This window comes from Salvelinus namaycush, chromosome 37 (genome assembly GCF_016432855.1).
Source record: "Salvelinus namaycush isolate Seneca chromosome 37, SaNama_1.0, whole genome shotgun sequence".
NCBI classification, from domain to species: Eukaryota; Metazoa; Chordata; class Actinopteri; order Salmoniformes; family Salmonidae; genus Salvelinus; species Salvelinus namaycush.
The window spans coordinates 12,595,515-12,667,603 of record NC_052343.1 but is presented as its reverse complement, the minus strand read 5'-3'; the positions used below and the strand labels follow the sequence as shown (position 1 = coordinate 12,667,603).

At 44.1% G+C, this 72,089-nt stretch overlaps 2 protein-coding genes across 2 annotated transcripts; one reads left to right on the top strand and one right to left on the bottom strand.

Moving 5' to 3' along the window:
- The first annotated feature begins 21,162 nt into the window (after positions 1-21,162).
- Positions 21,163-35,008, top strand: LOC120031624 (platelet endothelial aggregation receptor 1-like). The gene is made up of 21 exons (XM_038977427.1): positions 21,163-21,197; positions 21,252-21,353; positions 21,455-21,555; positions 21,819-21,911; positions 24,892-25,141; positions 26,429-26,534; positions 26,714-26,850; positions 28,690-28,902; positions 29,074-29,248; positions 29,413-29,533; positions 30,000-30,163; positions 30,502-30,604; positions 30,924-31,070; positions 31,213-31,344; positions 31,494-31,622; positions 31,758-31,883; positions 32,157-32,366; positions 32,545-32,909; positions 33,074-33,136; positions 33,400-33,603; positions 34,130-35,008. Exons 1-18 carry the CDS (start codon positions 21,163-21,165, stop codon positions 32,742-32,744), a joined length of 2,544 nt encoding a protein of 847 aa, XP_038833355.1. The 3' UTR covers positions 32,745-32,909; positions 33,074-33,136; positions 33,400-33,603; positions 34,130-35,008.
- LOC120030856 (lamin-A-like) lies at positions 34,975-60,348 on the bottom strand. The gene is made up of 13 exons (XM_038976339.1): positions 60,143-60,348; positions 57,786-58,174; positions 41,227-41,383; positions 40,632-40,757; positions 40,166-40,339; positions 39,816-39,941; positions 39,410-39,630; positions 38,925-39,261; positions 38,605-38,712; positions 38,296-38,415; positions 38,052-38,108; positions 37,509-37,712; positions 34,975-37,283 (listed from the first exon to the last, which is right to left on the bottom strand). Exons 2-13 carry the CDS (start codon positions 58,136-58,138, stop codon positions 37,248-37,250), a joined length of 2,019 nt encoding a protein of 672 aa, XP_038832267.1. The 5' UTR covers positions 58,139-58,174; positions 60,143-60,348; the 3' UTR covers positions 34,975-37,247.
- Between the last annotated feature and the right edge of the window lie 11,741 nt (positions 60,349-72,089).

The window sequence follows — 72,089 nt, the reverse complement described above, 5'->3', positions numbered from 1 at the left end:
GTAAATCGAGATTCCGTGTGGATTTTTCTGTCTAATGTTGTAACGGTAGTCTTCGTCCTCCTCGTCTGAGGAGTAAGAAATGTCGGACCAAGATGCAGCGTGGTGAGTATCCATTTTAATAGGAATACGTGAAACAAACAAAAATAACAAATAAACGAACAAAGACGCAACAGTCCCGAAATAGTGAACACTAAACACAGGAACACACGAACAGGAACAATCACCCTCAACCCACAATACAAAACAGGCTACCAAAATATGGCTCCCAATCAGAGACAACGACAAACACCTGCCTCTGATTGAGAACCATATCAGGCCAAACACATAGAAATAGACAAACTAGACAAACAACATAGAATGCCCACTCAGATCACACCCTGACCAAACAAAACATAGAAACATACACAGCAAACTATGGTCAGGGCGTGACAGTACCCCCCCCCCCCCCAGGTGCGGACTCCGGCCGCAAAACCTAAACCTATAGGGGAGGGTCTGGGTGGGCATCTGTCCGCGGTGGCGGCTCTGGCGCGGGACGTGGACCCCACTCCACCATAGTCATTGCCTGCTTCAGTGACCTCTTTGGAGCGGCGACCCTCGCCGCCGACCTTGAACTGGGGACCCTAATAAAGGGCCCCACTGGACTGAGGAGTGCCTCTGGACTGAGGAGCAGCTCCGGACTGGGGGGCAGCTCCGGACTGAGGGCAGTTCTGGACTGAGTGGCAGCTCAGGACTGACGGGCAGCTCCGGACTGACGGGCGGCTCAGGCGCCTCTGGACTGAAGGGCGCCTCTGGACTGAAGGGCGGCTCAGGCGGCTCCTGACTGACGGGCGGCTCAGGCGCCTCTGGACTGACGGGCGGCTCAGGCGCCTCTGGACTGAAGGGCGGCTCAGGCGCCTCAGGCGGCTCCTGACTGACGGGCGGCTCAGGCGCCTGGACTGAAGGGCGGCTCGGGCGCCTCTGGACTGAAGGGCGGCTCGGGCGCCTCTGGACTGAAGGGCGGCTCAGGCGCCTCTGGACTGAAGGGCGGCTAAGGCGGCTCCTGACTGACGGGCGGCTCAGGCGGCTCCTGACTGACGGGCGGCTCAGGACAGACGGGCGGCTCAGGCGGCTCAGGACAGACGGGCGGCTCAGGCGGCTCAGGACAGACGGGCGGCTCAGGACAGACAGGCGGCTCAGGACAGACGGGCGGCTCAGGACAGACGGGCGGCTCAGGCGGCTCAGGACAGACGGGCGGCTCAGGACAGACGGGCGGCTCAGGCGGCTCAGGACAGACGAGGCGCACTGTAGGCCTGGTGCGTGGTGCCGGAACTGGTGGTACCGGGCTGGGGACACGCACCTCTGGGCGAGTGCGGGGAGCAGGAACTGGAGGCCTGGTACGTGGTGCTGCCACAGGAGGGCTGGTGTGTGGAGAAGGCACCGGATAGACCGGACCGTGGAGGCGCACTACAGGTCTCGAGCACCGAGCCTGCCCAACCCTACCTGGCTGAATGCTCCCCGTAGCCAAGCCAGTGCGGCGAGGTGGAATAGGCCGCACTGGGCTGTGCTGGCGAACCGGGGACACCATGCATAGTGCTGGTGCCATGTACCCCGGCCCGAGGAGACGCACTGGAGATCAGATGCGTTGAGCTGGCTTCATGGCACCTGGCTCGATGCCCACTCTAGCCCGGCCGATACGAGGCGCTGCTATGTACCGCACCGGGCTATGCCTGCGGACCGGGGACACCGTGCGCCTCACGGCATAACACGGTGCCTGCCCGGTCCCTCTCTCTCCACGGTAAGCACGGGGAGTTGGCTCAGGTCTCCTACCTGACTTAGCTACACTCCCCGTGTGCCACCACCCAATAATTTTTTGGGGCTGCCTCTCTGGCTTCCAGCCGCGCTTTCGTGCTGCCTCCTCATACCACCGCCTCTCGGCTTTAGCTGCCTCCAGCTCTTCACGAGGGCGGCGATATTCTCCAGCTTGTGCCCAGGGTCCCTTGCCGTCCAGAATTTCCTCCCAGATCCAGGAGTCCTGCGATCGCTGCTGCTGCTGCTGCCCGTTACCACCCTGCTTGGTCCTTTGGTGTTGGGTGATTCTGTAACGGTAGTCTTCGTCTGAGGAGTAAGAAATGTCGGACCAAGATGCAGCGTGGTGAGTATCCATTTTAATAGGAATACGTGAAACAAACAAAAATAACAAATAAACGAACGAAGACGCAACAGTCCCGAAATAGTGAACACTAAACACAGGAACACACGAACAGGAACAATCACCCACAACCCACAACCCACAATACAAAACAGGCTACCTAAATATGGCTCCCAATCAGAGACAACGACAAACACCTGCCTCTGATTGAGAACCATATCAGGCCAAACACATAGAAATAGACAAACTACACCAGAGTCTCTGGGTTCGCGCCCAGGCTCTGTCGCAGCCGGCCGCGACCGGGAGGTCCGTGGGGCGACGCACAATTGGCATAGCGTCGTCCGGGTTAGGGAGGGTTTGGCCGGTAGGGATATCCTTGTCTCATCGCGCTCCAGCGACTCCTGTGGCGGGCCGGGCGCAGTGCGCGCTAACCAAGGGGGCCAGGTACACGGTGTTTCCTCCGACACATTGGTGCGGCTGGCTTCCGGGTTGGAGGCGTGCTGTGTTAAGAAGCAGTGCGGCTTGGTTGGGTTGTGCTTCGGAGGATGCATGGCTTTCGACCTTCGTCTCTCACGAGCCCGTACGGGAGTTGTAGCGATGAGACAAGATAGTAATTACTAGCGATTGGATACCACGAAAATTGGGGAGAAAATGGGATAAAATTTATAAAAAAGAAAAAGAAAAAAAGAAATAGACAAACTAGACAAACAACATAGAATGCCCACTCAGATCACACCCTGACCAAACAAAACATAGAAACATACACAGCAAACTATGGTCAGGGCGTGACAAATGTCCATACATACTGCTCTGCACATCTACAGTACACATCTTGGATATGCGTCTGTTTGTCTACAGACTGTTACTGCCATCAGTGAGTACTGTATGTAGATTTGGTGATCTCTTTTCTGTCTGTGGTGTAACGACAGATTCCTCTCTTAAATCAAACAGCTGGAGTTTATCCATTGCTCTCCTCTGACTGGCCTTCTATGACCATCTGTTTCTCCATCCAAGAGGTGAAGTATGGAGGTCTGGTGAGCCATCGGACATGTTTTGGTTTGGGATGACACTGGCCAGACACACCAGAGCCGAGGTAGAAATAGAACGAGTAGAGATGAGGTAAATGTAGTTACAGTATATTTGCTTCATGTTAATTTTATCTTCCAAATGGCAGAAACCCTCTGTTTATTAAGGTTTATTGTAATGCCACATAGTACACCACTATGGGTTTTCTTTTGAAAGCCATGGCTTTTCATGAAAGGTTCATACCAGGTCACACACAATTTGTGTGTTGTTATTGAGTTTAGATCGTAGTTGTGGATCCTTGCTTGTTTTTTATCCAAACATGTCACTTTATGGACTCAAAACATTGTCTATATAGAAGGTGGATTAATGGTTATACTGTACAGAGGATCTGAGAGGTTCTTACGAGGTTTTTTGACATCGTAGTCTGGCAAATGTAATGTCAAATCTACAAAGCAATCTCCCAATTGATAAACCTCCTAGGGATTTTTTTCCCAGCCAAAGTGATTGTCAATATTAAAATTAATACTTGAATGATTTGATGATTGGTCAATCTCGTCTTTTCAGTCTTTTGTGCAGATAAATCATCGTAATGGAAAACAGCAAAGAGCAATGGCACGTTCAAAAGAAGGTGACAGAGATGTAATATTCCTACCACATGCTTGTATAAGTCTCTCAACCCCATATGCTCTGCAGCCGTGCAGATAATTTGGAGCAGATACGACTGCAGCCATGCAAGACGTGGTTTTGACCGGTTTTGCTGTGGAACATGGACAGTTACTATAGGCTCTGGCTCAAATAAACCTTCATAAGGAACAGTTGCTTTGGATAGAGGATCGAGGGGGAGGGGACTGAAGGGGTTAATGGAGTGACCACAAAGTACTTGTACTGTGGTGAGTGTCTTTGGAGCTGCTTGTGTTGATGGTTGTTTGGGTGGTTGGGTGATGTTGGGTAGGAAGGGTGGTATTGTATTGTGGAGGCGGGGTGGAGACATGTGTAATTAAGATTTGGGGGCCTGTTCTGGTGCCTCTCGTTTCATGCGGTGTTTATAGAGGAAGGCTGTAACAAACAGAAACCTGAGCTGTAGAGGGAGGAAATGTATCCCCTTTAATGTCTCATTGCTTTCTCAGGCCGTCTTGAGAAATGGTTGTGTTTTTTCCACTCTTCGTTGCTTTCAGCAGCTGGTGTGAGGTCATTTATGTAAATGAAGCAAGAGCCATTTATATTCTCAACTGTTGGATAAGATGTCATATTTACAATATAATGTGAATTCTGAATGTTAAAATAAATAACTGTTATGTCATGCTTGGCACCCCATTGACATGTATTGGTAGAGGCCCACTTGATGTTTTTCCCAGTTCCCGACCTACAGCCAACCCAGTCGTCCACCAGCTGTGTGGAGCAGTGATTCCATGGCTCTCCATCATGCGTTTTATGAGATCCCCTCCCCTCACAAACATTTCCATTATTCAGGTTAGATAATAAAAGGGAGAGTTAGTCACAGAGAAATGCAGAATGAGAGAGTATCCCTCGTCAACCTCATCGTTATTCAAAACAATAGTCTATGTTAGCATCCCAATGGATTTGCTCTTGGAAACTCTGGGTACAGCAATGCCAGGATGAGTATGATGGTGTTGGTAGAGGATAGTTTTTATTTTACCCGCCAGAATCCCTCCTCAGTTGTGTTTACTTGTCAGAGGAAGGGAAGGTTGGGATGCAGACCTGGGATTACAGGCAAGATGTTTCCTATCCGCTTCCTATTGTTTGTCCTAGTTCTGTCTCCCTGCGCTTCACAGCGGTGAGCGAGGGGAAGAGCTAGGAGAATGTGGACTTGTGGGGGTTTGGGAGACTGGGATGTTTTAACTTTGTTTTCTTTTTGCACCATGGCAGATAAACAGAGCACTAAACTATCAAAATAAAGAAAGTCGCACAGTCCATGTATAATCTCCCAGCAATTTAATGGGTATTTACCATCGTTTCGGCATCACTGTGCCTTCCTCAGGGTCCTTCCTCACCTTGAGGAAGGCACAGTGATGCCGAAATGTTGGTAAATACCCATTAAATTGCTGGTAGATTATACATGGACTGTGCGACTTTCTTTATTTTGATAGTTTATAGTTTATTCGCCGTTAGTCAGCACCTCCACACAAACTATTATTCTGGGTGTGCGCCAGCTCATGTCTTTTTATCAGATCAACAGAGCAGAACAAACAAACAATTTGGGTCAAGAGACAGCTTGGCCCCTGTGTTTTATAAGAGGTGAGCGAGCACATGAGTTAGTAGAGTCAATATTGAGCCATCTTGTTTAAATGGTGAAATCAAATCAAATTCTATTTGTCACATACACATGGTTAGCAGATGTCAATGCGAGTGTAGCGAAATGCTTGTGCTTCTAGTTCCGACAGTGCAGTAATACATTTTTTTAAGAAGAATGACCTATATGATCAAGATGACCCCATTTAAAGGATGCTTTTGGAGTAGTGCTGAAGGAAAGGAAGAAGCATTAACACTTACTTTTACAGTGTGTTAACTACAAGGAAATGACTGAGTACCTACTCACAGCTATAGCCATTTATAGTTATTAGTTGTTAGGCTACCATTAGAGCACACCGAATTTCCACTTCAACTTATTTTTTTTTTACATCAGTTCAGATCTCTACTGATTTGTTCCCACTTTGCACACAGAAAAAAAAGTGTTACATTCATTTGCCGTTTCCTTGATTAGCGAAGATCATACCCAAAGAGGAAGGGATGCTCCTGGCCCCTCTCCTTCTTCGCCTGCCCCCCGTGTTATTTGCCCAGGACGTCCTGTGTGGTGGCGGTGGTGTGCATCTGGCCCTTGTCTCCAGTTGCCCCCTGCCTTCCTGTTCTGTCGAGCAGACCTGCAGGTGTGACACAAAACATTTGTTTTACCATATCTTTACATTTGGCATGCATAACGCCCACATGGCTGCCACCTATAGGTCTCAAAATAGGTCACAGCACCACTGTTGTGAAAAGCATAGTCGCAAAGACAAAGCATAGGAACGTTTTTAAGGGTTCATCTTCAGGGTAGCACACGTGGCTCAAGTTCTAAAGTTATTTTTTTTTTTCTTCGTTTGGGCTTCAACTTCCAAATGCTCAGAACCAGGCCCATCTGGAAAGGGAGATCTTTTGGTTCTGTGAAGAAAAAGCTGCGATAAAAGGATCACATTAATAAGGAGCAGATTTCCTCCTCGCCCTCCAAAGGCAGCGCACTGAAGGCCAGAGGCAGGCCAGTGAATCAATTGGGTTTAACTGAGAGGAATTTACTGGCCCAGACTGAACTTCCTGGAAAAACAGAGAGGTAGTAGATAGAAAAAGAAAGAGACAAATACTTTATGATACGCAACCCCCTCTTAGTTCTACCCCTGGTTACTGTCCCATTGAGTTATTTTTGCTAGCATGTCACAGAACCTTTCTGATGTGCAGTCATTCAGCCATAATGCAGACAGAGGGACGAGTCTGTAGATGCACATCTGCCTGCACGTGTTTAGCTCTGTGTCTCTTCATGCATTGTGCATAATGACCTAACCACATACCCTGCAGGCTTTTTACATTTAGGGGGGTACATGAGGTAAATAAATGCCCAGATGGGACACCATTATTACTCCCCAAACAGGAAATGATGCCCAGAACTCATCCTGTAAATTTAAAGAAGATGAACAACAACAACAACAACAACAGAGAAAATATATACCAACAGCTACCCAAATGGGTTCCACCTTGAGCCTATCTCACTGACTGCAAATAAACTGGCCAGCTAGTTACATTAGAAGGGTTGTCTTAATCGAAAGCAGATGCTGCATGGTCGTAGTCTGTTATTGTAATTTGCTCTCAGTTTCAAAGAACTGTGAAGTAAAAAAAAAAAGGCCCAGTGCCTTCAAAATTCTGTTTTCGTGTGTTTTGTATCATATTATACAACAGCTGATGAAACTAACACTGTAAAAGTATGAACAAATGTGATCAGTGTTATTTCCTGATAGTTACTGGTTGAAAATACAATATACACAAGACCTTATAATCAGCAGATTTGCATGGGAGGGAGTTTCGGCTTTCCATGGCGACATGGGGTAAATTGGTTAATAGACGAATAACAAAGAGCGTTCCAAACCTCTCTGCCAATAACAGCTAGTTTTCAGTTTTTCCCTTCCCACTCAGACCATTCCCAGACAGTCCTAGCAAATTTTTTGCTTGCGAGATATTTTTTTGCTAAAACGCAATTTTTGCCCATTTGAATGGAAATCCATTCCATTAAGGTACTTAATTGTTACCAAGAAATGTGATATTGATATAAAAACGGCTTCATTGGGCATTTCAAGCTAATGCCCATGGCATGAAATGTCTGGTGCTTGAACCATGTGTTATTGAAGAGAACACTGAATCAGATACTCAACCATGGGATACTGAAGGATCGGTGTAGGAATGTACATGTTACACTAAATGTGGAAAATCTTTGTTTATTCCTTGGGGTGTCTTTAGTCTTTCTAAAAGTTCTGCTTTGCACTGAAACCTATATATTAGGAATTATCATGCCTATATTGAAGAAATACTTAAACTAAGGTAAACTGTAACATCCAAATCTGTGTTACTGTAACCTATCAGGGCCGCTGTGGGTCCTGTTGAGGCCATGGTTCCGTTAGCCTTCGTGTTAGCCAAGGAAGAGGGGGTTTGATACCACACCCTGCCGCTGGAGAGGGAACTGCAGCTAACATCTGGGACTACAGTAGTACGCAATATGCATGGGATTCAGCCAAGGGAAAGGGGATAGTGGCTAGAGATGGAAAGTGTGAGTGCACACACTTGTTGTGGGGGAGGGCATGTGAGGCCTCAATGAAGTCACTGTAGGTCTCTGTATGTGCCAATCTGTGTTTATGTGGATGTGTGATGGAAGTTTTTTAGATGACCAGGCAATTTTTGCTGTCCACATCAGTTCAGCATTTCCTTTTGTTAGAGTACCTTCTGCTTGGCTGTTTCCCTTAGTGAGAAAATACAGAACACAACATTATTGGAATACTGTACCAGTACTGTTCTACGGCCGATGATTCATTGGGTATTGATTGACAGACCACAAAATTGACGAAGTACGAAAGGCAGAGAGTGTTTTTGAATTTGCCACCACCAGTGTAGTAAATCCAGATGTGCACAGTGCACAGACTACGGCGTGGTCATAAAACAGGCATGGCTTTTCTAGACTTGGATGATCATAAGGAGGAGGATTGATTTCGTAACAAAAGTGAAGTGCCTATAGAAAAACCAAACTTCATTTGAGGACCATAGAAGCAGGTCAAGATAACATTATTACTCTCTTTTGGTCTTGTTATCTTTTGACATAAAGGTTGAATTAGTGGCCAGTTGATGAACTTAGACACAAGTGCTTTTGTCAGTTGTTAGTCATTGGTCAAAGTGTTTAGCTGGGTTTTTTGTATTCTGATGGTCCACTAAAGATTTAAAAGGCTTGTGACCTCTTGGCCTTGTTGTGTATGTTGGAAGAACCCAAAAGAAAACAAACATGGATGAAAAGCTGAGTGTTATGTCTGGTAGTGTCATGAGAAAATCAGCCGAGGACGATACACATCATCTAGAATACTTCACTAGAGGTTCCCACAATATACTCTGGACTGCTGAAAAGGACAGAGAAGTTGAGTGAAAGTGACAGCATGAAGGAAAAGAGCATGGAGAACAAAATCATGATTGAGGAAATTAGATTGACGTTGTTGTGGTGGAAATGATGGAAAAATAGATAAGATGTGGGACAGACTGGTAGAGGATATTTTCGAAGAATATTGAAAGATTGCAATCTGCAGTGGCAAGCTCAAATTGGCGGTGGTCATGGTAGCTATATTATTGTCGTCACTTGCTATCCATCCAGTGCGTTTGTGTAAGTACGTTAAGCTGTTCTTTGTCTGTGCTTGACGTCCGGCCTTGTGTATGCGACGATCACTTGTGTTTAGAAAGTACCATACACATTCTTTATGATGAAGTCCACTTTTGTTCATAGAATTACGTACATTCATATGTGTAGTGTGACATCATGAGGAGGGTGATGTGTTGAGGTATGACTGGTGTCTTGAGTTTATAACCCCTCTTTCTCGTACACAAACAACCTTCACACCTTACAGACTCCTATCTCTTCACTGTCACGCGCCAAGGCCCTTTTCTAACTTTCATCCAATGACTTGGATGAGCATCATGATCATGGCATCATGTGTGAAGTGATTCAAGGGGTAGTATAACAATAGGATTGTGCGTTCCAGGGCACCACAGGGTGACTCACAGAGACCTTCAGACTATAGGGAACTTCCTGTTGTAATGTCACCACCCTATTGTAGTAGGAGAGGTGATTTCACTACAGGGTATGGCAGGAAGAGCAAAGGAAGGGGTAGTTCTGAACAAACAAGCTACTGATGATGATTCATACTGCAACACCAGAACAATCAACATTCCTGTGAATGTTTCACTGGTCATGATTATCAGGATGTCTAGAAGTCATAACACAAATTGTGTAATTGTGAAATTCTCAAATGATGTAGTCATTTATCGTTTCGATATTCAAGACCTGTATGTCAGGATGTTACAGTATTTATTGAGGATAATTATGGTAAATATGAATCTACAGCTGAGGATTCGGTTATGAATGGGGTTATAGGATTAGTGGATTGTTCTTTTATACCAACTAAACTGTACTAAACAGCTTGTCTCCAGCATGGAGGTACATTCACTATGAAAGCTCACTGTACACGCATGTGGTCTCTAGTATAATACCACTTGATTCTATGGTAATTACATATCCAGAATCCTGAACTGTTGCTGGAGCCATCTCTGCGATGGTCTCACAATAATACTAATGGTGTGGTCTTTCGACCGTGTTCTTGCTGTGTGTGTTTACAATCAAGCCTGTGTTTTCTGGTTATGGTTTGTGGAAATCCTTTTTTTTTAAACAAGAAGCGCATGTGTCTCCGCACACATTATGATCCCCAGGACATTACGGCACATATAATTACTGCTCTGTATGGTCATGTCCCTCCAAAACCTCAGCCAGGGCCTCCATTTTAGGTTTTCCACCATTTCATATAGTTGAGCTTGCATAAAAATACTATTAAGACACTAAACTATGCTTTTTAATCTGAGGTGAGTGTTTTGGGGTGTACTGTACATGTACATATGCATGTGTTTTTGTTCTGGCTAGAGTACTCCGGAGTGTTTGTGTTTGTGAGGACCCCTACACTTTCCCTGACCGACGAAACCACAGTCACTCTGCCTGTGGTTATGGTCTGGAGTGTGCCGGCCCTAGAGGTAGTTTACACTGTGTGGCTAGCTGGTTGCAGACGAGAACACACAAGCCCTCACTGTGGAGCGATGCCACAGGGATGGACTCAACTTGGAGAGAGAGGCCTCAACTTGGCCAAACGCCCAACACAACAAGAGAGAATGTGTTCCCAGAGTGTCAGTACAACACGTTTCAATTGGCCAGGCATTCATACCAACCTTATCATATGGATATATCAGGTCTGAATGACCATGCATGAACTAGCTTCAAGTATTACCTTAACAACACCATGAGGCACATATTCCATGGCTGACTGTTCGGCCATGTGTAGAGCTCATGTTGATGTTCTCATAAGGCCCAAAACAACAGCATTACCATGGTACCCTTATCAACCCTACCTCCGTTATCTATTTCAGTCTGTTCAGTGTCACCCTATTGACAGTGCCTATGACATAAGCTTTCTACACCAGAACCACATGACCAACATCACAGGGATAGAGTCTAACACATCCACCCCAACTCTGGTTTATCAGACTGCTAGACCTGCTCTCTAGGGGTAGAGGAAAAGGTGTGACCATCACGTAGACCTCCTGACCCAATCATCTGGTATTTGGGGGCCCCTCGACCACCAGGTCTGGGGCCCGCCAACCTTTTTCTTTTGGGGGGGTTGGGCCCCCCTGGAGGTTGGGGACCCCCACATAGCATATGTTAGCAAAATATGTACCCTGCATGCCCGTTCGGTAATCTGTCCCTGCTCACACACAGGCCCTGGACCACAAAATAATAGGGTGTCCCGCATGTCCCTCGTTTCCCCCAGATAGCATATAATAGCAAAATGTGTAGAATTGCTGGAAATTAGCTTTAAAACTACAAAATGTTCTCTCAGCCTCATGACAAAATGTGTAGAATAGCATTATAAAAGTGCAAATTTTTCTCTCTGAACCATGGCTTATTTCCCCTGGAGGACGGTGGCCCAGGGCCCCAAATGCGGTAGTCCGGCTATGTGTGTAAGGCAGAAGAAGAGAAGAGGTGTGAGGCAATAGAGTTGACATACAGACATACTGTAGGTTATTTTTATTTTTCCATAGCAACTACCCTGATTTAACGAAGCGTTAGAGAAGTGTTTTATGACTCAAACCGTAGCATAGATTGGCAGACACCATTAAGCGTACAGCATGTCACTGTATTGAAGAGACTGTTGCTGAGAAGGGTTGTGTTGAATCGTGTTCAAAATGTTGACCGCATCAAACAGATTTCCTGAGGTTCAATAACATTTTTAAAGAAACAGACATCCAAAAGTGATATATCAAAAGTTAAAAACAGGTCAAGTTCAATAAATTACTTTTCGTCTTTTATCTTTTGACATAAAAGTTGAACTAGTGGCCAGTTGATAAACTTTGACCAGGGATGGGCAACTTTGATTGGGGTGGGGGCCACCAAAAATCTGAACTCAACGTGAGGGGTCGCAGTGGCTCGCGGTTCTGCGTACCCACATCCTTACTAACACGTGCAGTCAGAGCCAGCCCTAGCCTTTTGGGGGCCCTAAGTGACATTTTTTGCCGTAGGGTGGAGACAAATGTTTGCAGTTTTTAATATGATATCAGTGAGAGTGACTAATAAAATCAATGCCTCCCCCCAACCCCCCCGGGTCTGTAATTAGACCATGATTACTACTAGTTTAGATAACTGGCTAGACTAATTTACCAATCACATTTTATTTAGATGACATGGGCTCAATAAGTGACTGTCAGTGACTGACATAAGATGATGCGCTGTTACGGCTATCGTCATATTCTTCCTCCTCGGACGAGGAGAGGCGAGACGGATCGGACCAATACGCAGAGTGGTTAGTGTTTATAATGATTTATTAAAACGAAACTGAATACTGAATTACAAAACAAATAAACGAAGTGCATAAACCGATACAGTACCGTGTGGTGCAACAAACACAGACACGGAAACAAACACCCACAAAACACACGTGAAACCCAGGCTGCCTAAGTATGATTCTCAATCAGGGACAACGATTGACAGCTGTCTCTGATTGAGAATCATACCCGGCCGAACACAAACATCCCAACATAGAAAATCAAACATAGACAAACCCACCCAACTCACGCCCTGACCAACTAAATAAATACAAGAAAAAGGAAAACAGGTCAGGAACGTGACATAACCCCCCCCCCTTAAGGTGCGAACTCTGGGCGCACCAGCATAAACTCTAGGGGAGGGTCTGGGTGGGCGTCTGTCCACGGTGGCGGCTCTGGCGCTGTTCGTGGTCCCCACCCCACCATAGTCAAACCCCGCTTCCGTGGCCTCCTCCCAATGGCCACCCTCCATGTCAATCCCACTATACCAAAGGGCAGCACCGGACTGAGGGGCAGCTCCAGACTGAGGGACAGCACCGGACTGAGGGGCGAATCCTGGCTGGCTGGCTCTGGCGGATCCTGGCTGGCTGGCTCTGGCGGATCCTGGCTGGCTGGCTCTGGCGGATCCTGACTGGCTGGCTCTGGCGGCTCCTGACTGGCTGGCTCTGGCGGCTCCTGACTGGCTGGCTCTGGCGGCTCCTGGCTGGACGACTCTGGCTGGTCCTGGCTGGACGGCTCTGGCTGGTCCTGGCTGGACGGCTCTGGCTGGTCCTGGCTGGACGGCTCTGGCTGGTCCTGGCTGGACGGCTCTGAAGGCTCAGTACAGACGGGCAGCTCTGACGGCTCGGAACAGACGGACAGCGCTGGGCAGGCAGACAGTTCAGACAGCGCTGGGAAGGCAGGCAGTTCAGACTCAGGCTGCGCTGGAGAGGAGGAAGGCTCTGACAGCGCTGGACAGGTGGGAGCAGCTGAAGAGAGAACCCGGAGAGACAGCCTGGTGCGGGGGGCTGCCACCGGAGGACTGGTACGTGGAGGTGGCACCGGGTATACCGGACCGTGAAGGAGGACACGCGCTCTTGAGCACCGAGCCTCCCCAACCCTGCCAGGTTGAATGTTCCCCGTAGCCCTGCCAGTGCGGCGAGGTGGAATAGCCCGCACTGGGCTATACTGGCGAACCGGGGACACCATCTGTAAGGCTGGTGCCATGTACGCCGGCCCGAGGAGACGTACTGGAGGCCAGATATGTTGAGTCGGCTTCATGGCACCCGGCTCGATGCCCAACCTAGCCCTACCAGTGCGGCGAGGTGGAATAGCCCGCACTGGGCTAAGCACGCGTACTGGGGACACCGTGCGCTTTACCGCATAACACGGTGTCTGACCAGTATGACGCCCTCTCACTCCACGGTAAGCACGGGGAGTTGGCTCAGGTATCCTACCCGGCTTTGCCACACTCCGCGTGTGCCCCCCCCCCCCCCCCCAAGACATTTTTGGGTCTGACTCTCGGGCTCCCAACCGCGTCGTCGCGCTGCCTCCTCATACCAGCGCCTCTCTGCCTTCGCTGCCTCCAACTCCGCCTTGGGACGGCGATATTCCCCTGGCTGAGCCCAGGGTCCTTTGCCGTCCAGAATCTCTTCCCAAGTCCAGGAGTCCTGGGTCTTTTTCCGCTGCTGTTGCCGCCCTTCTCCACTCCGCTTGGTCCTTTGGTGGTGGGTGTTTCTGTTACGGCTATCGTCATATTCTTCCTCCTCCTCGGACGAGGAGAGGCGAGACGGATCGGACCAATACGCAGAGTGGTTAGTGTTCATAATGATTTATTAAAACGAAACTGAATACTGAATTACAAAACAAATAAACGAAGTGCATAAACCGATACAGTACCGTGTGGTGCAACAAACACAGACACGGAAACAAACACCCACAAAACACACGTGAAACCCAGGCTGCCTAAGTATGATTCTCAATCAGGGACAACGATTGACAGCTGTCTCTGATTGAGAATCATACCCGGCCGAACACAAACATCCCAACATAGAAAATCAAACATAGACAAACCCACCCAACTCACGCCCTGACCAACTAAATAAATACAAGAAAAAGGAAAACAGGTCAGGAACGTGACATGCGCGCCGAAATCGAAATTGCACGTGGTACTATTCTACTCACTCTCAACAGTAAGTTGAGACCCCGACTGAGTTTAAAATATATATATTTTTAGGTTGGTCCGTGGGCCTACAAAAACGGGCTTCTAGTTGCCCATCCCTGACTTAGACACGAGGGCCTTTGTCAGTTGTTAATCACTGGTCATCACAGTATTTAGCTGGGGTTGTTTTTGTTTTCTGATGGTCCACTAAAGATTTCAAAGACTTCTGACCTCTTGGCCTTGTTGTGTATGTTGGAAGAACCCAGAAGAAAACAAACATGGATGAAAAGCTGAGTGTTATGTCTGGTAGTGTCATGAGAAGATCAGCCGAGGACAATACACATCATCTAGAATACTTCACTAGAGGTTCCCACAATACTCTGATCCCAAAGCAAGACAGAAGTTGAGTTAAAGAGCCAACATGAAGAAAATAAGAAAAGAGCATGAAGTACAACATTATGATTGAGGAAATTAGACATAGGGATGACATACAGTTGACATAGGGACCATTTTATTTGTTTTTCCATAGCAACTACCCTGATTTAACGAAGTATTACAGAGATGTTCTATGACTCAAATCCTAGCATAGATTGGCAGACACCATTACATATGTCACTGAATTGAAGAGGCTGTGTTGAATCGCATCCAAAATGTTTGTGTCTGTGCTTTTCCGAGAACATTCAGTAAAACGAAAGCATCAAACAGATCTGCTGAGATACAATAACAAATTTAACTTGTCTGCAAAAGGAAGACAAAAGAAGCAGACACCCAAAAGTTAAAGGTGTCTTTTTTTCTCTCAGGTCAAAGGTCAAAGTTCAAGAACTCATAGTTCATTCGCATGAATCCTACAGAAGACAGCACACCCTGCAGCTCCAAGCTCACTCAGCAAAATACAGCCTTCCGAGAAGTAACTCCCCAAAAGACGAACCCCTCCTCTTTCCCTCCATATCATCCCTTTGTCACGCAAATCCTACGACAGCCATCAACAGCATATGAGCTGCTAAGACTTCCACACAGAATGTTCCAGTGTGTGGGGGATGAGACTTGTGGTTCAGTACCACCCTTAATGTACAAAGCCTCACTGTAAACACCCGCAAAATGTGTCATGTTCAAGAAACAATAAAATATGTAATGGATAAATGTGAGAAATTGACCAAATCAACAGTTACGCACCACATATATTTCTGATTTGCAAAAAAACATTAATGTTTCTGAAAGTATGAATTTGAAAGATTGGGTGTGGGGTGGTGTGTAGTTGTTCCATCAAGTTCCTATTCACCCAAAGGGTTGTTCATGGTGCCTACTCCCTTTTCCCCTACACCCATCCACCCAACATGTGGCATTATAGCGTCTAGGGAGTGTGTGCCAGCCTAGCTGTGGTCGAAGGAGCCAAATCTCTCATGCGCACCATGAAGAAATCCCAGATGCAAAGGATTATGGGTTTTAAATCTAGTTTACAGTAACTGTGTTTTAATGGAGGGTAGAGGGGCGAGAGGGGCTGGGGGCTAATGCTGCAGAGTCGGGACCATAGGCTGTGGTTAGAGTGACACATCAAGCTCTCCATCTTATTCACTCCAGCTGGCAATGCCTGTCAGCTTGAGAGCACTTTTATGGATTTGTTATTCTTAAAGTTCATATGTAAATAGATGACACAAAGTCTAAAGCTTGAAATGGTTATATTTTTCCTAAAAAGGCTCTTGATATCACTAATCAGGGGAATTGATAATCAGAAGCGTTCAGCCAATTATATCGTGTTGATACGTTTTGGTTGTTACGTTACCTAAGTGATATGTATTGAAAATCATATATGATTTAGCTGAAGCTTTTTTAAATCATATTTTCTGAATAATGTTCAACTACAATCTATCATGAAAACAGTGCAGCTGGTGACATTGACTTTTGATTGGTTGTTGTTACCTTATAAGTATCATAGAATCATATATAGGAGTTGGCTGTTGAATGGATATTGACCTCATTGCCAAGTGTTGACGCTTAACCCATCGTTTTTGCCCAGTGCAGACGTGGCGAATGCAATACTGAAGTGAATAAACTGTTTTCCTGTGTTATTTTTCTCTCTTTGGCTTCAATCATTTGGAACATTTGGACATTTAGAAATGGCATTCATATTATTGATCATGTAACGCTATTATAGCATTTTACACTGCCAGGAGATTCCCAGGAGTAACTTTGAGAAATTACTGTGAACTTGAGACTTCATATTGTGTAGCTTAGTTTCTTAGTCTGGTTTAAATATTACACCCCTCTACATGAAAATCGAGTTGTCCTTGGCATCCCTCTCTCTTTCTCCCTCCTTTCCTCCCTCTGTCTTTTTCTCTCTCTCTCTGTGTGTCTCTTTTCTCCTTTTCTAATTTCTCTTTCTCTCTCTCATTCTGTCACCAATCCACACCAATGTGTTTTTCTCTTAATTTTATTTTCCTTTACATCGCTCTGTTCCAAAGAGTGACTAATATTTTCTACCTCAATTAACATTTCAACCCCAAAGAGAGAGAGGAGTAGAGGGGAGGGAAAAAGGCAAGCAACATTTAAATATGAACTAATCTTATCAAATTCATCTTATTGGATAATTGATGGACTGAATAAAGGATTGGGCCCCATCTTCCAATCCACAGCCAATGCCAATGCGTTTCTCTCAATTTTATTTTCCTTTACATCGCTCTGTTCCAAAGAGTGACTAATATTTTCTACCTCAGTTAACATTTCAACCCCAAAAAGAGAGAGGAGTAGAGGGGAGGGGAAAAGGCAAGCAACATTTAAATAGTGCCATGTGCAGTGTCTAGAATTTCACCATTTACTGACAGAATTTTAAAAAGTCTCTACTCTTATTTAAGGAGCTTGTTATCCAATATTGACCATTAAGACCCCATGCCACTCAAGACTGGATTGTCTTGGAAGACAAGAAGCTTTAGGATGCTGAGTAAATGTGAATGAATTGCATGCATATTGCATGGTTCAAATGATGGTAAAGATGAAATAATAATAATAATAATAATAAAAGACGAGTATGGAGTTTCAGTAAATATATGTGAGTAGCCACCAGAGCTGTCATTAAATGAAAACTGAATGCAATGGTTTCAGATGTGTGAAACCAAATCAAATGTTTTTCTTTAGTCTCATTTCTGAGGCTTTTGCAAGACTCATGACTGAAATTGAATGGTAACAACATGCATAAGAGTGTCTCGGTTTTGCAAGATTAATGTGACACGAGTACATCTGTTTTCATTTGGGCCTTGCTTTCATTGAAATCCCTGTGCAGTTCTAGAAAGAGTATTGTGGGGCCCTTTTTAAACATTAGGGCATTCTCCAGTTGGTACGATCTGCACACGCCTGGGCCACTTGTTTAGTTTTGGGGCGCTTGACATTGTGAGCCAAGACAAGTCCAATGAATTAGCGAATATACTCAGATACTATAAATAGTTTCTCTGTACTCGTTTCAACGTGTGGAACTCATTTTGTCCATGGAACGTTTTAAGAACATGAAAACAAATGAGCTGTCGATGAAAGTATTAGAAAGTGTGTGTGTGTGTGTGTGCGTGTGCGTGCGTGTGTGCGTGCGTGCGTGTGTGTGTGCGTGCGTGCGTGCGTTGTACTGTGTATTCCTATCCTCATTTTTTTTATTGGGCTGCATGAAAGTCCAGTTGAGATGGTCTGCTTTGCTCATTGAAACTAACCCAAAAGCCTTCTAGTGCAGGCTGCAGCGTTAGAGGTCCAGAACCATCTCTGTACCATTCAAGGCACATACTGTAGAGATGTACAGTAGCTCTGGTCCAGAATACACCCTGGACCGGACTACGCCCGGACTACGAGCTAAAATATATGTAGAGCCAAATCTGGTGCCCATCTGCACTTATCACTTGTAACATAATAAATATATTTTGTCATCTGTGTATGTTTTTATCATACGTTGGTTGCATAAAGCAACACAGAAGAAGAATCTTGATTTTTATAAAAGATTATGGAAAAAAGATGATAAGGTAAAAGCTAATAAACTGTAGGTTGAGATTAATAAGAGTGTACTCTCAGCGGCAAAGGCTTGGGCAGGATTCTATAATCAAGCCACATTTATGGGTGGAGTAGCAAATAAAAGCCTGCTTTTGGTGGGGAGAGGACCTGAACCCTTTTACCTCTCTGAGCAGGGGTATGCTACCTACTTACCAGTTAAGACTACCGACCTACCGTTCAATTTAAAGGTAACCCAAACATGTCATGTGAACTGCGCTGACTTTACTTTCAGTCAGAGCTGTCTCTCTTCACGTCTGCACTCATTAAACCTACACTCTCTTTCTCAGCACTTAAGCATTCCCATGCGGTTTCAAGACTTTGTCTAATGAAGCTCAATTAAAAAGAAAAAAGTTAATGAAAAATATTTACTCCAGTCCAATGAAGTGGCTACTAAAGTCGATTGCTCCTCTTAATAAAAACCATATGTCTGTTCTTATAAAATTCTGTTTTTGTGGTGCAGCTTTTTAAGGCGTTAGAGTGTGTGCCAGAATGTGTATTATCTCCTGACACAGAGAACAGGAGGGTTGTGAGGGGTGATATATCAAAAGCAGCAGATCGTGAATGTACTTGATTTATGTTACAGGGAGCATTGTGACAAATCAACTCATAACTACAGCTGTAGGTTTAGGTTTAGTGCGACTGCTGGGCTGTGGCTGCAGTTTGTTTGTTACTCTGATTAGGAAAATGCTTGGGCTAAAGCCCCTAAAAGGGATCCTAGCATGGCATTGTTGAAAAACCACATCCTTACGTTGTGAGGGGAGGAAGAAACCTAGACTTATGGGCTAGACCTAGACTTATTTAAGTGTCTTGTTGTTCCTCTCTTTGCTTGACTGAAATAAATGCTAAATATCTCCTTTGGAATAGTCATAGAAATAGTTTAATACCCCAAGCTCTTTATTTCATCCTCGTTGGTGACCTGAGAAGCTATAGTACACTAACTTTGTCAGGGGGACGTATTAGAAAAACAGAAGGGAATAAATAGCCTTGACCAATTTTATGTTAACATGAGTCCATCCTCCAAAGACTGTCCCTTTCCCACGATGAGGGGAATGGCACTTCAGTTGACCCATGCTATAGTGTTCCTGAACTTCCCAAAATGTCCATGGGAGTTTTGGGGGAAAAAGACCACTTTCTCTGCCGCTCCCTGAGAGCCTGCTCTGGTCCCCATCACTGGGCGTTCCCCTGGGTCTGCGTTTTGATTGGATCCAGATGGTGTGAGTGTGGAAGGGGACATGGCGGAAGAGTGTGGAGTATTCTCTCCTGCTCTGATTGATAATAGCTAGGATGGTAGCTGGAGCCGCATTCCTCCCCCAATCCATTTCTGTCTCTCTCGCTCGCTCTTTCTCACTCTCTCTCAGATTCAGTGGTGGAAAAAGTACCCAATTGTCATACTTGAGTAAAAGTAAAGATACCTTCATAGAAAATGACTATAGAAAAAGTGAAAGTCACCCAGTAAAATACTACTTGAGTAAAAGTCTAAATATTTTTGGTTTTAAATATGCTTAAGTATCAAAAGTAAATGTAATTGCTTAAATATACTTAATCATTTCAAATTTCTTATATTAAGCGAACCAGACAGCACAATGTTTTTTATTACATTTTTTTACGGATAGCCAGGGCACACTCCAACACTCAGACATCATTTACAAACGAAGCATTTGTGTTTAGTGAGTCCACCAGATCAGAGGCAGTAGGGATGACCAGGGATCTTGATTAGTGTGTGAATTTGACCATTTTCCTGTCCTCCTAAGCATTCAAAATGTAAGTAGTTTTGGGTGTCAGGGAAAATGTATGGAGAAAAGTACATACTTTTCTTTTGGAAGGTAGTGAAATAAAAGTAAAAGTAGTCAAAAATATAAATAGTATAGTACAGATACCTCAAAAAACGACTTAAGTAGGACCTTAAAGTATTTTTACTTAAGTTCTTTACACCACAGTTCAAATTCCTCTGTTCTAAGTTGCCAAATGGGGAGAATAGGGAGCGCGACGGGGAGGGTTTGGGTAAACGGCTCAATGCTGGCCCGCTGCCTTACCTCTGCTTAGTGTTTAATGAACTCTTTTACAAGGGGTGATACTGCTTTAAACTACAGGAAGGTTTCAGATAAATGTTCATATTCTTTACATTGTGAAGTGTTTGATATCTTTGTAACTCAGATGGCGGGCTAAAAGCAGTGCCAAACAAAAAACGGACAAGTATCAGTTTAACATAGACAGTATGATTTGATGTGCTGTTTAATGAAAATAGAAAAAAGGTAGGTAATTGATTATCCCCTTTCCTGCTCATAACCTGATCCTTAATAACTAACCCTCTCCTCAAATGTTGGTCCTCATGCTTTCAATTTGTAGCATATTATCACTGCTATTGCTCCCATGGATAGGCATTATAAATATCCTCCATAACCTTTTTCCTCCCTTTCTCTCCTCAGGACCATGCAGTCACTGCAGACCTGTACCGTCCTGCTGGTTCTGAGCATTCTGATTGGCCTGTCCTGGTCTTTGAACCCCAGGGATCCCAATGTGTGTAGCGTATGGGAGAGGTAAGTCAGAGTAGCTCATCTCATTTCATTGTACCAGAATAGAAGAGAGCATATTTTAGTGTGTGAGAAAGAAATAGAAGTAGCAGCAGGTTTAATTGCAGCTAACTTGTTGTTTGTTGTTGCACTTATCATTGAAGATGTAGCACTTGGCTCAAAATATGAACTTCAGGTTGTCTCAACTAGATCACGATGGGTCCGTTCTGTCAATGTATTATTATGTCTGAGTACATTTTGTCCTTTCATGCAGCTTCCCAACCTCAGTGAAGGAGTCGTATGCCCACCCTTATGACCAGGTGACAGAGGAACCTTGCTCTGAGCCACGCACCTCCTACAGATGCACCCGTCACAGGTAACACAGTCTGCCGACACACTTCTTGTTTACTTCCTGGTTGTGTCCATAAGGTCAGAGGGTAACAGGAAGTATTCTCTATTTGACTTTGTGTTGGCCAGGATCACCTATAAGACAGCATACAGACAGGCGGTGAAGATGGACTACCGCCGGAGGTACCAGTGTTGCCCTGGCTACTACGAGAGCAGAGACAAATGTGTCCGTAAGTTTAACGTCATGGCTTTTCTTTATTAGCATATCAAAACAAACTTAGAAGATTCACTTGGATTCATCAGTAGCATTTCAATGAATTACATTTCTACATATTTTGCCATCGATTTCTAGAATTCATCCAATTTTGTGCTTGGTTGCTGAGTTGGTTACATTCTGGAGAGTTGACATGCATGACTTACATAATATATATAATATCTCCACCAACCTTCTAGTCTACTTAAGAGTGTGTTTGTCTGTGTTTTTCATCACTAGCCCGCTGTACTAAGGAGTGTGTCCATGGGAGATGTGTTGCTCCAGACCGCTGCCAGTGTGAAGGAGGCTGGCGTGGCGACGACTGTTCCAGTGGTGCGTTACATCAACACACACACACACACACACACACACACACACACACACACACACACACACACACACACACACACACACACACACACACACACACACACACACACACACACACACACACACACACACACACACACACACACACACACACTGCAGGAAATGACAAGTGACCATTACTCAAAAACTGATCCTCACACACAACACTCAATCACACATAGGGCTTTCCAATGGAAACAGCAAGGGACCAAATAAACAATGATGCGTCATTGAAGTAAGCCACAGCCCAGAAAACAGTTTATTAGACCAGGAGGACACTATGTCTGACTCCCTCCCCTTCCTCACACTTGCCATTTTATGCTTTTTATGCATTTTATGCTACAAGTATGTAACATCCCCAAAGCGTATACTGCATGCTTAGACCCAGGCCCCGGGATGTAAATCAATATTTTCCATATTTTGCAAGTATACACTTTTGGAATCATATGCTAATTTTTTTTAAGTTTGCATATTATTAAAATAGCTTCATCTAAGCACAGGATTAATGTTTTACATTTTATTTATCCCAGAAACTCCTAGTTAATCAATGCTAGTGTTCTTCTGAACTCAACCAGGTCACTAGTACAGTGCTGAATGGAGAGCTTAATAACATAAGCTTGTGGAGTATGATGCCTTCAGAGGGGATGATGGGAAGGGGAAATGGAAAATGTTACCCCACTCCCACTTTGTCTCTCTCTCCTTCTCTCTCTGGGCAAACGAGTGCTGGCCTCAGCCCCATACTGCTGAGTCTTATAATAAAGCCCACTGGCAGAATGAGAGCTGACACTTCCTGGAATAGATTCCTGTGTTTTGAGCTAGCTGTGGGAAATGAGAGAGAGGCTGAGGTTTAGCACTGAGAGCTGAGAGAAAGACAGAGGAAGTGGGAGAGAGAGAAAGACCAAGAGAGAGGGGTAGAAGGGGGAGCAGAGGCAGCGAGAGAGAGAAGTGGACAGAGAGATTGAGAGAGGAAGAAAGAGAGAAATAAATGTATTTTAATAAGAGATTGTTGGGGAAGAGAGATTGCGATGGAATAATTCATATTGGGTGAGGTTGGGGGGTTTGGATACAGAAAGAAGACTGGTTGAGTTTTGATACTTAAGAATAGAGTGATATACTCTAGAAGGGTGTGTGAGAAAGAAGGGTATGGGGGAAAGAAGGATGTGGTTCAGTTAGATATGTGGGAGATAATGCTGTGGTTGGATGCAGATGAGATCTCCACCACCACTCGGACAATACACTTGGGGAAAGAGAGGAATTTTCCCACCATATCTTAATGCATTCCATTTACAGTACAATGGAGACTTGCCAGTTTTAAAGAGCGCATCGGTTGAAAAAATGTCACTTTTGAACCCTGATCAGATGTAAGCAAACATATGGACAATTTATGTGAGAACAGGTCTGGGTTCTGTTATAAGTTGGGTAAGTGCAGAGGCTTGGGCACAGCCAGCTGGTCCTAGCACAGCTCTTCAAAGCCTAGGTGTCCAATCCATTACATTTCACTCGCCCACACTCATGGCTAGCCTTGTCAGGCCTGGACGATGATAGCAGATAGTAGAGGGCCTAGTACCCTGCAGGTCCTAAATCTCCATTGGCGTCCTGGAGAACGCCTGTGTAAACATTATTGCTGCTCCAGCTGAGCTTCCCATAACTCAATGTGACACACTCCAACTGCAGTCTCTCAGCGTCTCTCGCATGCCCACACAGGGAATGAGTAAACGTTTGATTCATTTAAACAAAGAAAAGAGAAAAGGGTCCTGTTCTGAGTTAGATTAATAAACATTTCTTTGCTATGTGGTAGTTTTTGCTCCAAACCCTAATTTGGCCATACTGTACCCTCCATTTAATATGTCAAAGAAGTTCTGCTTGAAACTGTGACACAGTACATACTGTCTGTGACTGAAGGAAAGAGAGGTGGGTGGAAGATCCCATGATTAACTACATAGAAAAGGTACAGTTGCTGTAGAAAAGGTGTGTGCTTGCTTCAGCTGTCTAAAAGTATTTTTCTCATAGTGGAAGAAGTAGTAGTTGTGACTGAAGCAAGCGCACTAGAATCCATATAGAACAGTAGGATTTGTTTGTGATCATTCACACTGTATGGCATTCCCCACAAACCTCAATGAGACAAGTATAAATCCATCATTGAATGGTTTTCATCATGATGGTTAGTGAGATCATCACTTGTGTGCAAAGCATCAGTTACATCACCTGTATTGGATATCTTTTTTCCCTTTGAATAGGGTTTGTGCCCCAGTCAGTCTGCGTTATTGATGAGACATTGGAGGAGTCAGTGTGTGTCCATGTGGGATCCTGGTTCTCGTGGAATCAGGAATGATCCCCCTGACGCTCCTTAACTCTGATTGAAATCCAAACCCTGTGCGAATCACCGGTTGGCGATAACCACCGGAGCCATCCCGAAAGGCCGCTGTAAAATTCCCAATTTTAACCTCATCCATTTTGCTGGCTCCATGCAAATCGCCCTGTCAATCGTGAATCACAAGTCGGTAACACGAGATTCTGGATCTATTAGGGCTAGAGTTGGTCATAGACTATGTCTCTTTGTTGGAAATTCATGACTATACATGGATAGATATATTGTCCCTGGGGGAGTGATCTTTACCATTGTCTTCTACTCAGGTTCCTGTGCTGTTGTTGTTGGTTTGAAACATGACAGTCCCAGTGGTCCGAATTGAATTGGATTGGATTTGTTTTTGTTCATGTGCATTGCAGTTACATCACATATAGTATACAGTGTAATACCATACAACTACATCAGGTTAAGTTAATATAAAGAAAACCTTTTCAGAGTTATCAGATGGAAAACGTTGTACACTGGCCCACTAGTCCACTGGTTTATGCATACATTTATATGATTACGTATATTTTGTTGTATGGGGTTTATTTTTTTATGTGTCTGTTATCATCTGTGTCTGTGTGCGTCTTCCAGCCTGCGATGACAAACACTGGGGTCCAGGTTGTGGTCAGCTGTGTAAGTGTGAGAACGGTGGCCTGTGCAATCCTGTGACCGGTACCTGCCAGTGTCCTCCAGGCTACATTGGGCGCCGCTGCGAGGACCCCTGCCCACCAGGCACCTTTGGCAAGGGCTGTCTTCAGAAGTGCCAGTGTGGAACTGGGGGTTCCTGCGATAAAGTGACCGGAGAGTGCCTGTGTCGAGAAAATTTCACTGGGACACTGTGAGTAGTAGAAGTAACACTCTCTCAAATAGGCCTACAGCTATATGTATCAATATAAAGTAAATAGAATGTTAAGGTTGGAAAGACAAAATGGAGAGGCAGTAGACTAATTGTTATACCATATCCTATGGCCTTATTCCATCCTACCAATGCAGGAAAAGAGCCCCTCTTGAAACACTAGGTTAGAGCATGAGTCATTAGTTACACCCTGTGTTTTAGATGCCCCTGAGGATGAGTACAGAACCACTAGGAATTAGTGGAAACTCTTTATATGAGGCAACTGCCAATGTCAAAAAACAGCACAGCACTCAAGGGCCAACCACAAAAAATGTGTTGATCCATGACCCAGGAAATGAAACTGCAAAATGTCAACAACTAGGTAGATAATCTTATGAATATGAACACTGTGTGGTTCAAAACTTGTAAAAGTTGCATATTAATTTGTTATTTTTAGTACAAGTTACGTCTTTAGCATCAAAATCATAGCGCATCTTGGATAATATCCCTAGCAACGCTCCGTTGTTGCTATGTTTCACATTGGTTACTTTTGTTGCACGCTGGTCCACAGAACTATTTGTGCGTTCAGTGTTCATCCATGCATAAGCTCAAGCAACACGTTACCGGTCCTTCACGGATCCAGATGAACCAGTATAAGATGTTTTGTCAGCTGTATTTAGCCATCATTGCTTTTGCCTTCTAGCCAAACTAAAGACAGCACAACATTTGCTAGCTAACACAGATCTCAAAACATTCCAAGGTCCCGACAGCTACATAATGCGCTGTTCGGGTATCTGAGAAAAAATCTATTTAGGACCTTTCAACAGCTTCTTATCTCGAAATATTCCATGATTTCCCCGGTCCGGTACATAAATTGCTTTCTGCAAGTATTGACAACAGAAAGTGTGGAACAAATGTAACCAAGGTGTAACATGCCAACCTCATGTTGCTTGAGGAAACTTTGATTCATAATATTTAAGCAATGCGCAACTTGAACCACACAGTCCTCATACTCATACAATTATCTACGTAATGATGTTGAAACTTTGCAGTTTTGTTTCCTGGGTCATGGCCTTTTCTGAAGCTGTTTTTGGTGGGTGACCATTTGACTATAAGCACCAGTAGGCAATGTACCACTATTGATGAATTCTACTGTGTACAGTTGAGTTTTTGCTGCAAGTGCAGTCACTAAATTGAAAAAGATAGGAACTCGTTAACTTGTACCCTACATTTCAATCTCTACACAATCTGAGTCCATCTGCCACTCAGAGTTCTTTCCTCCATGTTCCTCAGCTGTGAGAAGGCATGCCCAAAGAGTCGATGCCCACTGCGATGCCCGTGCCAGAACGGGGGCATTTGCCAGGGGAAGGGGATCTGTGCGTGCCCCCCTGGGTGGACGGTATGTTTCCTGAATCCTACACGGACTCAAACACAGCATCAGGGGGTCAACATGGAAATCTTTGTATTTTGAGGTTATCAATCAGATCCCTGTTTTAATGTTGTCGTACCATGTACGCTTTCTCTCTCTCCGCTTTTTTTCTCTCTCTCTTTCTCTCTGTCTTTCTCTCTCTCCCTCAGGGTGAGGTGTGTACAGAGCGCTGTGCAGAGGGCAGGTTTGGTCCTAACTGTGCCCAAGAGTGTGTGTGTCACAACCGGGGCCACTGCAACCCTGAGACAGGCCAGTGCCAGTGTGCTGAAGGCTTCACTGGAAACAGGTGTGTGTGTTTATCTAACTCTCTGCAGTAGAGACAGATACATGTGCCGTATACTCATCCTGCACCCATGGTTGGGTAGAAGTTGTTTATATCATACAGTTCATGTATCTTTCATACAGGATATTAAATAGGATACATACAGTTGAAGTCAGAAGTTTACATACACCTTAGCCAAATACATTTAAACTCAGTTTCACAATTCCTGACATTTATTCCAAGTAACAATTCCCTGTCTTAGGTCAGTTAGGATCACCACTTTATTTTAAGAATGTGAAATGTCCGAATAATAGTAGAGAGAATGATTTATTTCAGCTTTTATTTCTTTCATCACATTCCCAGTGGGTCAGAAGTTTACATACACTCATTTAGTATTTGGTAGCATTGCCTTAAACTATTTAAACTTAGGTCAAACATTTCGGGTAGCCTTCCACAAGCTTCCCACAATAAGTTGGGTGAATTTTGACCCATTCCTCCTGACAGAGCTGGTGTAACTGAGTCAGGTTGGTAGGCCTCCTTGCTCGCACACGCTTTTTCAGTTCTGCCCACAAATTTTCTATAGGATTGAGGTCAGGGCTTTGTGATGGCCACTCCAATACCTTGACTTTGTTGTCCTTAAGCCATTTTGCCACAACTTTGGAAGTATCCTTGAGGTCATTGTCCATTTGGAAGACCCATTTGCGACCAAGCTTTAACTTCCTGACTGATGTCTTGAGATGTTGCTTCAATATATCCGCATAATTTTCCTCCCTCATGATGCCATCTATTTTGTGAAGTGCACCAGTCCCTCCTGCAGCAAAGCACCCCCACAATATGATGCTGCCACCCCCGTGCTTCACGGTTGGGATGGTGTTCTTCGGCTTGCAAGCCTCCCCCCTTTTCCTTCAAACATAATGGTCATTATGGCCAAACAGTTCTATTTTTGTTTCATCAGACCAGAGAACATTTCTCCAAAAAGTACGATCTTTGTCCCCATGTGCAGTTGCAAACCGTAGTCTGGCTTTTTTTATGGCAGTTTTGGAGCAGTGGCTTCTTCCTTGCTGAGCGGCCTTTCAGGTTATGTTGATATAGGACTCGTTTTACTGTGGATATAGATACTTTTGTACTTTTGTCCTTTCCTGTTGTTCTGGGATTGATTTGCACTTTTCGCACCAAAGTACGTTCATCTCTAGGAGACAGAATGCGTCTCCTTCCTGAGTGGTATGATAGCTGCGTGATCCCATGGTGTTTATACTTGCGTACTATTGTTTGTACAGATGAATGTGGTACCTTCAGGTGTTTGGAAATTGCTCCCAAGGATGAGCCAGACTTGTGGAGGTCTACAATGTTTTTTCTGAGGTCTTGGCTGATTTCTTTTGATTTTCCCATGATGTCAAGCAAAGAGGCACTGAGTTTGAAGGTAGGCCTTGAAATACATCCACAGGTACACCTCCAATTGACTCACATTATGTCAATTAGCCTATCAGAAGCGTCTAAAGCTTCATCATTTTCTGGAATTTTCCAAGCTGTTTAAAGGCACAGTCAACTTAGTGTATGTAAACTTCTGACCCACTGGAATTGTGATTCAGTGAATTATAAGTGAAATAACCAGTCTGTAAACAATTGTTGGAAAGATTACTTGTGTCATGCACAAAGTAGATGTCCTAACCGACTTGCCAAAACTATAGTTTGTTAACAAGAAATTTGTGGAGTGGTTGAAAAACGAGTTTTAATGACTCCAACCTAAGTTTATGTAAACTTCTGACTTCAACTGTATAGAATAGTTTCTGATTCAGAGATATGTTATTCCACTTTGGTTGCGGAGCGTGTCCTGATTTGTGTGTATGTGTTGTATCTCCACAGGTGCAGTGAGGAGTGTCAGGTGGGTAGTTATGGGCGGGACTGTAAGGGTGCGTGTGACTGTGCCAACGGGGCTCGTTGCTATAACATCGACGGAGGCTGTCTGTGTGAGCCTGGCTTCAGAGGACCCCAGTGCAGAGAGAGAATGTGTAGGCACGGCACCTACGGCCTTCACTGTGAACACACCTGCCTCTGCCACGACACACACACACTCAGGTATGGATCAACAAAGGGTACACACACACACACTGCCACATAACAATTCACACACACACAGGCCCATAATAGTTTTTAAATTATTTTGTTGTTTATAACTCTTAGATTTGTTTAATTGCGTATTAATTGTGCTCACCCATGTGACCATGTTCTCCTCTGTCCATTGGCTAGCTGTCACCCACTGAAAGGCGAGTGCACGTGCCAGCCAGGCTGGGCGGGGCTTTACTGCAACGAGACCTGCGCCCGTGGTTACTACGGCCATGGTTGCCTGGAGCCCTGCCTGTGTGTCAACGGAGGGGTGTGTGACAGTGTGAGCGGGCGCTGCCACTGTGCCCCTGGGTACACGGTGAGTGATTAGGACAGACAGCACTGACAATAACTAAAATATCATTTATTTGGGTTATTTACTTAAGATAATAAACATGCATGCAAAAATGTATACTCATATTTCATATATTCTGTTTTTCTGTTGTTGTGAGCTGTTATAACCTGCTTATGTCTGTTGCGTAGGGTGCTCACTGTGAGAGTCCCTGTAAGAGTGGTACCTATGGGAAGAACTGTTCTCTGGAGTGCTCCTGCTCCAACTCAGTGGACTGCTCTCCCATTGATGGGACCTGCTTCTGCAAAGAGGGTGAGTCACTGATAAGAGACAGTCTGACTGAGAGAGAATAGTCATAACATCTCTACTCCGATGGGACAAACAAACACACAGACATACTCAACGGTGTGAGTATGTCTGTGGCTACCTTATTGTATGAACCAGTCAGTCAGGGCGCGATTCCATCTGTGTCGCTGAAACGTTACAGATTGGGCAATCTAAATTTAAACAGGATTTCCTATTGAGCCGACATGTGCAGCGTTTACCGTGAATGCAGTCACCGCTAACGTGGGAACATTGCCTTTAAATTTCAATCATGCTGTAACGCTGAACTTCAGCGATACAGATTGAATCAAGTCATAGGTCTCAGAAGCATACCTGTATTTTGTTCCAAAATGGCTGCTCCTCTTTACAGAAAGACATGTAGACAAACATACAGGCTGACAGACACAGACATGTATGATTCCTTTACAAAATGTCCCTCTCTGTCTCTCTCCAGGCTGGCGAGGGCGGTACTGCTCCATACCCTGTTCTAAGGACACCTGGGGCCTGGGCTGCAACGCCACGTGCCAGTGCGCCAATGGGGCTTTGTGTAACCCAGCAGACGGATCCTGCACTTGCTCTCCAGGCTGGCAGGGGCCCCTGTGCGACCAACCATGCCCCGTAAGTGCCAATATAATACTGTAGCTATAACGTTTGTTAAAAGGTTACAATCTTAACGTAACATAGGCCAATTGTGATTTTTTTCAATAGATTAGTAATGTTACTCATGCTATAATCACCATCTTTATCTCTTTACTGTAGCTCATTCTGTGCATCCATAAGCCTATATTCTGGACTACCCCTTATCTTCAGTCCTCCTTTTCCTCAGTAAGGCTAATCTGCCAACTTTACAGTGTATCTTGCCAAAGTACAGTTTGCTTGACTCTGACTGTGCTGGCCAAATGGTTCAGGGATTCCCTTGACGATGCTTTCGCTGTTGGCATGTGTTTACTCTACAGATGGGCACGTTCGGGCCAGGCTGCCTGAAGAGGTGTGACTGCCTCAACGCAGACGGCTGCCAGGGTGCCAGCGGGCAGTGCCAGTGTCTGCCAGGGTGGACTGGTAAGCACCGACGCCCCCGTTGAGTTTGTGTCAGCTTGGATGTGGTCCTGGAAATTAGTCAGTCCAATGTGATCTACAGGTTTTAACCTCTCTCTCTCTCTCTCTCTCTCTCTCTCTGTGTCTCTCTCTCTGTGTCTCTGTGTCTCTCTCTCTCTCTCTGTGTCTCTCTGTCTCTCTGTCTCTGTCTCTCTGTGTCTCTCTCTCTCTGTGTCTCTCTCTCTCTCTGTGTCTCTCTCTGTCTGTGTCTCTCTCTGTCTGTGTCTCTCTCTCTCTGTGTGTCTCTCTCTCTGTCTGTCTTGTGTGTGCTTCTCTCTCCTAGGTGCTCGCTGTGCCCAGACATGCCCAGAGGGTACATGGGGACGTCACTGTAATCAGAGCTGCTTCTGTCAGAACAGCGCCACCTGTCTGCCACACAGCGGTGCCTGCGTTTGTCGCCAAGGTTACTGGGGACCCACCTGTCAGCATAGTGAGTACAGAAAATGCTTGATATTGATGCCTGTATAAATAAGTAGAAAATGTCACTCTATCACCATCAGTCTTATTCGTATGCTAAGTTGTATGTCAAGTTGCTAAATTGTTATGCATCATCATCAATCTCTCTCTTTCAGTGTGCAGTGCGGGTGTGTATGGTGACCAGTGCAGTATAACATGCCCGTCCTGTGCCCACTCCTCCTCCTGCCACCATGTCACAGGCCAGTGTGTGTGTACCCCCGGGTACACTGGAGCCCTTTGTGAACAAGGTCAGCACTAACCCATATCTCACCTATAGTCAAACTAGCATATATATAGAAGACCCGCAGCATCTTGGCATACTTTAGTGCTTGACATGTTGAATATTTTATGTGTGTATTATATTTAACCTTGACGTGTGTTTTGGTGTAATTCCTAGCCTGTCCAGTGGGTCTCTATGGTAAGCAGTGTACTGGAGTGTGTAGATGTGCCCACAACTCAACGTGCAACCATCAGGATGGGTCCTGCCTCTGCCCCCCAGGATGGACAGGCCCTGACTGTACTCTACGTAAGTCTGGCTCAATCAATTTCTTTATAAAATATACTGTATCACACATACCTTTGCTGATTGAAATCAATTACATTTTTTTATAAAGAGTTCAAATACATGAGTCATACTTTGAATCTCACCCTGTGTCTCTAGAATGCCATCCTGGGATGTTTGGCCTTAACTGTGCCCAAGTCTGCTCCTGCCCACCCAACTTCTACTGTGACCCACAGACAGGGGAGTGTGTGTGTGAATCAGGACCAGGGACCGACTGCAAAAAAGGTATGGTATGGTCTCCCCTTTACCCAATGAACAGTTACTAACCATACATCTGTTTACAAGCTAGTAATGACATACTGTTGCCCATAGCTACCAGACTATAATTGTTGTCTATTGAATCTGCTACAATTCAGTTAAATAAGACAGTAATGAAACTTTGGTTCTTTGGAAACATTGGAAACATTGTCTACCTAAGGCTATTCAGCATTAAGCATTGTTACAGTGATGACTGGAGGGCCTGTGACGGTGATGACCCTTGTTCTCTGTGCTCCACAGAACGCTTTGTGAGTATGATGGTGCCCGTGTCCCCGGGGGAGAGGGACTCGTGGGGGGCCATCGCGGGTATCGTGGTGCTGGTCATCCTGGTGGTGCTGCTGCTGGCCCTGCTACTGCTCTACCGCCGCCGGCAGAAAGACAAGCAAGCCAACACACCGACAGTCTCCTTCTCCACCTCACGCACCGTCAACTCCGAATACGCAATACCAGGTACTGTATTGATACAGCTTTGTTTTAAAAGATGTTAAAAAACAAATGTTTGCAAACAGTTTGACCACATAATGTATCCATACTATAGCGGTTATAGTTTTTGGTTAGGATTCATACACAGTAATGTATTTTATATACAGTGCTGGTTATTGATGTCATGTCCCTTCTTGCTCCTCAGATGTTCCTCACAGCTACCACCACTACTACAACCCCAGCTACCACACACTGACTGGGGGCAGACCCCCTCTACCACACGTCCCCAACAACCAGGACCGCGCCATCAAAGCAAGTGTCATTACCGTCACCTCGGCCTCGAGTCAACTCTGTTACACCCCTGTCCTTTATACTGGATATACTTGTTTGAGAGGAGCTGAATGATTTCTGATTGGTTAATATCGGTGTCTTTCAAACAGAACACCAATAACCAGCTCTTCTGTAACGTGAAGAACATGGAGAGGGAGAGAGGGCGAGGCCTGTTTGGGGTGGAGAGCAATGCCACTTTGCCTGCAGACTGGAAACACCATGAAGCTCGCAAAGAACCAGGTCCGTCTTTTTTACTGCCTGTTTCAAACTGCCCGTTCTTCACCAACTTTCATCCTCAGCCATTTCATCACCTGGTATTGATTTAATACCAAGACAGGCTTTGTCTTTTATGAGTTTGCTATAAATAAAATAGATGATGCCAAATGTGTGTTTAATGTTTACAGGAGCTTTCGGCATTGACCGCAGTTATAGCTACAGTGCCAGCCTTGGGAAATATTACAACAAAGGTAGTTTTCCATGCTTCCTATATCCCTTTTCTCCTTCATTTCCAGCAACTCCAAGTTAACATGAAATATGCTTGCTTTTCTCTAGAACTACTCTAGGCAACATTTCCATCAATCCATTTTCACACCTGCCTTCCTTTTGTGGCATATTTAACATAAATAATGCCTGAACTGTCAACCCATCACCAGATTACAAGCTACATGTGACCTGGCTGACCCAGAGCCAGTCAGCAGTCAGTAACTTTTTACGTTCTGCCCCTTGTTAGTGACAGAGCTGAAGGACACTGTGGTGGCAGCTAGCAGCAGTTCTCTGAATAGTGAGAACCCCTACGCCACCATTAAAGACCTGGTCGGCTTGCCCTTCAGCCCTCCTGAGAGCAGTTACATGGAGATGAGGACGACCGTGCCCCGTGACAGGTCCTACACGGAGATTAGCCCTCCACCATTCAGCACAGCAACATTACGCAGAGGTGGGTTACTATACTGTTGTTCAGGACCCTTCAAGATCCTTCCAATTTAAATCAGTAGTATACACGCAATATCTGGCTATGCTAGCATGTAAAACAGCAAAACAGAAAATTCTCTATCACTATGTAAAACGTTTAGGTTTCACATAGCATACTCAGAGAATATGAATAAATGTTAGACTGTGCAAATAGACAAGGGTTTGTGGGTTGGATTGACAAATGAGATGGATGGGTTTCCGTAACACATGGTTGAATGGGCAGTACTGTTTTCATGGAAATGAAACAGAGGTCATGTGAGGAAAGGGAGAGGGGAGGAAACCACAGGAGTGGATTGGAAAGTCTCAGTATGAGGGCTGGAGAATGGATTGACCATAGCAATAACCTCATTCCTATGCCAGGAGAATCCTACTGTATATTTTATAGTATGATCCTGAATTTAGCATTCACATTATTTTAGTAAACATAAGACAATCAGAAATATAAACTCCAGTAGATTACAATTACAATATGTATATTTCACATTTTTCAGAGCGCAGTTCCCTTGGGCAGGTCCCGGAGCAGGAGCCCCAGAATCACTATGACCTACCTGTGAACAGCCACATCCCAGGACACTACGACCTGCCACCTGTCCGCCGCCCACCCTCTCCCACATGCAGGAGACTGCCCCAATGACACCATTCCTACTCTGAACATCACAATCAGAAGAAAAACTTTCCTGCCATTCAAAAACATTGGTAGGAAATTGTCTTGGGGTTATTCAAGGCTACAAAACAGTCAGTTGCACCAGTGACAGTCAGGGCAACCTGACAAAGACATTATGCCGATGCTTCTGTCAGTGGGTTTACATAGTAGCACTGCCCCCTGGTGGATTAAAGTGGCATTTTCTCCACCTTAACTTGTGATCCAGACTCGAGGGCCAAGGCATGCAGGGATAGGCTTTGAGGATGCCAGTATCACAGTCCGAGGGCATACATGCATATATTTGAGTTTGACCTAACTTGGGATTCCTTCAAATGTTATTTTCATACTGCAGATGAAGGGACTTGGAGCACATGATTTGGCATACAAAGCTTTTGACCAGAATTGCATAAACCGGGACAGCAATCAAAATACATTTTTATATCTCCATGATGTCAGTAGTTCAGTACAATGTCCTCTCAAACCCCTTTTCCAATTCGGGGAAATCCAGAGCACATTTGTACAGCTAGCGCCTCAATGTTTTTCAATGTAATATGTTGTATATAATGTACATAAAATGGCAGAACATTGTATACACTTGTTCAGAAGTATTTTGTACTCCAGTAGCTACTTAATCTAATATCACACATCAATCCACAGATACAATTTTATTAAGAAGTCAACCACAAGACAGCATGTGTTGGGAAAATAATTTTACTGGTCTCGAACATAAAAGGCAAAACATTGTAAATCACTACTACATTCTACCTGGATTGCATGGTTTTTCCATATTAGGCATAATCATTTCTTACAAATTCAATTGAGCATTATGTACTAGGACAATTTCCGTAGAAATATGCAAGTATAGCCAACACTCTGTAAATCTATAATTTCCATTGTCTTTAAAGACAATACTGCATATCTTTGGAATTGACACTTCATAATGCAAAAAGAATACAATTTTCAATGATCACTAGCCGGTATCAATAAGGCACTTGAGACATGATGAGAAAAGAAATACTGAAAGTGACAAAGTAAATCATTTTGAGCTTCTCTAAGGTGTTTCGGTTAACAGTGAGAATAAGCACCTTTTCTCCTATTTGGTAGTGATAGAAATGTGTCTGAAGTACAAAAAAACAAACGTTGCAAAAACGATCAAGTATTCTCAGAAAATCTTTACTGCTTATACATCCTACAAAAAAGGCTGCCAGACTAGTACATGCCTCTAATATGCAGTGGATAAATCTTTGTAGATGATTATAGCTCATTTTTGACATAGTTGTAAAGAAATAAGAAGCCCTCCTCCCCAAAAAAATGTATAAACATACCCAAAAGCAAAGCCACTAAGCTCAGAAAAACACAGCCATTATAATCCTTTAGTGGGAGAGAGGCCTCTGGACAATAGTCTCAAGACTACAATACATGAATAGAGGATTGGCATCATATCATGAGGAATTGATGTTTTAAGTTTCATTTAGGTTTCCTTCTCAAGTAAATACTCTTTCTGACCTTGTCAAAGCGAGTTCTTATGCACCATTTAAATGTAAACACAGTAATTGATTACACTGAAAATATGGCACCAACATGTTTGGCAATGCAACATACTGTGTAGTTCATTAATAAAGTCAACTTTTTGCCAGATAATACCATATAGTCCAACTACCCCTATAGGCCGTTCAGGCTTACTTGTCCAAGGCTTACTTACTAACTATCTGTACCCACTCTTTCTGACACTACACCGGATACAAACAAAGGTACAGAATGTACACATTGTTGCAATGCTGTCATGAGAAGGTAAGCATTGTACTTTAATTTAAATCAACACACTTCCAACTCAGACAATTTCTGCCTTAGAGTCTGACAAACCAGAACATCTATTTCTCAAGCTGCCACATTCCCTCAACACTAAAAATGCAAAATCATAATAGAACGTTACAGTAACATTACTATAATCCATCTGGCAATTATCTCAGATTCAAAATGCAGCAAAATAGTCCCTAGAAATCATATTTGTGTGTCTAGATCTGATGAGTTGCCCTACAGTAATTGTTGTTTTTTCATACAAGACAAAGGTGAGGTCAAGTCAGACAACGTTAGAGGTCAGACAACGTTAGAGGTAATCCTCTAAGAGGAAACTATTTCTAGAGGTCAGTCATGTCAAGACCTTACAATACAGTACTACTTTGTCTTCCCCATATCTGTGTGCTCATCTCGTTTGGTTTCCTTTCTTTAACAACTACAAACCTCTTTCAAGCCTGTGAAAATGAGTCACAATTTGGAACCTATATCCATATCACCATAGTAGTCTGATTGTTACATGAGTAATAATTTAGATGTCGTTCCACAAAAAAACTACTGTCTTGTGTTCAGAAATATAAACACCTTGATGGCAGTGTCAAGTTTGAGCTCCTCTTTGTAACTATGGCTCTAGAATGACCAATCCCATCGCTCAGTCTAATACAAACCCCCATAATCCTATAGGAGTCAGAGGGGCTTAACTCCATCTCTATTTAGTGACATTCTGGACATTCTATGGTAGTGTATGTGGAATACCAGGGCAGAGATCCCTGGTTCCAGCCCTCATGTCCACGGATTCATAGCAGGATTTGCGGCTGTGCGTGTTTACTGTTGACAGCTTAGACATGAGATGCGAAAGCCCACTATGGATCAAAGTCCACTGTAATGGTTAAAGGTGCTTTCTATGCCTCTCTCGCTAGATATGGCCCAAAACAGTGCAAGTGTCTGCCCAGTCCACATGCAATATATCTAGAATATACAAGCTCATATATCTGAAGTGAATACGTAGCTCCTAAGCCCTTCGCCAAACACCAAAGTCAATCTAACCTACCGATTATGGCATACAAAATAAGACAGATCATATATGAAACAAAGGAAATAAAGAGTAAGAAGGCATCTTCCCATCCATGTGTGGGAGGTTCATGTCCAGGTAAGGTGGTGCCTGCCTGGCTTTACATGATGGAGCAGTTCTCCGGTCTGGGACCTCCCTGAGAAAGACAGGAAGTGACATAGGTGGGTTAGAGGAAGTGAAGAGGATGTTGTCATAACAGCAGGATGAACAGGAAAACTGGGATAAGTGTTGCTGTGCGCATGAGTCAGAGTCAGAGAATGAGGGGTGTTTGTGCTTTGAAACAGGAATAGTGTGTGTTAAGGGTCTTAAAATGTGTGTTAAAACAATATACATGATCAAAAAGATGGGAGTCCTACAGTACCTGTCTGGGTGAGTTGCTGCCCATTATGAAGAGAGGAGACATCAGGCCCTCAGGCAGACCTCCTCCACTGCTGATGGAGCAGGAGCCGCTGGACACCCCTGAGGTGGCACAGCTCTTATCAGATGGCTGGCCACACGAGCCACAGACCACCGTGCGGCTCCGCAGGTTGTACTCACTGTCCACACCGCACGCACTGTGGTTGCCCTGCAGAGGGAGACAGAGAACAGAAGGTTCCAACATTACTGGTAAATACCAACTGTAGCCACTGTGGCTCCTACAATTTATGAGCACTGGCACCCAGTGACGTTAAATAAGTCTTTCCATTTTTCTTGTCACCCTTTAGAGAAGGTTTTAAGTGTATCATCGCACACCCCTGGCCTTGTTCGGTGACTAAATAAGTACTCTACATTAATTAACCTATTTTCATCTGAAACAGAGGCTCATGAACAACATTTTGGCTCAATAGCCTTCCACACAGTGCAAGTATAGTATGAGTACTTTATTTGGCCTGAGCCTGCGACTTTCATAAACAGTGAGACTCACGTCATCGTCATCATCTTCCTGGAACAGGGTGCGTGTAACTTTCCTCTGTGCCATTTCCTGTGGGAAAGAGGCGCAGAACAGTCCATTTGTCAACCGGCTATGATGTGAGTAAGGTAATTTATCGAATCTCACATGCATTCAAATATGTAGGAAGTGGGATGATGTTGCCAAGAGCAAGACTGAACAGTCAAAGGAACAATGGGAAGGTACAACTATAAACATGTGACGTGTGTGTGTGCCTCACCTCTCCATTGGCGCTGATCAGGGTGGTTTGGAACAGGTCTCCGCTGCCCCATGAGTTCTGGGTCTTCCACACCAGGTCTGAGGGGGTGTTGTGGGTGCCGCCTGCTCCTGAAGCCCAAATCTACAGAGGGAAGAGGTACAGGACTGTCTGTTATGACCTCATCACATACTATAGTTACTTTACACACTGGCCCACATTGTGACAAACATGCTGATCACTGTTAGAATATACACTTCTCAACATCGTGTACTAAAAACTGAACACAAACATAGTTGATGACAGTGCAGACATGATGAAGGTTTTACTCACTGTGACAGTCTGTCCTGCCTTGAGGTTGAACTTGGGGGGGAACTTGTAGACGATGGGGGTGCTGGTGCCCACCTGTCTCTTCACCTGCCAGTGGCCCAGAAGCTGGTCCTGAAGGAAAACAGATAAGCATCGTCTGTTTCAGCCAACTAAAATCACTAAGTAGAAAAGAGATATTGTCCTTTTACAACATCACCCAACATGGTGTTTTTACTACAGTAGCTTCCTTACAAAACATGTGCATTTGATCATAACAGAAAGCCTGCGACGCATCGTAGCAGAAAGCACCCATTGTATGTCAAGCTGACCGATTAACTCCATACCTCGTTGGCCTTGTTGCTGAGGCGGACGTACTTCCCCTCCAGGTCCACCTCGTCCACGGTGACACGGCCGCTAGCGGAGGCCTGCTGGGCGATGCGTGTACGCGTCACGGCACCCCCCGCCAGGCTGGAGGTCTCGCTGTCATTGTCAATGAGACGTCTCTTCTTGGCGCTGGCCGTGCCTGAGGAGTTGCGGCTGTCGCTGGTGGACTGGACCATGCGGCCGCTGTGGCTGTGTCCTGAGCCCGAGGTACGGGTGGTAAGTGTGTGTGCTGACCCCGAGCCGGTAGTACGGGACACGGTGACTCGGGTTGGGGGAGGGCTGGGGGACAGACGCAGTCTGGGGGGTGGGGGGGCAGAAAAAAAGATTGTTGATACTAATCTAGTGTGGTTGTGTAGGTTACATGAGTTAATTTATTTCAGTCTGTGTGTGGCTTTCAGTGTGTGTGTGTGTGCGCATGATGTGCATATCTGTAATGTCTCCTCACCTCTCCTCCTCTCCCTCCAGCAGTTTACGGTAGGCGCTGATCTCCATGTCCAGGGCCAGTTTGATGTCCAGCAGCTCCTGGTATTCATCCAGCTGTTGCTGCATCCGCATGCGCATGTCCCCCATCTCCCTCTCCTTGTCCTCCAGGCGCCGGCGCATCATGTCCCGCTCCCGGGCCAGGGACTCCTCCAGCTCACGCACCCTGGCCTCCCTCGCCGCCAGCTAACACAGAGGGTTGATACGCCGGTTAGACCAACCAAAGGGCCATATTTGATGAGATGAACAGTGCTAATACTTTGTATTAGCGCCAACACTAGCGCTAAGATTACAGCTGTCAGAGCTCCACAGTATGGAGATATACGGTAAGAGGCTTCTGTGATTGACAGGTGGACAGGGTGCAGCCGTACCTGTTTCTGCAGCTGGCTGAGCTGGGAGGACATGCCCTCCATCCGCACGCGAGTCTGCTGCAGCTCCTCGTGGGCCGTCCCCACCAGGGTACTGTTCCTGTCTGCAGAGTGACGGGCGTTCTCCAGCTGAGACACACACAGGGTCAGAACGAAACCATGCGGTATGTGTCTGTGCTAGGTTGGCACTGGGCCAGTGAAAAGATATTGAATGATGCATGGACAGTACTACTGATTTCAACTGGATGGACAGCTTAGTGAAATTAAAATGAAATAACACTACCGTTTTGAACTGATATACTTTTAGTCCACGTTTGAGCTGGCAGTGTGGACCCGTGGGTTGTGCTCCCTACCTTGGAGGTGTAGGTCTTCTCGATCTCCTCCTTGTAGATGCGGACCTGCTCCTCGTGCTGGGCTCTCAGCTCTATCAGGGCCTCAGCCAGCTTACTCTCGTAATCCTGCCTTGTTCCTGCACTGTCAATCTCCACCATGCGAGACTCGTGCCTGCGCTTGGACTCCCTCAGCTCCTGCAGGGAGATAGACGGTACAGGCATACTTGAGTTATAGAAGAGGGGGTGAAGGAGTAACCTCATAAAACAGACTGATCTCGGGGTTCCATCAGTCTGGTTTACAAGGCTAGTGAAGAGGACAGAAGAGGAAACAAAAGAAGGGAGAGAAAAAGAGTGAGATAGATGAGGAGCAGATCAGAGGAAAAAAAGGAAAAGAGAAAAAATAAAGTTTGAGGTAAAAAGAGAGAGTGAAGGGTCAAGGGAGAAAAGGAGAGATGGTGTAAGAGTGAGGTAAAAGAGAGTTTCTCACCTCTCCGTAGATGTTCTTCTGGAACTCCAGTTCTTCCTTGATGGTCTGCAGGCGGTTCTCAGCGTCCACTCTCCTCAGCATCTCATCCTGAAGCTGCTTCTTAGCGTCGCTCAGACCGGTCTCCAGCTAAGGGACAGAGTTTAAAGTTTGATGTTTAACTTTAGGGTTCTGTTAGATTAGATCAAACATGACTAATTTGTTGATCTGAAATCAACTGTCTAGTTATCAAAATCGCTTTGGCGAGGAGGAATAGAGGAGCTGCATGTAAGATGTCAATACATGACTGGGTGAAACTATAGTTCACTGATGTGACCAGAAGGTGGCGTAGGAATATTATTAATTTCTGAGTTCATTGAGAACGATCCACGGTGATGCACTGACCCTTGTTACAGCACTAGCCCCAAAAGTCATATTCACAATTGACAGTTTTTAAAAGTAAGTAAATAGTTTTTCTTTATATACACTGGAAGATTTTTATTTTATTTTTATCAATCATATGCAGTTTGAACCCTGTACCTGAGGAGAGAGTACGCAGTATGTGTATGTTTCAGAGTTGTCAAAGCTATCCATTAGGCCTTTACCACTGGTCTCTTACCTTGGCTAGCTGGGCCTTCAGGTCCCTGACCTCAGCATCTAGAGAGCGTTTCTCCCCCAGGGCGGTGGACAGAGAGGCATCTTTAGAGTTCAACAGAGCCTCTAGATCCCTCAGCCGGGCCAGAGCTGCCTCCAGGTCCGACTCCTTCTTCCCATTTCTGTTCAGACAGGTAGACAAATACATCAGTTTCCTGTTTCACTAACACGGTCCGTGTTTGAGCAACTTATGTCTAATGCAGTATGATTACAATAAATGCTATTATGAATTTAGGCTCTTACAAAAGAGTCAAACTGTTTAGTAACCTCTGTACATAAACTTCCCATTGACAAACATTATCCACATAGGTTGCGATTCTGGGATAACATACTCACTACCTGTGAAAGACTCATGAATGCCTTGAGCTGTCCTTAACTGAACTCCCATCATACTGAATAAATTCATTGACAGGAACAAAATTGAATCAAGCTCACCGTGTTCTAAATGAAGGCCAACATAGGCACTCCTGAGGGAATCCCAGTTAAATCAAACAGTGGCTGCAGATCCAACTTTTTCCTAGCTTTTTTTCCTGGACTAAAAGGTCCTGAAGCTTCAGCGCATGCGTTTCTTTACTCACACATTTTTGTGGTCTCCTTCCCTTCACATGACAATTCTTCAAGTGTTAATGGTGAAACGCCCATGCAGCATCTGCATTCCAACCATGAGCTCAATCAGTTACATTTTAGTCATTTAGCAGACACTCTTGTCCAGAGTGATTTACAGGAGCATTTAGGTGCCTTGCTCAAAGGCACATCAACAGATTTTTCACCTATTCAGCTCAGGGATTCCAACCAGCTACCTTTTGGTGACCTGGCCCAACGCCCTTAACCGCTAGGCTACCCTCCCGTTTCATGGGGATATGCAATTAGATCTTTAGTTACGAAGTTGTCTACAGTGTTGTTTTGAATGATAAACAGTGAGCAGATTTGAGAGCAGATGGTGTTAAGAAACTGTAGCATAGCCTGCTTGTGTATTTCTCACGTTTTGGCCACGAGAGAAAAATGCGGTGGTGTTTTGTCCTTACAGTAACATTATACTCTGCTATTATATTCAGTTATGCCGAATACTATCATTATGTGATCTTGCAGACATTGATTCAGCTTTGATCTAACTTTATTAAAACGAGCACTAGTCGCCGGAGTAGTCGGACCGCAGCCACGGCCTAAATCAAAAACGTTCACATTTGTTTGCACATGCACGTTTTTTGTGTCTGACCTCTAAAGCAAGCATCAATTTGCAGTAGTGGTAAAAAAACTGAAACTTGGACCCGGACCGTGGAAAAACTATATAGCCAAACAGAAGAGGATGGGGAAGTGGTAGCTTGAGCTTCATACCAGTTTGGCTAGCGCTCAGTGAAAGCCGAGCAGGAAATAGATTCCCCGTTATTACATTTGGCCCCTGCAGTTCAATGTTCATGGTCACTAATGACGCCCATCTGCTTGGGAGATGGCTTCCAGACCACTAACCCACCACTCAGCCCTCATGCTCCCCCAGCCACTGCCAGCCTACAACAACCCTCTCTACTTCCAAATGTATGCACGAATTCAATAAAAAGACACACAAAATCGGAACCATATGTACACGCCCGTATAGCCTACACCCGCACAAGAACACACATAGTCTACAATGGAGTAGAAATATGCTCTGGCACACACTGAGTAGCCCTCGTCCCATCTCAGATTTCACAAAGGCCCAGAGAGCACTCATGTTCAGCAGGGTGAGTGATTGATGGACTAATAGGTGGCATCCAACCGCATTTACCGGCACCATCACGGCCACCCACATTTGCATGAAAACAAAGACCCAACGCATCATCCTTCGTGCACAGGAACACAAACACCCATACATATATTACAGTGATAATGGACAAGATCCAGCAATTAAAATGTACAGTAGACTGCCTAGTCTGATCTGAATTAATTCAACCAGTATTCTTGATTTGTAGAGGCTTAAGGAAACTCTACCCATGTCTAGATTTGATTGGGCTCTACTCATTAGACTTTGACAGACACTGGGGTCATATGTAGCGTATTTTCCACCTGTGTGGATGGAGAGGATCAGTCTAACAGCTTGTACTGATAAGCCTGACTGACAGCGACACACAGGAGAGCTCAGTGGGATGTGAACAAGGAGTCATGTGAGGAATGTGCTGGTACTGTAGCCGGACAAGGCCAGGCAGGGAGAGATGGAAGGTTTCTTTTCATGGAGAGTGGGCTAAGAAGAAAGGAATTATTTCCGGTCGGCTCCTGTGCTGAAATATTTCCACTGAACTGCAACAAGAGCCACTGTTTTAGATAGGCTTAGCTCTTATGTCACAGATGCTCCCACATACACAGCCCTCATACACCCAGGTACTTGGAGGGCATAAGACAAGGTAGTGTGACATGTCCCACTAAATAGCAACCTCTCAACCAAAAACAAGCGAATCAAGACAGACAGCTTAGTGACTGGGGGCAAATGAAACAGCAGTTATTGTACTGTCGTCATTTTTACAACTACTTTCAACAATATTTGTTACATTTAACCACCTTTGGTGGAGCCAAGTTCCCTCTGGCTTATAGCCTAACTGTGGCCCTAATGAAGTTCTCACTGTTCCAGTGGTTGGGAGGGTGCTGTTTGTGTGAAATATTTTATAATAGTAATTCAAATATAATAGACATAGGAGAACCCAGAATAACCCAAAGTAGGGCTGTTAGTCCTGTGTTGAGGTGTGAGTGTGTCTGCATGTGTGTTTAGCCCAACTTGCACACAGAGTTGGAACAGTAAAGCACTTGTGTCCAGACATTCAGTGTTTAAATAAGACATGTAAACATTTTCATGCTGGGGCTACATTAATGCCTCTAGAACTGTAGCTTGTGTGTGGGTGGTGGGCCACTTATTATGACTAAATGGGCTATGTGGATCAGCTCTGGTACTGAATCTATGGTGATATAGAATGTAAATAATAAGCATGTATATGATATTATCTCATGTGAATTAGAGGTTGACCGATTAAATCGGCATGGGCGATTAATTAGGGCCGATTTCAAGTTTTCATAACAATCGGTAATCGCCATTTTTGGATGCCGATTATGGCCGATTACATTGCATTCCACGAGGAAACTGCGTGGCAGGCTGACCACCTGATACGCGAGTGCAGCAAGGAGCCAAGGTAAGTTGCTAGCTAGCATTAAACTTATCTGATAAAAAACAATCAATCTTAACATAATCACTAGTTAACTACACATGGTTGATGATATTACTAGGTTAACTAGCTTGTCCTGCGTTGCATATAATCTATGCGATGCCTGTTAATTTGTCATCGAATCACAGCCTACTTCGCCAAACGGGTGATGATTTAACAAAGGCGCACTTGCAAAAAAAGCACAATCGTTGCACGAATGTACCTAACCATAAACATCTTTTGCCTTTCTTAAAATCAATACACAGAAGTATATTTTTTAAACCTGCATATTTAGTTGAAAGAAATTCATGTTAGCAGGCAATATTAACTCGGGAAATTGTGTCACTTCTCTTGCGTTCATTGCACGCAGAGTCAGGGTATATGCAACAGTTAGGCTCGTTGCGACCTAATTTGTCTGAATTTTACATAATTATGACATAACATTGAAGTTTATGCAATGTAACAACAATATTTAGATTTAGGGTTGCCACCCGTTCAATAAAATACGGAACGATACGTATTTCACTGAAAGAATAAACGTTTTGTTTTCAAAATGATAGTTTCCAGATTTGACCATATTAATGACCAAAGGCTCGTATTTATGTGTTTATTATATTATAATTAAGTCTATGATTTGATATTTGATAGAGCAGTCTGACTGAGCGGTGGTAGGCAGCAGCAGCAGGCTCGTAAGCTTTTTTTCAAACTTTACTGCGTTTGCCAGCAGCTCTTAGCAATGCTTGAATCACAGCGCTGTTTATGACTTCAAGCCTATCAACTCCTGAGATTAGGCTGGCAATACTAAAGTGCTTATTAGAACATCCAATAGTCAAAGGTATATGAAATACAAATGGTATAGAGATAAATAGTCGACGCGTCATAATTCCTATAATAATTGCAACCTAATATTTCTTTACTGGGAATATTGAAGAACTGGGAATATTGAACTACCAGCTTTCATATGTTCTGAGCAAGGAACTTAAATGTTATTTTTTTACATGGCACATATTGCACTTTTACTTTCTTCTCCAACACTGTTTTTGCATTATTTAAACCAAATTGAACATGTTTCATTATTTATTTGAGACTAAATAGAATTTATTTCTGTATTATATTAAGTAAAAATAAAAGTGTTCATTGTTCATTGAGTATTGTTGTAATTGTCATATAAATAAAAATCAGCCGATGAATCGGTTTTGGCTTTTTTTGGTCCTCCAATAAATCGGTATCGGCGTTGAAAAATCATAATCGATCGAACTCGAATGTGAGTGGCTGGTCGCTCCCGAGTGGCGCAGCGGTCTAAGGCACTGCATCTCAGCGCTAGAGGCGTCACTACAGTTCAATTCCAGGCTGTATCACAACCGGCCGTGATTGGGAGTCCCAAAGGGCAGCGAACAATTGGCCCAGCATCGTCCGGGTTAGGCCATCACTATAAATACGAATTTGTTCTTAACTGACTTGCCTAGTTAAATAAAGGTTAAATAAAAAAAATGTAATCGATTAGCTTTAAGAAGATGATATAGGCCATAGTAATACAGGAGGCCTGGCTGTGATGACATAGAATGTGAATGACCTGAGTATGGCAATATTGGGTGTGATGTGTGTCAGTAACTTTGTTCATCAGCTGTAGTGCTGAGGATATAGGTGATAATGAATGGCATTGTTGATCCGCTCTAGTGTTGAGGATACGGCTGCCTGTGTATCTAAGACTGCCAGTAAGCCTGCCAGTAAGCCTGCAATGCGTTTGTTTGCTCCAGGATGTCAACCTAATGGAATTGCATGCCCTGTAAACAATGGGAGGACATCATGTCTGAGCGTGAATGGGATAGAATGTGTGTGTGCAAACTGAATACATTTGTAGAGCAAAATGTACTTTGAGTTAAGTTTACATTTGAATCCATCCAAACTTGGGCCATACCTCAGAAACCGTTGTGGATGGAAGTCTATTTTGATAAACAGCATGTGTTGGATGTGGACAGTTTATACAACAGAATTTTAGGGGATAAAGAACCAAACCGGTGTACTGTATTTATAGCATATAGGGTGTGATGTGTTCAATTGTCACAATTACTCATAGGCCATTGATCCAGGCGTCTAGAAACCATGTAAAGAAAAGGAGTTAAGGAAGCCTACAGTTAACGGTCTGATTTAGATAAGCGAAATAGTCGATTATGCTTCGAACACACTGTAGCTTGACTTTCTCCTGTGCACATTACTGTTGTGATAATCTCGGTTACCCAGAAGTAAAATTGTCTTTCGAAAGTCTGTCAATTACTTTTTAACTTCTGGAGGGAATGGCGTTAACAAATGTGATTACCTTTGTGCAAAGGAAGCGAAAGCTCTTCCCTCAGAAACTCTCGGCCAAACCCCTCCCTTCTGCTAATTTCCCCAGTGTTTATCATGGCCAAAATGCACATTTTAGTTTAGATTATTTTTAATTACAGACCATTTTGACTTTGTAGCTGTGGAATCTAGTGGAAACCGTTTATCATCCGCACATGGGCTTGAAAAGCGACCGCACCCGTTTAAGCACCGCCTTCACCCAATCCTGATTCGTCCAAGTAATCAACGATGAATAACCAAAACCAGGAACTACTGCTGCTGGTAATCAAATAATTATGTGATCCTTGACAGATTCACGCCGTTTCATCTGTCCACCAGAATCTGTCTACGAGAGATTGTTGTTGTGACAACAGTGTTATATCAAAGCCCACACAACTTAAAAAAGGGCAAAGAGCTCTGTCTAAATGTTTTCCAGTATACATAGAGAGCAGCAGAGCTACTGCCGAAAGACAGTTTAGAGTGAGTGAGTGAGTGAGCGAGCGAGCGGGGAGGAATAATAAAACAGAGGAATGTGTTGGTTCAGCCTCCACTCTTGGGTGACTCACTGCTATCTTTGTCCACGTCATTGACGAGAATTGAGCGAGCCCGCCCCAAAAAACAGAATCGACGGAAAACCCACAATCCTGGCTGTTTTGCTGTGCCGTTGCTATGACAACAGAGGCCTACTCATCAGGCCTAAAGTATGGCATTTCCCCACATTTTGGATGGAATGGATAAACACATAGAATTTTCACTGCCAATGCTTACTTTGAGCATATTTCCGAGCTAAACTCTGTCGAAAAGCTTCCCTCCTTTATAGGCCTATTTGGAAAAGCTTTCCTGCTAGGCTCCTGGTGGAAAATCTAGCCTATAATTACTACAATATGACAGATGTATCATGCAGAATACGCCCAAAGTCTTAAAGGCTGTTTCCCATGAAGTTGATGTTAAACAGATCATTCATTGTATGCACCCGATATCATATTTCAAAAAGGTAGACACTTCATTGGAAACTAACAATACTAGACACTATATTTTAACCAGGGATACATATAGTTCACATCCAAATGACTTTTTACACATAACTACTACAGCGGCATGATTATAGACTATGAACGCTCTTATACTGTGTGTGAACGTGCACCCATCCTCTGGTCCTCTTATTATATTACCACACCCACTTTGACTCTTTTTATTTGACCTTTATTTAACTAGGCAAGTCAGTTAAGAACAAATTCTTATTTTCAATGACGGCCTAGGAACAGTGGGTTAACTGCCTTGTTCAGGGGCAGAAGGACAGATTTTTACCTTGTCAGCTCGGGGATTCGATCTTGCAACATTTCGGTTACAAGTCCAACACCCCACTCTCACTCTGTTACGCACAGTAAATTACTTTCCCCAGTTCCCCCACCTTGTAAACACAGCCATTTCCCTATCAGTGCACCGTAGTGAGGCGGTCAATGCTAAATCACCCCACGAATGGGAAAGGACAAATCTCAATGGAGTCACACAGTCAATCAGGCAGTGCAAAAAGCCCTCTGGCCTCTCTCTGCTATTAGGGGGTCTGTTAGGAATGAGAACGTAATCACCCCCTCCGGTGTTACTACACAGTCTTCCACTGCACAGAGTTGTAATTGTTGATTGATCTGTTACGGTACGGTGAGCAACAACACCCCGCCCGTCTGGCTGACATGTGTGAACACGTGTGGGTGGGGTTCCTTGGAAGTTGGAAATTACCGGGGGGTCCTCCGTCCATAAAGACCATCTTTGGGCTCCCATCTCTATTAATAGCGATCCTTTCCAATCCCATTTTCCCAATCCCAAAGTGGTAATTTTATGATACAGAGAATAGAGGGGGAAAAGGCTGTTGAATAATGGGGTCTTAGTGCAAACAAGGTCCAATAGCATGAGTTTTTCCAAGACCAACAGCCAGACTATACAATGTGTCAGAGTTTCAGGAGAACTCTGAAAACAACATTGATTAAATGAAAAATGTGTGGTTCGCATTTAAAGTTCAGTATTCAGACCACGGATTGGTTCAACTGTTACTTCTGTATTGATTCAACAAAATGGTTAAGTATGTCATAGTATTATTTCAACGAAAAAGGTTGTTTATGTGAACATCATTTAGAAGCACTGTTAAGAAAACATGGAGATCTGACATTCAAATAAAATAATACAATACAACGTACAGGCCGTGGCACATGATCAGGTCTCTTCTGGGATCAAAAACACACGGGAAGGGATTGTTTTCATTCCGTGTGTGTGTGTGAGAAAGAGAGATAAATCACAAGGGGAAAACAACCCAGCCATAGCCAGAAGCCACCCACTCACCACATCCATATGGGCAGATGGGAAAATAATTCTTAGTATTTCACCACCAACATCATGGTGCTCAAGACTGATATCTTCCTTTCTGTTTCAAATAGACAAGCAGCGAGAGGGGGGGATATGGAGAGGAGGCCATTTCATGTCACATAAACATCCTACACATGGGTCGTGTTCAGTAGGTACAAAATGTTTTGAAACAGAAAAATTTCCCCCCCCCCCCCCATTTCAAAATGTTTTTTCCCCCTAGTCATGTCTATTGAACATGTCCCTGCTTGTGCCTCTCATAATATCCCAATTCAAACACATGGCCAGCAATGAGGAAAAGAAAGCATCTCTCCCACAGATAAGGCCTTCTTTGTAGCACTGGCTCTGTGTGTAAGTGACACAGGCCTGGTTCCGCTTTGAATTATTAATTAGTGATTCACCATGACATGAGTCAGAAGCCTGCTGCCCTTTCATTCAGCATGTTAGCTATTGTTGTTTGATTTGATTATCTCACCCTGATAAGGTAGATTACTAGAGAACACAGATTAGCCAGTTTGTCCTTGTCTTTTACCACTCGTCTAATAATTCTTCAACTGTCAGGAGTGTTACCTACACACAAAAAATTATGTAGCTACGTATATCAATTCTTACACCTCTAAATGTCTTTTAAAAACATGTAGTAGTCTGTATCACGAGTTTCAGTCAAGTTTCAGTAGGTAGAACTCTACGCTCCATGTAGATGAACAACAAACAGTGTGTGACAGGCTTTGACAGAGCCAGTGGTGTGCACCCCCCCCCCCCCCCCCTGAAATCTGGTTGGCCACCCCAATATCCCCCCAAGAAATTCTGAGATCTGATAGGTCTTCTCTGAATATATTGATATGACACATACCGAGCATTTCACAGGAAAAAGCATACGAGGAAGGGAAACAGCACCCCTCTGCCAAAAAGAGTATGACATGTCCAGACAGCATCAGATACATGGGTTACAGATAATGAGACAGAGGGGTGCTGTTCGCCATCATAATTCAAGTTTGTTTTTTGTTTTCTTTACATTTAAAAAAATATTCAGGTTCAAAATGGTATGGTCCCCCTAAACTGTGTCTGTGTCCCACCTTGGCCACTCCATTCAAAATGTTCTGGATACGCCACTGAACAGAATTAGAGCTTAACTGATCTGAGGCCTATTACCCCATGCAGCTACATTGAGTTACAATGAAAGCTCTGCTGTGGTGCCATGTGAATAGATGGGGAGTGGTACTAATGTTAGCATTATGGAACTAATACAGCAGACTGTGTTGTGCCTATGAGGAGGAGCAGTGTTAGCTTTAACATTCCTGGTTGCTAAAATTTTAATAGTTTGCCAAATTTCAGTTTGTGACAAAACAAGCAAGTATAGTGTAGAGAATCATTGTCCATCTAAACCGCTGTAAAATATATTTTCCATAAACAAAAATATTGTATTTTCAGCTGTTTGAATCTGGTGTACAAACCCGAAAAGTAAAAGATGCAAAAACTAAACTTAACAGGGAGCATAGAAATATGCACATAGAACAGATCTACCGCTTATTAGACTTGCTTTCAATGAGAATGACAGATCTATAACCCACATTTCTATGTGAATTTGGTCAGGTCGCCCAAAAAAGTTACATAATCCAACTTTAATAGGTAAAGATTAGTTCCCTTCTGCTCTACGGTATGTAAACCTCAGTAAACATATCCCTAGTGAGCACTTGCATTGAGGAGTAGTCTATAACAGTGCATCGGTCAACATTGGCCTGCATCTGGTTAAACATCACAATAATCCTTTTAAAGCTTGGCTTGTATAGGCTCCAGTAAAGAAGAGTGATGGTTAGGGACACAAAATGCTAAACATCTGGAGATATTCCTGATTGTTCAAAATGCTCCATGCAAACATCAAACTCTGTTGAATGAAATGAAAACGCTTCAGACATATTGATCATCTCAAATGTACTTTGAGCATTCAGAGTTGTGGTAATCCACTGGCAGTTACATTACTGATCAGATTAGAACATTTGGGGGTCGCACCCACTTCATCCACTACCAAATGGGAACTTCCCAGTGTGTTGAGTGTAACTTACTTTGAGATGTGTGTTTCTGTGTGTGTTTTAATTTGCATTTGTGTACATGCAATGTGTGCGTCTAAGTATGATGTGTGTTTGTGTGGCATGAGCTTGTGTGCAGAGGCCCAGTATCTTAAAGTGATTTACCTTGTAAGCGAGCGGATGACTCATTCAGCTTGGCTGGGTCTTGAAAATAATCAAAGTGCTATGGAAACTCTGATACACTCGTTCCAGCCCGCCAATGCCTTCTCCGAACACAGTACTGGTCTACTTAAAGGCCACACACTACTGTTTAATTATAAAAACTCAATTTAGCCCAACAAAGAGTGCTCTATATAGCAGACATCACATTCACAGTCTTAGCACATCTGTTTTCCATTGCCATGTACTTTGTTAGGGCCAGTGGAGCGAGTAGCCACGGGACTAGGCTAGGTATACTCCCACTAGCCACACTCATGCCTATGGAAAGCCCTAGAGCCTAGGGGACACTAAGTTGAAAGAAAAAACAATGTATGAGAATAGCCATCAATTTAAGAGCCTTCATAACAGACTTACTATGAACAACATTTCATGTTGTATAACTGCATCCATTGGATGTCAGCCTTCAAGCTCCCTATTCGTTACTAGTCAAACGAGTTGAACAGCTGCTGAACTAACTACTACTGACACAGTAAACACTCAAATGCTCTCAATGATAATCAACGACATGAAAACAAAGAGTACTGGCTGTTCACGAAGACAAACAATTTTGCTATAACACTCGCTGGGAGTATTTGAACAGCGTCGGTACATCATCGTTCATTGGCGGGGAGACCATGTTTGCTCTTGTCCAATTGAGGACAGAATGACTTCATTCAAACACTTCGGACTTCAATGGGTTCCTCCTGTTGTCCGGCCGTGTGTCGGCCAGGCAGAACATTCACATGATTAAATGGAAGTAGAGTGCATTACACGTCAACTAATTGTTTAGAGTTTCCCTGAGCTAAAAGTAGCAGTATAGTCCTTGGTTACTAGTGGAAACCAAACTGTGTTTAGAAAATATTTGGGCTGCCTTGGTAGCCTCCTTGTATTACTATCCTTGTGGGTAGTGGAAATCCTCAAAACAAGGAAAATTCTCACCACCAGGACAAAGGCTATTTGAAGTTTATGGGTTAGGTTTAGGGTTGCGGGTTAAGGTTAGGTTTAGAGAAAATAGGATTGTTAATGGAAATCTATTTTAGGTCCCCACAAAGATAGTAAAGCATATGCTGTGTGTGCGCGAGCGCAGAAAAGAAAGGAACTTTCTTAATGAAGGAAATGTCTTTGTCCTATATGAAGTGTACTTCCTGCTGTGTTCTCTGATAGCCCCAAAGTGCTACAAGTTGGCATGGCAGCCACTCCAACACAAAACAACTTCACATTAGATTTTCCATCATTCATGTCATTGGAATGAAAGGACAAGTAAAAAAGGAAATATGTTGGAATACTTCACACTGTAACCATATTAATTCTAATGAACATTTATCCTGCATACCGTACCCTCAATAAACAGACAAAACATCTAACAAAATATCTATTGTCCTGTCCCACCCTTAGCTATCTGTTCTGTTACTCTGTGCCAACAGGTGTGGCACACAGCAACCTTGGAAAATAGTCTGGAAATACGGAAATGGGCACGGCTATTGACTTTTGAAATCCCTCAATTGTATAGCCTATTCCGCCACCTTTGATCATGAATGCCTACAAATCTTGACAAAATCAGTTCATTGCTTTACAGTCTGCAATAGATTAGTGAACCATCTTTACTTCCAGGGAGTGAAGAAAAAGTCAAAAAGCAAAAGGTTTTATCAATATAATTCACATTGTAAACTGGACAGAATTTAGTGGCATTTTTCAAATAGGTGAACCGACAATAAGATCTAGAGAGAACACCGTATCTGCAGTGTCGGCATGGGTCTCCCTGTATATTGTCAACACAAAGCAGTCTATTCATCCAGATGTCTATTCATCTTCTGGAGGGGAGACAGGGGGTTGTTCTGCCAATGACGACCAGAAGCAGGTTCCCCCACACATGCTCCTGTTTCACAGCCACAGATGGAAGGCACTGTGGCACGAGACTAGCGTCAGCCGCCCCTCTTATGTTCTAGAGGAGGAGAATCCACAGTGGATGACTAGACCTTGACGAATGTGGGAGTGTGGGCCAAGCCTTGGGGCTCATGTTGTAGCTTAGCAAATCATATTGCAGCGTCTTAGTTGAGCAGTCAATATTTTAGGCTAGCCCGCTTGTGTTCTAGGGATTCTTACACTATCCTAACAGTGGAACATGCTTTAGCCAAATAAGGTTCGTTTTTATCCCCCCCTGGCAAATAATTTACAAACTAGACTGGGTTGTAGACGAGTAGTTTACATCCTAGTAGTCCAATGGCGGTGGTCTGCCCTCAGGGGAGTTGCATGTGTCTGTTGTGACACAAAGACGAACGACTGTGTGGCGTGGCCCAATGGCATGTCTATGAACAGGTGTGTACAGTCACAGGCCATGGTAAGTGACAGTTACATCTGTTGCAGCACACATCAAAACAGGGCTACCGGGCTTGGCACTGTATATTGTAGGGCCTACAGCAATGGGGTATTATAATATTTGAATGACTAAGAATATTGTTGAACATGCACACTTTGTATTTATTTGTTGGGACAGTATATATATATATATATATACACTGCTCAAAAAAATAAAGGGAACACTTAAACAACACAATGTAACTCCAAGTCAATCACACTTCTGTGAAATCAAACTGTCCACTTAGGAAGCAACACTGATTGACAATACATTTCACATGCTGTTGTGCAAATGGAATAGACAAAAGGTGGAAATTATAGGCAATTAGTAAGACACCCCCAAAAAAGGAATGGTTCTGCAGGTGGTGACCACACACCACTTCTCAGTTCCTATGCTTCCTGGCTGATGTTTTGGTCACTTTTGAATGCTGGCGGTGCTTTCACTCTAGTGGTAGCATGAGACGGAGTCTACAACCCACACAAGTGGCTCAGGTAGTGCAGTTCATCCAGGATGGCACATCAATGCGAGCTGTGGCAAAAAGGTTTGCTGTGTCTGTCAGCGTAGTGTCCAGAGCATGGAGGCGCTACCAGGAGACAGGCCAGTACATCAGGAGACGTGGAGGAGGCCGTAGGAGGGCAACAACCCAGCGGCAGGACCGCTACCTCCGCCTTTGTGCAAGGAGGTGCACTGCCAGAGCCCTGCAAAATGACCTCCAGCAAGCCACAAATGTGCATGTGTCAGCATATGGTCTCACAAGGGGTCTGAGGATCTCATCTCGGTACCTAATGGCAGTCAGGCTACCTCTGGCGAGCACATGGAGGGCTGTGCGGCCCCACAAAGAAATGCCACCCCACACCATGACTGACCCACCGCCAAACCGGTCATGCTGGAGGATGTTGCAGGCAGCAGAACGTTCTCCACGGCGTCTCCAGACTCTGTCACGTCTGTCACATGTGCTCATGTGCTCAGTGTGAACCTGCTTTCATCTGTGAAGAGCACAGGGCGCCAGTGGCGAATTTGCCAATCTTGGTGTTCTCTGGCAAATGCCAAACGTCCTACACGGTGCTGGGCTGTAAGCACAACCCCCACCTGTGGACGTCGGGCCCTCATACCACCCTCATGGAGTCTGTTTCTGACCGTTTGAGCAGACACATGCACATTTGTGGCCTGCTGGAGGTCATTTTGCAGGGCTCTGGCAGTGCACCTCCTTGCACAAAGGCGGAGGTAGCAGTCCTGCTGCTGGGTTGTTGCCCTCCTACGGCCTCCTCCACGTCTCCTGATGTACTGGCCTGTCTCCTGGTAGCGCCTCCATGCTCTGGACACTACGCTGACAGACACAACAAACCTTTTTGCCACAGCTCGCATTGATGTGCCATCCTGGATGAACTGCACTACCTGAGCCACTTGTGTGGGTTGTAGACTCCGTCTCATGCTACCACTAGAGTGAAAGCACCGCCAGCATTCAAAAGTGACCAAAACATCAGCCAGGAAGCATAGGAACTGAGAAGTGGTGTGTGGTCACCACCTGCAGAACCATTCCTTTTTTGGGGGTGTCTTACTAATTGCCTATAATTTCCACCTTTTGTCTATTCCATTTGCACAACAGCATGTGAAATGTATTGTCAATCAGTGTTGCTTCCTAAGTGGACAGTTTGATTTCACAGAAGTGTGATTGACTTGGAGTTACATTGTGTTGTTTAAGTGTTCCCTTTATTTTTTTGAGCAGTGTATATATATATATATATATATATATATATATATATACACACACACACACACACACACACACGTCTCTGATAAGAAAGTTACATTTACTTGCATTATTCTTGCAAGCCCTCACAGGGCACCAGCCAGTGGTAATAACATGGTGTTGATAGGGAACTAGATGATACGTATTAACTATTAATAAAGCTGCACTGCCGCAAAGGTCCAGACCTAAGGATAGGCCACAGCCACAGCCCCTTCCCTTTCCACAATCCCAGGGCAGTGAAAAACCTCTGATTCACCACCCTGTCACACACCAATGCCAAGACTCCTTGGCTGCTATGGCAACCAAACACTGGCAAACACCAGCTGCAGCGTAAGAGACCGAGTCTGCCCACGCAGGCCTGAGTGATACATTTCCACTACACGTGTAACAAATGATTGGTTTCCTTTGGAAAACAATAGTTATAGGCGATGTTGCTATTCTTCACTCAGCTAGGGACCTTAATGGGAAAGAGAATTTAAGTGAACTGTAAAATTCCATTCACTCATCCATTCAAAAACCAGCCTTGGTTTATAAGTCACTACTCTCTGAAATGCATCTACTTCTTCAGACCGCCTAACTCACTCAACATCCTCAAGTCAAGATCCATAAGTCCACACCCTGACCAAGGCCGGCACTCAAACACAAACCCACCCCAGCACCACACCCTCACCTGCAACGTTGGGTACACCAAATACTGTACATTTTGTCTTGACGAATACACTGCAAACATGAATTGAAACATTCAGCCAGCGAAAACAACCAAGACTCCACCCTCACGTCTCTGTACAGACGCCGTTGCTTCAACATTGCAATTGCACGGTGTTGAAACTCACTGAGGCATGTCAATGAGAAGCTGTTGAAGACAGTGTTTGCAGTTGAAAATATTCCTATTCTCTGTTTGCTACTCCTTTCGGAGGGAAGCCCCATGCATAAACAAGGGTAGGTTAAAGAAACAAAGTAAAAGAGTAAAATAACAAGTAAATACAACTAATTCTTTCAACCGTCTTTTATTTCCTCAGACGCACTCCAACCCGATTTGCACTTTGCCAAGACTTTCAAACATTCCTGTGGAGTCATTGCAGGCTGTTGCCTGCTGTAGGAGAGAGTTGTGCCATTTTCTGTCTGTGGACTCATTTACCGACTAAACTCTGGTAGACAGATCCCTTTAACATTCTCCCCAAGGTCTAAGTGTAACCTACCCAGCCAGTTCAGATTGCTCAGTTGGTTGGAGAATGATGCTTACAACACCAGAGTTTGGATTAAAGCATGTTTTATCTTAACCTGGAAACCCGCTTACAGGGTTTGATTGAAAAGTATTGCGTAACAACACATTGCATGCATGGGATTGTGGGAGTGTTGACTGTGTCATTACACTCGTAAGTCAAGCTAAAAAGAGCGATCTGTTTGTCTGGGGCGTGGCCCCGTGGCTGGGCCCTTAGTAATGACATTGTGGGGGAATACAGTATTCCTACCCAACCTGCTGCAAACCACCAGGAATGTACTCAACTAATGTCTGGCATGTCGCTCTCCACACCTCTGTCTAAAGGATTTTACAAGTTAGAGTTTAACTAATAGGTGGTGTCGATTAGAAGCACTAGCACTCACACCCTCAGTGGCAAACTGCCTTGGAATTAAAGGTTGCAATGGGTTAAATTAAATTATTTATTACTAAAGGCTTATCTGATCAATGCTCTGACAAATGTGCCAGCATACTAGGTATCCAGTCCAGGGTGAAAATGGTTTCAGGGCTGGTGTACTTATGGTTTGGAAGAGAGAGCAAAACCTGCTGTAGTAGTGGAAATCTACTTCACTGAGAATGACCGTAGTGAAGGACTGGAGTAAGAGCAGACCTGCACTGGTTGATGAGTCAGAGCCAGTACAGGGAAATAATGCCACCACAAATGATGTGTAATGAAATGAGATGGTGTCTCGTCCTCTGGTTTGAATATGCCCCTCCCTGTCATGTAGGAGGTTGTAGGCAGGTAAATGTGTGTCAGTGAGATTACATGCTGAAGCACAATCATATTCATATTCAGGCTAAATTAATTAGTCCCTTGGCCAAAACCCAACATGTCCCTCGGCCAGAAACTTACAACAGGGAGCATGGCAATAGACTACCTTTATGACACCACATTCAGATACAGGATTACCCATAAACCTCCTGCCTTTCTGTCCCCATCCCAGCGTTTCCCCTAATAATACTCATGCCACCCCATCATCTCAAGCTCTCTTGCCCCCCACCTAGAACATTTGGCCTCAATTCAATTGAACATTTTGGTGTTTCCAGCCTTTGCACGGTGCCTATGAAAAAATGACCTATAGGGGAAACGCTGTCAACCCAATGTGTCCTACCTGACTTTGAGCTCCTTGTACTCCTCCTTGACTTTGCCTAGCTCCAGCTGCAGTCGGGCACGCTCCTTGGCCACCGAGTCGAGGGTCTTTCGGGCGTCGGCAAGCTCCGTTTCATAGGCCCCCTTCATGCCCGTCACCTCACGGCTGATCTCGGTCTCGGACTCAGTGATGCGCATCCGCAGCCCAGCATTCTCTATCTCCAGCGAGCGCACCTTGTCGATGTAGACGGCCAGCCGGTCGTTGAGGTTGCACAGGTCGTCCTTCTCCTGCAGGCGGGAAATGCGAGTTGGGGTGAGCTGGGTGGCGGCTCCGCCGCGGCTGGTTCGTTTCTGACCCGTTTCCATAGTGGACATCCAGCAGGTGGTTCAGGTGGTGTGCTGGGAGACAGGCTGTGGAGGGAAGGATTCATTCATTAATTAACATCAGATAGAGCAAATGTTAGAACAAGTATAGCGAAGACTGATGGAACCATGTGACTTTACATGTGCCCAAATAGAAAATAGTAAAGGGGGTGGGGCTTAGGCGTGTAACAGCTATGCATCTCTCTCACTATCAGCCTTATTAAAATGCTGTTTGGGTGGTTAAGCAACTTTGGCTCTCTCCTGAGCAAGTCAAATGACCACCGTCTGGCGTCTGCACAGTGAACAGGCAATTACGATAATATACAAAATATGTATTCAAGAACTACAGAAGCATACAAAACAATGAACAAACATTATACAAGTAAAGAATAGCTGCATCATCTCCCTTGTCAGCCAACTGCTTGTTGAGACAGAGTGAAGAAGTACTAACAGCCTGCTAATTATGCCAGTCATTGATTCTGAGAAATCTGTCCAATGGTTGTCTCCCTCCACTTACATTCGGCTTGCCTAAACCTCAGTCATTATACCACGGCCTTGACTCACTACATAAATAAAACACAGCAGGATGCCCTGATTAGGAGATGAAGAACCACTTTCTCAATGTTTAGACGGGCAGAGGCAGCAGTGAAATGACTGTCAGAAAGTACTGGATAAAAGGATTTCGAAGTCCAAAAAAACTAGCCGAGATTCCACTCTGGAACTTTGATATGCCAGTTGAGTATTTTATGTTTCCACAATATATTGACAATTAGCCATTTAAAAAATTATATTTTCAATATCCATAAATTCATGAAAAAAATATAATAATATTGAAATCTAAATACTACTCATATTACAGAGCAAGCTGTGAAGCTTTATATGCCACCAATTTTTGCTTTGTAGCATCTACAGATGAAACACTGAGGTCTTAAAGGAGGCCTTGGTAAGCCCAAAATGTCATAAATATGCCAACTTTGATTATTTCTCAATTATGCTTTTAGATACAAATTTCAAATACACAATGAATGTACCAAACATTAGGAACACCCTCCTAATATTGAGTTGCACCCCCTTTTGCCCTCAGAACAGCCTCAATTCGTCAGGGCATGGACTCCACAAGGTGTTAAATGTACCACAGGGATGCTGGCCCATGTCGACTCCAATGCTTCCCATAGTTGTGTCAAGTTAGTTGGGAGTCCTTTGGGTGGTGGGCCGTTCTTGATACACTTAGAAAACTTGAGCGTGAAAAGCCCAGCAGCGTTGCAGTTTGACACACTCAAAACGGTGCGCCTGGCACCTACTACCATACCCTGTTCAAAGGAACTTAAATATTTTGTCTTGCCCATTCAATTCTCTTGAGGCTTAAAAATCCTTCTAACTAGTCTCCTCCCCTTCAACTACACTGATTGCAGTGGATTTAACATGTGGCATCAATAAGGGATCATAGCTTCACCTGGTCAGTCTGTCATGGAAAGAGCAAGTGTTCCTAATGTTTTGTAAACTCTGTGTGTCAACAACCCTTCTTCCAAAGGACTATTGTATGGATTACATTTTGTGAAAATCCCCAAAATCATGGTCTTTTTAGTATGGTTTTGTGAGGAATCACTCAATAACAGATAGATGACATCTATTTCATTACTTGTGCAATAATACAGTACATACGATAAATAAGTAACTGATAAATGTGAACATGTTAACACTCCATATAATGTATGTGTCAAGCCCTTTCCATAGATAATGAGGTACTTTTGGAAAGAGTAACTACACTACTTTTCCCAATAACCATACATTAAAGTAACTTACACCGAATGACATATACTTTAAAAGGTCACAGCCGAGTTGTTACCCACGCCCCCAACTGGTCAACAACGAAAGTGAAATGGAATTTGAACTGTATACTGTAGCCGTCAAGATCAAAGTACAAGCAGGAACCTATTCTGACATCTATGTTAGTTGTGAATGTCAGCCCACACTGTCAGTCAAAGTGCAACCAGAGCCAAAACGTCTTTATCTTACCTGAGTGTGAGGTTGTGAGTGGAAGCCTCCTGATGGAGCAGTGTGTGTGTCTGCACAGCCGGACCTCTCTGGAAGTTCAGCTGCCGCTGTGTGTTGTAGATAGGTGTTCTTCTCTGGGTCTGGGGTGTCCCTGTGGAGTATAGGGAGGAGGATCAGTGCTGTCTGTGTGCCTTTGGCTCACGCTCTGGAATGGCTGCGTCACAGTCTCTCCCTGCACATGTATCTCTGAAGAGAGAAAGAGAGCGGGAAGGAGGGAGAGGGAGGGACAGGGAGGAGCCAGGCTGGACTAGTACAGACAGAGCCCACACACAGCACAGCAACTACTCAGCTCCCTGGTGTCTCTCTCTTACTCTCTTTTCCTTTCTCTTTCATTCACAGTGGGCTCACAGACACAGTGATCCCAACTGCTTGCACGTGTGGCCAGTGAAAGCTCCACTTTCAAGTGCAAACAGACAGAGAAAAATGGTTGGATGGAAAATCCGCCCTTATCCATTCTTTAACTGTACGGAGCTGTACAAATTAGTCTAGTCTGTAATTGCAAATCATCACTTTACTGTGAGCTCACAAAAAAAGATTGCGCTTGCACCATTTTTTAAAATCAAAAGACCAAAAATCCCAAAGAAAAGTCTGTGTTACTCCTATATTTCCAATGAAGGGTACAGCACAGTACACCAATACAGAAATTCCCATGGGTCATCTTCAAGCTCCCAGGTCTCTTTATCATCTCTGCTCGAAGATGGATCTTGTATTTATTGCCTCGGGGTGGAGTTAATGAAAGAACAGGTCCAATCAAGTCCAATGTCAGGAGAGGATGGTTATTCTGGTGTGTGTGCGTGCGTTGTGGATGGAGAGTGTGGGCATGGCATTGGACAGGCCCAGTGGCTATGGGAGTACCCTGGCGAGGCCCTAGCAGTGGAAAGGACCTGTAATTCTGTGGCCTTCTCTCTCTGAGTCACACATCCCAGCACAAACAGCTCACTGTGTTCAGTGGTGCCCCTCTTATTTTACACCTCCCTCTCTCCCATTTCTCTCCCTCCCTCCCACTCACTGTTCTTCCTCCTTAGGCATTCCCCTAACAAGTGGTGGGAAAAGTACCTAATTGTCATACTTGAGTACTATTTAAATAGTAAAGATACCCCCCCAAAAAACAACTTAAGTAGTACTTTAAAGTATTTTTATATAAGTACTTTACACCACTGCCCCTAACAAACAACAAGCTTGTTCCAAATGAAGTATTTACCTCAAACTCTTATACTGGGCATTGGACTATACTAACAAGCAGCAAATAGCAAACTCTTTGCCTGAACTGCATCTGTGCCTGAACCATAAAGACAAAAAAAAAAAAACTAGTCCTAAGAAGCCACTGGGTTTGCTTCAATTCATTTTGGTACACGCACAAAGCACATAACCCAAAGGATTTTATGGTTAACAATGGTAGGAACGGGACGATACCAGTATCGCGATACTCATTAGTGTTGTGGCAAGGAAATCAAACACGAAGCGGATTTTACTTCTTTAGGAAAACAGCCCTAAATTTGGAAACAAACATTATGTCATCCAGAATCACATTTATTTATTTTCCAAACTATAGCACACTATATTATGTGGTTGGGTTTTAAAGGACCAAAGACTTGTCTGCTTCGTGTTCTCATTTTTGCAGTTGAAAAAAATATTATGATACTGGTATCCTCACAGCCGCAAACAATTAGAGATCGGACTTCATTTCAGGGTTTGGATGAAGGCAGTTGCTTGATGTAAAACCAACACACAAAGTGGGTCCGCTGAAATCCAGGGCCAGGAGTGAATGCTCCAACTCTGAGGCACTCCTCCAGTCAACAGGCAGGATGCAACTTACGAGACATAACAGGAAACAAAAGGCATGTTAACTCTGCAGTCAGCCCTTTATTTTTCATTCTCTTTCACTATTTTTTTCCATGCCCCTATAGCATTCCAAGAGGGCAGCAAAAATCCCAAGGCACTCTGTTGAGCAATCTAAATGTTTTTATTTTTATTTTATTTTACAAATGAATGCTGATGCACTACGTACAGGAATGAGGGGTAAGAATTTGGCCCTGAACAATTAATGGAAGAGGGGACTTGAAGAGTTTACAGGCAAATATTCAGAACATCCCCTACAGTAACATTCCTGTTTCAAAACCAAAGAAAAATAAAATTACTTCCTTTCCTCATCTCGTTTCCTTCATGGCCTCTCATTTAGGGCTTGAATAAATGCTGCAATAATTCTCATATCACAGTATAATCATACAGAGACTATCTTTGACTGGGTATGGTACATTTACAGTTACTTTCATATCACAGTTGCTATGACCAGCAGGTATACTGTACTCACACCTGCTCTTGCTTTGTCCTGGTATCATTCTTAAAACGCTCTATCAGACACTGGCCACCGTGTCAACTCTTTCAACAAAATGAACAGCCTTTGCACTATGGAGAAAACAGCCTATTGTTCATGCTGTAACGTCATCAAATCGTTAATAAGCCACCTGTACAGAACGCTGGGAAATCTACTGTACATGTTGTTCGTATCTTCTAAGGCCACAGTAAAACTGTAAATAGCAATCACATAGTATGGAATATTCACCCGAATCGTGATTACAGTATCATTTCATGTTACCCTTAACAGTAGTATCACTTGTTACATTTCTCACTGCAAGGCATATCCTAGTCTATTTCATAATTCCACCTAGGTTTATTTTGTTAGCTTGAAAAATGAACAAACAGCTACAGAGTATCATTTTTGACATGCAGTTGAAACAGGTTGCTATAGGCTGTTTGCTTCGGTGTAGCCCATCTATCTGCCTCAGTTTATTGAGTGTGAATTGTGAATGTACTATTGAGCAACCAAAGCTGCAAACATATCCATCTCCATCTTGCAAACCTTTTTAATCAAATGTGGTTTTGTGACCCAGATCAATCTCTACAAAGTTAAAAAATAATGTAACTTTTTAAATATACATTAGCCTACATTGTATTAAAGTTCAATGTATGCTACGGTGGTTTATACTGCATGGTGTATGAATAGCTTTTGATGCATTGTCCGACTAGTATTAACTGTATATCCTTTACCCTCAGGGGAAGAATGGCAGGCTTCACTTCAGATGCTCTACTCTTCTGCTCCTGATTTACAAAATGTATCAGCAGAGCAGAGTACAGTAGGACTACATTGGCAGACGATGTGCTAACTTTGTTTTGTGCAGCATCCTCCCTTTGGGTGGGTCCAAAAGATACAGGACCTCAAGGGACAAAGGATCAAGGTCCATTTGCATAATTAGGAACATGTGATTGTGAAGTGTCCCATAGGAACAGACAAAGAGGGTATAGGGCTCAAAAGGGAAAAGAGCTCCAATGTGCCACCTCCTAATCCTAACAACTTGTTTATGAGGCTGACTGAATATCTAGCGAGTGACTACTGAGACTGATGATGATGAGCAGGTCCAAATATGGGTCGGGAATTTAATGTAATTCATCTCTCATCATTCCATTCGTTTGGAATGAACATGTTGGTAGGTAGTACTTGACGTTTGAGACACACGTGGCCGCGCCCCCTCCTGCCTTCTGTTATCCATTCAGTCCAGACAATTATTCCTCCTTCAGTAAACACAGGCAGAAACAAAGGCATAGGCGCCACCCACCGGCCAACTGTTAATGAGAACGCTGACTGACGTGAAGTGCAGGAATTACATTTTAGGAAACATATTATAGAAAGAAACTTGACGGAAAAATGCTGATTGAAAACAGCAAACCATTTCACCTGAAAAGAAGTGGTAACCTATATATTTGCGGATAAACAAACTCACCTCAACAGACATATGGCCATATTGGCTTCTTTGATAAAACTTACCAAAACCAGGTGGGGACTTTTTGGTTTGTTGACAGATGAAAGAAAGCCACTTCAAAAACCTGCGCATTTGTCACCCGGATGTTACATTTAAATCGCCTACAATTTGTTTGAAATACTGATGTAAACTACATGGCATATAGTGTTACAGCCATCTGCAAATTTGAGTAATTACATTGCTGCGCCCGCCAATGTCTTCTTCTTTGGTATCATGGCGTTCGCTCATTTTGTTTGAGCATGCCGCCACCTACTGTGCGGTAGTGTGTTGTCAGTCAGGTTATATTAATTTTGTGATACAAAAATAAAAAAGGAACGGGGAAAAGGAAAAAAATGGCACCACTAACCCTACACCGACATACAGGTGTGTAGAACTGAGGAAGCTTTTTAATTTTGAGAATACACGGGAAATTAATTCTTATGAATTCCGAATCAATTACATTCAATTACCACAAAAATTCCATGAAAAATGATAGAATGACAAACCAAATAGAGCCCCACAGTGGCGGTGTCATAATACCCATAGAACAGTTAAAACAGGGAAATAGTTCCAATCGTTTTTTCAGCGTTAATTTTTCCCATGGGGAATTTTAGAAACACTTAAAATAAGTGTTGTGTGTTGTGTAGGCTTACCCTGGCGTGAATTTTTGATAGCCATGTAAATCTCTCTCAGACAAGGTGATGTTTACCAATATTTTAAGCTCTATTTACTCTCAGATTCAAAAATGCTAATTGAGCTCCATAGCGAAGGGTCTGAATATTTATGTAAATCAGGTATTTTTAATACATTTGCTAAAAAAAAAAAATTAAAACTGTTTTTCGCTTTGTCATTATGGGGTATTGCGTGTAGATTGATGAGGGGGAAAAAATTTGAATCCATTTTAGAATAAGGCTGTAACGTAACAAAATGTGGAAAAAGGGAAGTGGTACATCATGCAAGACTACAAAAATGTACATGGTTATCAAAACTGCTGAAAAACATCCCCACAGCATGATGCTGCCACCACCTTGCTTCACCGTAGGGATGGTGCCAGGTTCCCTCCAGACGTGCCGCTTGGCATTCAGGCCAAAGAATCTTGTTTCTCATGGTTTGAGAGTCCTTTGGGTGCCTTTTGGCAAACTCCAAGCGGGCTGTCATGCGCCTTTTACTGAGGAGTGGCTTCCGTCTGGCCACTCTACCAAAAGGCCTGATTGGTGGAGTGATGCAGAGATGGTTGTCCTTCTGGAAGGTTCTCCCATCTCCACAGAGGAACTCTGGAGCTCTCTGACCAAGGCCCTTCTCCCACGATTGCTCAGTTTGGCCAGGCAGCCAGCTCTAGGAAGAATCTTGGTGGTTCCAAACTTCTTCCATTTAAGAATGATGGAGGCCACTGTGTTCTTTGGGACCTTCAATGCTGCAGACATTGTTTGGTACCCTTCCCCAGATCTGTGCCTCGACACAATCCTGTCTCGGAGCTCTACGGACAATTCCTTCAACCTCATGGCTTGGTTTATGCTCTGACATGTGGGACCTTATATAGACAGGTGTGTGCCTTTCCAAATCATGTGAAATTCATTGAATTTACCACAGGTGTACTCCAATTAAGTTGTTGAAACATCTCAAGGATAATCAATGGAAACAGGATGCACCTGAGGTCAATTTCGAGTCTCATAGCAAAGGGTCTGAATACTTATGTAAATCAGGTATTTCTGTTTGTTATTTTAATACATTTGCAAAAACTTTAAAATAAAAATGTTTTCGTTTTGTCATTATGGGGTATTCCGTGTAGATTGATGAGAAAAACATATTTTAAATCCATTTTAGAATAAGGCTGTAATGTAACAAAATGTGGATAAAGGGAAGGGGTCTGAATACTTTCTGAATGCGCTGTAAATATGTAGGCTACAGCAGCCTAGAGGTAGGTAGTGTAAATTATGGTTTCTTCCCTGTCTTCTCTCTGGCGTTGGTGAGAATGATGAAGAACTGTAGGCTACATGTGTGCACTGCGAAGGCCCGCTGGAGGCTTGAAAACTTTGGCCAATCAGAACGTTAAAAAAAATCGAAATTCACCTTGATGTTCATACAACTCCACCGACCCCCTCTTGCGCAGTGGAACCCAGAACAATATGTGACCACTTGGTTACGGCAACACCATTCTGCTGAGGACACCTGAACCAGAGTCGCTACCACAAATCACAAGAGCCTGACCCTCTCTGGATGTTCCTTTAGCCCTGCTCGGGATATTTAGCCTATATTGGCTATTGGTTGAGACATAGGGCCCATTATAGCTTGGTATGTCAGGGTGGGAAATTGGAAATTTGAATCGGGCCAAGTTGGAGGTAATAATGCATTTAGATTATAGTTCATTGAGATGCATGACTAGGCTACACCACACCAAAAACTTGATTTTATGGCTGTTTTAAAACAAATTGCCTGCAATTTATGTTCACTACTTGGTCAATTTATTTGATGATTAAATATATGCAAATAAATTCTATGAATTGATAGTTCACCTCTGTTTTCTTTTATTCTATAATAGGGTATATTGTAACCATGTGTTCAAGCTAATTAAATCAAAGTTCATTTAGCGCTGTCCCTTTAGAACTACCAAGGGCGCTCCAATTGTTTAAAATAACACTGTTGGCTATATTTAATAGTCCTACTCATCACTTATTATATTATTACAAGTAGAAGATTATCACTTCTCACAATGGTGCTCATTTAGTAAATTTAGTTCAAAGCTGAATCAATGTCTCACAAGATCACATAACAGAAGCGACTATAATAGCATAGCATGTCTACAATGTTACCGTTGCAACAATAACACCCCCTAATTTCTAACTAGATTTTAGGATGGTTAGCTAAAGCTGAATAGTACAACAGCAACAAATCTCAAAAGACAAAACTCAACAGAGCCACAAGGAAGAATATATGCTTTCATTGAAACAAAATACAAAAAAGGCTAATAGTTTGATGACACCATCTGCTCTAATTCGCTCACGAAACAGTAATTCAAGAAGATCGAAATGCATAGGCTATTCCCATGAAACTGGTTGAGATCAATCAAATGATTGACGTGCAGATGCAGTTTCACCAGTAAAATGTGAAGAATAATCATCTAACTGATCCTACACCAGGCCAGTGGCCTGGGAGGACGGGACTCTTACGTTCAACAAACCTTGTAACTCTTCTGCAGTAAAACCTCGTGCACCCAAGTACTTCTCTGCAGGTGCCACCACAACATCTATTTTCTGCGATTTATGTTCCATTTCTGTGGTATAGTTGATAACCATGGCAATGAACTCTAAGAACCAAACCTTACTGAAGCACAAATTCATATCACTCTGTATTGACCCTAGGCCTACTTCTCACCCTTGACCTATCATCCCCTTCTCTTTTCACTGTCTCAGCATACAACGCTTTCTGTTCTACTCTAACCCTGGCAACCTCAACCTGTCTCTCTCGCACCGGGCACTTCTGATCCCTAGCAACATGGGCACCCCGACAATTGGCACACACAGTTTTTTACACCGATACTACACATTCCTTTGTTCCATGCCCTCCTACACACTTCTCACATTTTGGATTCTCCCTCCTACACACTGCTGCAACATGATCATAAGTTTGGCATCTCTAACACCTTAATGTGTTTGGCAGAAAAGCTCTCACTGGATAACTGCATATCTTTACATGACTTGATCAGGTCTGCTTCAAAACTCAAAAGGACAGACAATGTAATGTCTTGTCAGTTTCACCTCGTTTGCCACAAGGACTGCTTCGAACCAAACGGCGGGCGTCACAGAAACAGGGAATTTTCCATTTCAGTTGCCTAATCTCAACATTTAATGCCACTCCAGTCAAAGGTGCCCTGCTTCAGAGAGCAAAGCAAGTCACAGGTCTTGTCCCTAGTCATGTGAAGTGAAGTGTCTGCTTCCTCTGAACGGAAGAAACACAGAAAGTTATCACAAGTCCACTTCAAGCTACCTTCTGTCACGCATGCTCCCGCTCCCCCTTTCTGGCGTTCGAGGGCACCAGGCGGCACATCATTACGCACACCTGTCACCATCGTTACGTGCATCAGCGCTTCATGGGACTCACCTGGACTCTATCACTTTATTGATTGCCTCCCCTATACTGTCACTTCCTCAGTTTCTTCCCCATGTCTGCATTAATGTAATTTTGTTTCCACTGTCCAGACAATGTTTTTGTTTTGTTATATGTCCGTTTATCCATTTAATCTTCACTCCCTGAATTTGCTTCTCGTCTCCCAGTGTCTGTCGTCATAAGATGCAGACACCAATATTGGAAGGATCAGCAAGTTTGCTTTTTTGTTGGGGTTGGTGACGTCGGGTCCAGGTCCGGGTCCGGGTGCCGAAGGAACCGGGGGTGCCTCAGCTGGCTCGTCGGGCTACCATGCCTTAGCTGGCTCGAAAAGTTTTCTTGCCTCAGTTGGCTCGACAGGCTCCCATCCCACGTCATGCCTCAGCTGGCTCGTCGGGCTCCCATGCCTCAGCCGGCTCGTCAGGCTCCCACGCCTCAGCCAGCTCGTCAGGCTCCCATGCCTCAGCCGGCCCTTCAGGCTCTCCCAAGTGGGATGCCGGGTGTCGCCCCTAGAGGGGGGTGTACTGTCACGCCTGCTCCCGCTGCCCCTCCCTGGCACTTGAGGCGGCCCATCATTACGCACACCTGTCACCATCGTTACGCGCATCATCGCTTCATGGGACTCACCTGGACTCTATTACTTTATTGATTGCCTCCCCTATATGTCACTTCCTCAGTTTCTTCCCCGTGTCTGCATTAATGTCGTTTTGTTCTCCCTGTCCAGACGCTGGTTTTGTTTCGTTATATGTCCGTTTATCCATTAAATCTTCACTCCCTGTACTTGCTTCTCGTCTCCTAGCGTCTGTCCTCACACCTTCACCTATTTAACAGTACCCAACTTCTTTTCTACCCAGCCTAAGACTACATGTAGATCAGCCAAAAGGTAGGGATCCACTTTCTACAAAAACTTCACTCCCACTGGGCCCGAATCATCCTTTGCATGTCCATCGGGGCGAGGCTCGGACTCGGAGGTCTTTACTATACCTGCCATCCCAGGTAATTCATCCCCACTGTAGTCAGGTAAAATTTCTGAGCCATCAGAGACAGCGGAATACGGTTTGTACTTGGCCCTTCTTTCTCGCTGTCCATAACCACATCTATCTGTTCACCTCACCTTTGCTGTGCCTTCATCCGTTGTATTGCTTGCAGAGCACGCACTGATGGCGTTTCTCCAAAACCCAACTTCTGTTCCTTGGCCCAATTAACAAGTCTGGCTATCTCTGGCGCGCCCGCTACCTGGCGACTATTGCTGTAATTAATGCTGGTGTGTGCGAGAAACGTTCCCCGAAGATACGTGAAGTGGCAGGTAGGAGGTTGCATAAAAGTACTTTTGAACTATTTTCATTAAATATGAAATATTCCAATTCAAGAGGCCAGCACCCTACCTGAATTGTCGATATTTTCACAGTAGAACCGTTTGTTTTGAATAGAAAATGGGGCTAAATATGAGGCAAATTATCTGTAGGCGAGCTCTATTTGTTTCTTAGTTTAAATTGACACTTTTCTTAAATGATCAGCCAACGTAGTAGGCTGTGATCTGGGCCCAAAATCCCATGGTAGATCTGGGCCCGGTTTCTGAAGAGCATCTTAAGGCTAAGTTCATCGTTAGAACCATAATATCCTATGGTTCTAAGATGAATTTAGCCTTAAGATGCCCATCTACCATGAGTTAGATGACATTTTCACTTTTTCCCATTGCACTGATCAATTTGCATACAGTATAACAGCATTTGGTGTCATCAGATTTCCATAAAATGCAATAACTGAAATCTATCCATAATGTTGTTTGTTACAAGGGTCTGGATTTAATATACCTATTCTAATTGCTAGAAAATAATGACCATGCTCATAGAATTGAAATAAAAAATGTGTGAATAGAGAATCTGCATTAACATTGATACTGGAGGCTACACTGACTACTTTATTACCTACATTTATCTGTGGTTCTCTTTTGTTTTCGAAACGGGTCGCCAAACAACCTATAGGAACTCCACACGATGTGCAATATGTGTAGGGTCACAAAGCCAAGCCTTGGCACACACATCCATGGTCTCACATCACCTCTGAGTTGGGACTAACAATTAAATTAAAAAATAGTTATCTGGTCCCCACTCAATGTGTGCACATTCTGGGCTTGACATTGGACAACCAAATCATGCGAGCAACACTCTCCAGAAAGAGTGGTATCTTTGAAAAATTGTTTTTCAACATTCAAACTGAGAAAACAGGTGACAGCGCTAGAGACTCAGAGGCTCCTAGGACACCTAGCTGCTGCAGTCCATTTTGTATCATTAGGCTTGCTCCACATGCGGCCAATACAGCGCTGGTATAACAGAAGGGACAAACACAAAAAGATTACCATTTCAATGAGTTCCTGGAGAGCAATACAATGGTGGCCCCTAGCACCTCAAACTCCCAGTGGAGTTCTCCTAACCACAGTTCACAACCAGGTGTGACGAAGACGCAGGAAGTCAGGAAGCAGGTGCAGTCGGTAAGTTTAGTCAGAATGAACATAGATAGAATACAAAAACAGGAGTAGCATCTGAACATGAAAACAGAAACAATACTGCCTGATGGGTGATACATCAGAGTGCTAGATAAAGGGGAAGTAATAAAGGTAGTGATGAAGTCCAGGTGTGCCTAATGATGGGGCACAGGTGTGCGTAATGATGAGTTGCCAGGACCGGTAGTTAGTAGACTGGCGATGTCAAGCGCCGGAGCAGGGGAGCGGGAGTAGACGTGATACCGGGTGACTTTGACCACAGATGCCTCCCTACAGGGATGGGGAGCAGTCTTGAACCAGTCAGTGGTCCATGGTGTATGGTCAGCACCATGGACAATGGCTACATCAACGTACTGGAGCGCCAGGAGGTTCACCTTGCACTCTGGCACTTCCTCCCGGTACTGAGAGGACAAGATGTACTGATACGGACAGACAACACAACCGTGGTTGCACACATCAACCACCAGGACGGACTGAGGTCAATGGCACTGTACCAGATAGCAAAGGCACCTCTGCTTTGGGCAAACAGACACTTTACGTCCCTCGGAGCAATACATCTGCCAGGGGTGGAGAATCAGGCAGCAGACCTCTCCAGAGGAGGCCCTCTTCCTTCAGTCTGGATGATAAGCTTAAGCTTTGGCACCCCAAACCCAGCATACTGAAGTTGTGGGTGTTGCCCCCGAACGTGATCGCCTTGTAGCTGCAATGCTTGATGCAATGCAATGCTGCAATGCTGGCTGCTTGATACAATTCAGGCAGCCAGAGGATCCTCTACCCCAGGCCTGGGCAACTCCAGTCCATGGGGACCTGATTGGTGTCACACTTTTCCCCCAGCACCAGCTAACACACCTGATTCCAATAATCAACTAATCATGATCTTCAGTTAAAAATGCAATTAGTTTAAATCAGCTGTGTTTTCTAGGAATGGTGGAAAGTGTGACACCAATCAGGCCCCCGAGGACTGGAATTGCCCAGGCCTGCTCTACGCGAACCATGTATTCAGGAGGTGGTGTCGACCAAGCAGAATCGCCATCTTCCTGCCCAATTTCTGTAATTTTTACTTTCCTCCAGGAGCTTATGGCTGCAGGGAAGTCTCCATCTACATTGAAGGTGTATGTGGAAGCCATCTCTATGGGTCATGGCAAGACTGCGGTTGCATCACCATGGGCACACCCTGTAGTATCGCAATTCATGAAAGGTGCCCACAGGCTACGGCCCCCCAAGGCTCCTTCAGCACCCTCATGGGAGTCAGATGTTGTCCTACTATCACTTATGAGCCCACCATTTGAGCCACTCTTCACTTGAGCTATGTGAGCTCTCAGTCAAGACTGCCTTTCTATTGGCTATTGTTTCAGCCAAGCGTGTTGGAGAATTACATGAGCTTTCTACCCATCCTTCATGCCTCACTTTAGCAGAAGATGGATCTAAGGCAGTGCTTTGGCCAAATCCAGTATTCTTACCTAAGGTGCTTTCATCATCACATGGTAACCAGCCCTTAATCATAGCA

Excerpts from the sequence above, each read along its gene's own strand:
- LOC120030856 (XM_038976339.1), bottom strand. The coding sequence starts at position 58,138 with ATGTCCACTATGGAAACGGGTCAGAAACGAACCAGCCGCGGCGGAGCC. Across the intron at positions 40,758-41,226 it reads TGAAGGCCCAGCTAGCCAAG|CTGGAGACCGGTCTGAGCGA; the intron begins GTAAGAGACCAG and ends TCTGTCCCTTAG. Across the intron at positions 38,713-38,924 it reads TCAGCAACAAGGCCAACGAG|GACCAGCTTCTGGGCCACTG; the intron begins GTATGGAGTTAA and ends GTTTTCCTTCAG.
- LOC120031624 (XM_038977427.1), top strand. The coding sequence starts at position 21,163 with ATGAACTTCAGGTTGTCTCAACTAGATCACGATGG. Across the intron at positions 26,535-26,713 it reads CGTGCCCCCCTGGGTGGACG|GGTGAGGTGTGTACAGAGCG; the intron begins GTATGTTTCCTG and ends TCTCTCCCTCAG. Across the intron at positions 30,605-30,923 it reads GTGTCTGCCAGGGTGGACTG|GTGCTCGCTGTGCCCAGACA; the intron begins GTAAGCACCGAC and ends TCTCTCTCCTAG.